Source organism: Podarcis bocagei (assembly GCF_964188305.1).
Source record: "Podarcis bocagei genome assembly, chromosome: 7".
NCBI lineage: Eukaryota > Metazoa > Chordata > Lepidosauria > Squamata > Lacertidae > Podarcis > Podarcis bocagei.
In genome coordinates, this window is record NC_138132.1 from 33,742,007 (window position 1) to 33,814,095 (window position 72,089).

General features: G+C 44.3%; 2 long non-coding RNA genes across 2 annotated transcripts; both read left to right on the top strand.

Annotated features, from left to right (window-relative positions):
* Positions 1-14,429: 14,429 nt before the first annotated feature.
* On the top strand, positions 14,430-58,576 carry LOC308590251. Its single transcript, XR_014009730.1, has 4 exons — positions 14,430-14,792; positions 16,110-16,181; positions 26,592-26,667; positions 58,472-58,576. It is a non-coding gene; the product is annotated as an uncharacterized lncRNA (long non-coding RNA).
* LOC308590256 lies at positions 33,821-36,211 on the top strand. The gene is made up of 3 exons (XR_014009735.1): positions 33,821-33,869; positions 35,002-35,077; positions 36,171-36,211. It is a non-coding gene; the product is annotated as an uncharacterized lncRNA (long non-coding RNA).
* Positions 58,577-72,089: the final 13,513 nt, after the last annotated feature.

Sequence of the window (72,089 nt, forward strand, 5' to 3'; positions counted from 1 at the left end):
AGGAGGGAAATGAAGGGTTGCCCCCCTTCTCCAGTAGTTTCAAGAGAAGAGGGAGACAGGACTGAATTGCAGCAGAACCCGGAAGGATCCAAAACCTGAGGGACCAGAGATTCACAGAAGATTGGAAGAAACATACGAACTATTTGAAGAGCAACTGTAATTACGCTAGCAGAACTACAAGAAGTTTTGTAAGAAGAAACATATGGAACATTGCAAAGTAGAGAAAGAATAGAGATATTAGATATGAGACTTAAATGTAATAGTGAAAGTAAATGTATATTAAGTGAATAGATTGGGAAATTTTCAGATGTGATTGATGGAAGTCAAAAAATGGTATACATAAAAGTATGTTTAATTACTGTTGGAAAATGTTAAAAAAACTTACAAAAAAATTATTTTAAAAATATATGAATTGCAGCAGAACCCAGAGCTTCCAAGTTATGTTGGAATCTGGATTCTGGACAGGATGGAGAAGCTTGAGGGTTTCCCACCGGCATCTGGTTGGCCACCATGAGAAGAGGATGCTGGACAAGACAGCAGGTTCTTCTTGTGTCCTTGTGTCCATTGCCATAAGATGACTGGTGGTGAGAGTGGAAAAGGCTCACAGCAAACCTCTCCCATTCAACTCCCTTATTAACGCATAATGCACAGACAAAACACTTGGCTTAGTCAACCAGTCAGACTATTCAACCATCTACTAATATTGCTTTCAACCTAGATGTGGACTGACTCATGGGGAAGCGACAGGGAAACTTGTTATGGCATCTTAAAAGCTAACAGATTTATTGAGAAAGGGGATTGCATGGATGGACTAGAGCCCACTTTCTCAGATGCATGAAGTGTTGGCCTGAGTTGGCAGAGAGAGAAGGCGAGAGGGAGACATGAATGTAGAAAGGAGAGGGAGTAGATGGGGGGAAAGGCATCAGAAGACTCCTGATTTTTTGCTGCAACAGCCAACGTGGCAACCACATCTAGAAGGTGGTAGCTCCCTTTGTTCCCTCTGTTCCTGTTGTCACCACAGGGGACTTATCCACTCTTATATTTTGCCCTGTTCTTTCCAGGCCAGGTCTCTGCTTAAAAGCTTCATGTCCAGGCATTGGTTTTTGTTATGTTTTCTTTTTGCCTCAGATATTTCCTCACGAAAACACACTCTTCAATGCTCAGTTGGAGCAAACGTCAATTCAGGTTTTCCATGGACTGCCAGAGCAAAGAAAGGGCACTCGGACACGGAATATTAAATCACAGACCGTGCCTGGAAAGAGCAGAGGAAAGGTAAGTGCAGATAAGCCCTTATTTATTTATCTGCTAGACATATGGGCTGTCATTTAGGACCATTGCCTCACAAAGTGGCATACACAACAGGGATGACACATAGACAAAGTAGGCACATCAACAATGTTTCCCCAACAGTGACCAGACTGATGCCACTCAGAAGCTCAAAGGCATCAGAGTGAGGGTGGTGTGTTTATGCCCAAATCATTGGCTAATTGGAAGTGCATGAATGTTCCGTCCTTAATCATGATGGCCAATTGCCCCTGAACAGAACTATCCTCCATGAATTGATCTAGTCATTTTTCAAAGTCATCTGTGTTTTTGGTTATATTTGTATACATGCTTGGAGGGAAAGGGTGCCAGGGGGAGCTTTTCTTTGTGGATTTGGGGACAATAAGCATGCTGAAGGGTGAAGACTGTGGGTTGTATAGGTTGCACAGCAAGTATTAGACATAAACATGCACAATAAACCTATACAAAGCCCAATTAGATTAAGCAAGCCAGGCTACTGAGCACTTACAATTATTAGAAACTGACTGCTTCATCTGCTGTTGAGGGATTCCTTACAAACAACAGCAGATGAACATCTGCTAAACATTAGGAAGAACTTCCTGACAGTAAGAGCTGTTCGACAGTGGAATTTGCTGCCAAGGAATGTGGTGGAGTCTCCTTCTTTGGAGGTCTTTAAGCAGAGGCTTGACAACCATATGTCAGGAGTGCTCTGATGGTGTTTCCTGCTTGGCAGGGGGTTGGACTCGATGGCCCTTGTGGTCTCTTCCAACTCTATGATTCTATGATTCTATGATTCTATGATCTTCATAGCTCAAGCTGACTGGCTGACACATGACACTGTCCTGGGATCTCCTGATCTATGCTGGGTCCAACAGGGCTTCCAACTTTTGTGTGTGTGTGTGTGTGTGTGCACGTGCGCGCACTGCATCACGCTGCACAAGCTAACTGGTGCATTACTCATGCCCACATGAGACACATGTCAGGAGTCTTAAGATGCTCTTATCATAAGGAATACTCATTGATAAGAAGAAGGTTCATTCCTAATCTCCTCAAGAGACAAAGTTCTTCCAGATATATTCCAATACAAGAGGCAACCTGTGGCTGAAACATTGTGTTTTGAGATTTCATGGCTGGCACCAAAAGCTGCAGCTCCCCAACCTCCCATCATTCTCTAATAAACTAAAAAAAAGTTTGAATAACTTCATTATAAATTCATGTTTTCAACCTACTCCTCAGCTTTATTATTTGATAAGCAATTTTCTTCTCTCAATATTTTATCAATAAATCATGCATTCTTCATTATTACCAGGTTCCTTCTGCATCTCCTCCCATCCCACTAGAGGGCTAATTGCTATTTTGGGGTGGGATTCAATCACATGCCAGCAAATTCTGGTTGCACAATTAAAATGCATTAGTACTCATGTGCAACAACCTCACTCTCTACCCTCCCAAAAAGAAGTGGTCTTTTTCCAACAAGGAAATATGCCATAGAGATATGCACTGGAAGGTATAGGATAACAACTGCTTGATGGAATGTTGTCTAACCTCTCCACAAACAAATCAGAATCAATGCACAACAAACAGCCAACATTCATATTATTTCATTCTCTTCTCTTACTGGTTCCTTCTTGCTTCAGAAGGCATGGCATCATCACACTTTTAAAAAAAACAAAAAAGCACCTTTCTCTGAACCTCCCACACTTTTGCTTCAACTATTGTACTATTTCTCTTCTTTCATTCATTCTGAAAGTGCCCTGAAAGTCTAGACCCTTCCCAGTGCTGCCACTCATTTCCCATCTAATTCCCTTATTAGCAATTTCTAAACCTGTTTTTCTACCTCTACGTCATGGTACTGAGCCTGCTCTGTGCAAAACCTCCAATGAACTTCTGTGTCAAGGGTGGGGAAAGTTTTTCAGCCCAAGGGCTGCATTCCCTAATGAGCAACCTTTGGGACAGGGGGTACATGCCCGTGATGGGTAGGGCCAGAGCCAAAAGTGGGAGGAGCAATCAATGTGACTTTTACAGTAGACTACATCCCAACCACACAGAAGTCATAAAATCACAGAATTGTAGACTTGGAAGGGACCATGCGAGTCATCTAGCCCAATCTTTTCCCCAAAGAGGGGCTCAAACTCATGTCCCTGGGATTAAGAGACTTACAATTTACTGACTGAGCTAGGGGTTTGTACACAGATGCACACACACACCTCCAGCCAGACAAGCAAGCATCATCATCACAGTTCAAGGGTGCATTCCATCCAGAGTTCTGGATGGCTGTATTTGGCCCCAGGACTGATGTTCCCCATCCCCATCCTTTATGCTGAGAGGAGCTCATTTGTTCATTGCCTCACTTATCTTCATTCAGCTTCTGATATGGTTGGTCTCATTCTTGTGTTCGTTTCCTTCCCAGGGTTTGGCATTGTCTTCTTTTTGTTTCACTCCTAGCATCCTTCCAAAGGTAGGTGTCCTCAGTTTCCTTCTCTCATTTCCTTCATTCTGTGTACTCTTCCTCTTGCCCATCTGATTTTGGCTTTTCGTCTGTAATATCACTGTTGGACTGATGAAATCCAGTTCTTTCTTTCCTGTTCTCCCTTTCTCTCCCCTGCTTACTAATATTTCCAATTGTCTTGCAGCTAGTTCTGCTTGGATGTCAAGATTGTTATCTCAAACTCAATATGTAGAAGACAGGATTGATTATATATTCCCTCCCCCTCCCCCCCCAAAAAAATCCCCTCTTTCACCTTCTCTTTGACTCTCAAATAGCAGCATAACTCTTCAGTCTTCTCAGCAAGTTAAGGGCTTGGGTGTTATCTTTGATCTTTCTCAGTTCCCATTACTGATGTAGCTTAGGTCTGCCTGTTTGTAGTATTTCTAAAATTCATGCTCTCTTATCTTCTGATTCTACCAAAGCCTTTATTCAGAACCACATTCTATCTTCTGTTGATTATTCTAATGTTTTGCTTAACAGTCTTCCTGTCTCTTAACTCAGACCTATTATATCTATTCTTAACTCTTCTGCTCACTTAGTTTTAAGTGATAGTAAACTGTGTAAAAAAAACACCGTGTTGTATTGTAATATACTGAATGCTCCTCCCTCCAAAATAAAAATTCCCCATACAAAGCAAATTAGCATGTGCGGGAAAAGTGTTCTAGCATCTCTCAAAAAAATTAGGATGAAAAAAAAGAGGGGGTAGCTCCCTTACCCATCCAGGTCATTGGATTATGAACTCCTTTGCAATTGTGCAAAGCCAGCAAATCCTGCCCTAAAGACTACACAGACACATACACCTTCCTGAAGTTTCATTTCTCAAATGGGAGATGCTGGAACAACCAGAAGATTTCAGCCCTCCATGCACCATAACCCAGAAAATGGCCAAGATGGGAATTGCCACTTCACACACCTTATACATTTAAAGCACATCCCGTTCCCACCTCAGAATCCTGGGAACTGTAGTTTGCTAACGGTGGTGGGCAGTATAGTTCTGTGGTGGGGAACTACAGTTCCCAGGTTTCCAGGGTGGGTGGACGACGTGCTTTAAATGTATAGTATTTTCAACTTAATTCCATGCTGTCTAGACACAGGTGCAGGTGGTTTTCACCTTGTTCCACTCCTTTCCCAAAGAAAATCCACTGTTTATGGATAAATCAGAATAAATGGCAATCTGGGTGAGTTCTAAAGGCAGGGGGGAGCAGTGGGACAAGAGAAAGTGTGGATAATCCCTAAATCTCCTAAAATGACCAGGTTAGAGAGTCAGAGGATACTCCTTGAACCTAAGAAAACTTTCAGGTTTCCTCTTTGCTTTGAACTCACAACTTATAGACAGCTTTCCCCTTAGTCCTGCTCTCAGCCCACCAGACATTGAAGATGGATGGAGTTGGAGAAACACAGTCCCTACATGGAAAGCATATTATTATTCCTGTTTCATGAATGTAGGGAAGGAAGTTAGCAGACAGGCAGCTTGCTCATAAGGCACCTGGCCAGTAATAATAACTATTGTTGCTGTTGTTATTGTTGTTTATTAAATTTGTATACCACTTTTCGTCTGTAGAAGTTCACACCATAATCAGCCACATTCCTTTTATGCAGCCTGGTATGACTTTATTTCTTGTTTAAACCAGAAAGACAATGGACTAATGATACCACCACAGTACAGTTTTATTTGGAACATGTAAGACCCACATAATCTGCATAATAGCAGCAGGGCAACTGGGATCAAGTGGTCAAGATGGTCGGCATTTTTCCATAGCTAGTCTTGAAACTCACATCTGTTTTTCCCCCATCAGCTCGACAATCAGGTTGTGTACTTGGCCAAGAGTGAGGAAATCTACCTTCCAGAGAAAGTATGAAAGAGGACACTTATTTGCATTTAAAAAATGCATATGTGCTAATTTATAGATATAGGTGCAAACCATAATTTCAAGAGAAACTCAATAATCTTGCCATAATGGGGAAGGCTGTGACCAGCTGGACCTGTGTGCCTGCTCAGTCTATGGTCCCAGTGGTCCTAAGAGAACTCAACCTGCCCCTCCACAATGTTTCCTTGGGATTCATGACATCCTTCTCTAGTCTGATGTTAAAACAGGGAAGGGAGTTCTGCAGCCTATGCTCCAGCCTGGAGCAGATGCCCTAAGCTCAAGGAGGTCTGGGGCTGTGTTTTAAAGCTGTATATTGTCTTAAAATCTTCCTATCCTTTTGTTTTTAAGAAGTTGTCTGCTACTTGGTTCTGGGCGTTGTAACTGAAAGCTGTTGGCCTTCTTTCAGAAGTTCTCAAAGATCTATTCCCAGACTGAGAACCTGTTAAGGAACTCTGCGTTCATTCACAGTACAAAATGTACAAGTATAGTTAGAAACAACAGTTAAGGAAAGCAGCAACAGTGACTGAAATCAAGCACCAAAAGTTTTCCATTAGAGAGGGATATTTGCTTCAACTAAAATGACAGCACCTCTCTCTTGTGTCTTGCGTTCTCTGTGCTAGAACTGGGTGCAAACAAGATTTGGGTCGTTTCATTTAGTGCACAGCCTGCCCCCAGCAGTAGCTCCTGGGGAGGTTAAAGGAAGAGAATATACACAATCACAAGGTTTGCCATGGATTAACACTAGTCACTCTCTAGTGCCAATCACTGTGGAAGCAAGACAGAGATACTTTCAAATTAAACAAAGGTTTTCACAGCCCCAGGAACCAAAGCAGGCAGTGTGATATGGGCAGTGTGACATGGGTTTCAGCAAAGCAGTAGCAAGGATTGACTCCACCAGTGCAGCCCTGAGCTCACCAGTGTTCTGGCTCACATCAGCACCATCTAGGTATGCTACAGTGGCACTGGTATCAAGAGGATATTGACGTTCCACCATCCCCCTAAGCTATATAGGGCTCTGGCACTACCCACAGAATCCCCTGTAACATCTTATCGCTCTGTGAAAGATGTACAGACCTGAGCTGGGTATTTCTGAATTCCCTATCATACAAATACTTTTTCCATCTCAAATGCCAATTACCACCCACTCTCAAACTCCAAATACTATCCACTCCCAAACTCTCTAAACTGTCTCCCATCAGCATCCAAACTGGCCCTGTCTGCAGTCTGCAGTGGCAAACTGGTCAAGCAATGGTACCATCTGACTTTACCGTTTTTTGTACACCAGGCCCATCAAATGTACTGGAAGAGCCTTGTTTTGTTTTGTTGTATTTTAAAGCTCAGAAATACACTTCTATATCATCACAAGTATAACAACATTATCTCATCATTGTGTTATGAGAGTGCCTTGCTAATCAAAAAGTCAAAAATAAATGGAGAGAAAGAAAGATATTGCTAAATTTAAAAAGTCGTATAAATTGATATCATTAATCCATCTGTTAGAATATTATGAACCTGTTAATAATGGAGAAAAGAAAAATACAGTGGTACCTCGGGTTAAGAACTTAATTCATTCCAGAGGTCCGTTCTTAACCTGAAACGGTTCTTAACCTGAGGTGTGCTTTCGCTAATGGGGCCTCCTGTTGCCGCTGCACCACTGGTATGCGATTTCCATTCTTATCCTGGGGCAAAGTTCTTAACCTGGAGCAACCACTTCCTGGTTAGTGCAGTTTGTAACCCGAAGCATCTGTAACCTGAAGTGTCTGTAATCCGAGGTATCACTGTATATAAAAATAAGAAAGGAAGGAACGAAGGAAGAAGTGGAGGGGCACACCTTTAAATAAATTGTTTTTTTATATATTTTTATTTTTAAATCTGCAGAAACTCAAAAAAGAAAACAATAATAATACATATTAATTTGAAAGATGCATGAAAAGATCAATCAAAGAAGAGCCCTGTTTTAAAGCAGGCTGAGGAGTGTTGTCTGTCTTCACCGTGAATAAACTATTTCCCTATTATCAGTACAGTATAGGGCAGCCTTCACCAACCGGGTGCCCTCAAGATGTTGTGCTACAACTCCCCCACAGCATTGTGCTGGCTGGGGCTGATGGGAGTGGCCATCCAACAACGTCTGGAGGGCCCCAGGTTAGCAGAGGCCAGTGCTCCAAAGCCAAGGAAAAGCATGGTTGTCTTTCTGCTGCCCCACCAAGGTGCCATGGAGGATGCCATGCATGCCGCATGCCAATGAACCCCCAAAGTCCTCCAAGTCTGAATGTTTGCCTATGAAACCGTGCCAGCTCCATTGTGCTATCGCTATGAATATCTAATGAATCCCTAATGACAAGGTCGTTAAATCAAAGTGTTAGCTCATCTTTCTCCCTTTTTTTCAGAGTTTTATTAGGTTGTTTACGTTACTAAACGAGATTAATTCTTGATTCCAAGGCTCTGGAGGGTGGGAAGTTCCATCAGTCACTGATGGAGAGGTAGGGCAAGGGATGAATTAATCTCAAGGAATTTCTTTGCTCTAAGTTGAAAGGGGGTCAGGGAAGAGGATCCCCCCAGGAGCCTCAAGATTCCCTAAATATCCCCTCTTATAAAAATTTGGGCACCGAAGGGGGGCTCATGGCAATAAATCTACACACACCAGAACCCTAACCTACTACACTGACTGTTTGTCATTAAGACTAATGCATAGGAGCATAAAATTAAATGTACAGCAACGTCGGCCAAAAGCTAAAGGCATCCATCAATTTTGGAAGGGTCCGCATAGGACTAGCTCTGGGAGCTTGTTTGGGAGCCCAGAGCAAGGAAACTGCAGGTCCCCAACTCTTGTTTTCCACTGCAGATCAGGGCTCCTGTGCCAAAAGGGTCTTATTAAATCAAAAAACCCTGCCCTGAAGGGTTCCCATAGCCTCCTCTATTACTTCTACCTGGTGAATTGTTAAAACTCTGCCAGCCCGGAGGGTTGGGCAAAAAGGGACAGCCACCTTCTTGAATTATTGAGAGTAAAAAATAGTCAACATTCTTGGGCTATTGAAATATCTGATATTCCAAATAGCCACATTCCTTATCGTGTGTAACTATATTCCATATTCTTGGGCTATTGAAATAAACTTTAAAGCAGACCCTGCAATATATTGCAATATATTGGGGTGATATATTTTATCACTTGCCTTATACCAAGTCAGATCATTTGTCCATGTAGCCCAGTATTGTCTGCACTGACTGGCAGCAGCTTTCCAGGGATCTCTCCTAGTATTTCCCAGAGATGCTGCCAGAGATTAAACCAATGAACTTCCAGATGCCGTATGTGGGCGCTGCTACTGGGCTCCCACACACCCTTATTTCCGAGCAGTGAGACCTTGTGTTTGGTTTCCTTTGAATTAAGGTCACCAGAGATAGTGGTGCTGATAAATGGCTTTATTTACACATATGCAGGCTGAGCATAAGACAGAAGGGCAAAAGGTTCTCTTATGGATCAGGAATTGGTGAAGTAGCAGGAAGCAGAGAGTAGGATGAAATCAGAACTTTCCCAACTTTTCATGTTGGTGACATACCTTTTAGACATGCATCGTTTCACGGCACAGCCATTCAGTTTTAATGGCAAACTGGAGATTAAACTAACCCCTTTCCAAGCCCCGGAGGAGCGCGGGGAGCATTTGCGTGACACACCTGCACACTGCTGCCGACACACTAACGTGTCACGACACACAGTTTGGAAAGCTCTGAGCTAAATGGTCACTTCTCCCAATGGAGAGGTGCAGAAAGTGGGTCATAGCGGATAGCTCAGTGAAGATGTGTGCAGTAGGGATGAAAAAGGCAAAATCCATGCTAGGGATCATTACAAAGGAATTTAAAATAAAATTGTCAATATCGCAATGCAGTTATGGTGTGGCTGCATTTGGAATACTGTGTATAGTTCTGGTCGCCTCCCCTCAGAAAGCAGCATTCAGAAAGGGTGAGCAAAATTATCAAGGGGCTGGATCGACTCTTCTGTGGAGAAAGGTTCCAGTGCTTGGGATTTTTAGAGAAAAGATGAGTAAGAGACGACATGATAGTTTGTAAATTTATGCATGCTATTGAGAAAGTGGACAGAGAAACAATTTTCTTTCTCCCTCTTAACGCTAGAACTTGTGGCCATCCAATGAAGCTGAATTTTGGAAGATAAAAGAAAGGATTTCTTCATAAAGCACTTAGCTGAACTCTGGCACTTGCTCCCACAGGAGGCAGTGAGGGCCACCAACTTGGATAGGGAAGAACAGCAAGGAAGGCCTTTGCCCTCCTGTCCTCTTGTGGGCTTCCCACATGGATACGGTCAGCCACTGTGGGAAATGAAATGCTGGACTAATCACTTCGTGGTTTGCTGTTGCTCTCCAAACTAATGTCAACTCAAAAACAAACCAGCCAGACATTTTCCTTCCGAGAAGCACATCTGTTTTCTCCCAACCCAGGCTTTGCAGCTGGTTTCTTAACTACCTGTTGGCTGCCTGTTAGCTCAGGATCTGAAAGCAATAGGCCTTCCTTATTTATTATTATTATTATTATTATTATTATTATTATTAATAATAATAATAACAACTTTTATTTACTGTATTTTTCACTCCATAAGACGCACTTTTTTCCTCTTAAAATCTAAGGGGAAATGTCTGTGTGTCTTATGGAGCGAATGTGTGGTCCCTGGGGCTTGGGGGGGGGACCCGGGCTTCTGCCGCCAGCCCCACAAGCTCAGGCAGCAGCTCTGGGGTAGCCTGCAAAGCCTCTGCAGGGCAGCAGGGAGCCTTCATCCTGCTGCCCTGGGGAGGCTTCGCACGGCTATCCCTGGCTTTTGCGGGAGGTGGGGGAAGGGACAGAGTGAGGCTCTCTCACTTCCCCCACCTCCCACAAAAGCCCCCAAGAACCGCATATTTTTTTCTAGATTTCCCCTCCCAAAAAGTAGGTGTGCCTAATGGTCAGGTGCACCTTATGGAGCAAAAAATACGGTATATCCCGCCCTCCCCAGCCAAAGCAGGGCTCAGAGCAGCTAACAACACACTGTTCTCCCCCAGCAACTGGCATTCAGAGACATGCAGCCCCAATCCTTGAGAAAGCAATAGCCATCATAACTATGACTAGTAGTCAGTGATAGTCTTCTCCACTGTGATGGTGTCTAATTACCTTTTAAAGCTGTCTATAGTTGGTAGTTATCACCACCTCTTGTGCTGGGAGTGAATTCCACAGTTAAACAGTGTGCTGTGCTGTGTGAATAATTGCTTCCTTTCTGCATGTCCTGAATCTCTCATTGTTCAGGTACACTGGACATGAGTGGGCTGGAATTTCCTTGAGGACATGGGCATCTTTTGGGTGGTCTGATATGGGGTGGCAAATCTGCTGCCTTGTAGCAGTGCCTGTTCTCTTTCTGCTCTGCATATATGTTTAAATGGAGTTGCTGATTGGCCTCCAGTGCTCTTTTTCAAAAGAAACTAAACCTGTGGATCTTAGCAAAGGAAGTAGACAACACACAATAAGCCACTACACATCACTCAGGCTTTACCTGAGGGCTGATCCAGCTACGTGGATGTATTCATCTGATCTCTACTGATTTGTGATGTCTTCAGGGAGCCAGTGTGGTGTAGTGGTTAAGAGCGGTAGACTCGACTCATAATCTGGTGAACCGGGTTCGTGTCCCAGCTCCTCCACATGCAGCTGCTGGGTGACCTTGGGCTAGTCATACTTCTCTCTGAAGTCTCTCAGCCTCACTCACCTCAAAAAGTGTTTGTTGTGGGGGAGGAAAGGAAAGGAGATTGTTAGCCGCTTTGAGACTCCTTCGGGTAGTGATAAAGCAGGATATCAAATCCAAATTCCTCTTCTTCTTCTGTTTTTGTTTTATGGGTGCAATTTTATTGTTGATTTTATAATGTTAATGCCATGATTTTTTTTTCTGTACAGTGGTACCTCGGGTTACATACGCTTCAGGTTACAGACTCTGCTAACCCAGCAATAGTACCTCGGGTTAAGAACTTTGCTTCAGGATGAGAACAGAAATCGTGCTCCGGTGGCGCGGCAGCAGCAGGAGGCCCCATTAGCTAAAGTGGTGCTTCAGGTTAAGAATAGTTTCAGGTTAAGAACGGACCTCCGGAACGAATTAAGTACTTATCCCAAGGTACCACTATATAAAGATCTTTGAAAATAAAAATATATAAAATAAAAATACAGCTTGAGGCCAACTTAGTATTAGTATTAGTATTAGTATTAGTATTAGTATTATTTAGGTGACAGTTGGGATCACAGGAGCAGTGAAGGGGAGGAGTGCTTCACCATTTCCATGCCTGGCATTTCTCCATTCCTAACAGCCCCCTCCCCAAAGTCTTTTCCTTTTCTGGAGGGGGAGACACACTGGCAACCCTACATGAAGGAGAGACAGAAAAGCTGCTTGGGAAATGATTGGATAAATAGGTGTCAAAAGGGTTGAGTTTCCCCCATCTTTTGCCACGTCCATGATCCCAAACTCCCCTTCCCGGTGACGTTTTTCCTACTTAAATATTGGAAAAGGGGACTTTTCAGTTGCCGTCATGCACATTAGCATGTGATGTGCAGTCTGGCCCTCAAAGGCACAGGGATGTTTGTCAACCAGCAGCCTTGACAGCATCTGCGCCGTTAGCGGAATTGTGTGCAAAGATGTGAGCCCCCACTGTGCAGAACATATGCACTTGGCTTCATTGTGTGACAGCTTGCACGATTGAGCCACTGTTTCCCCACCACCACACACACACACACACACACACACACACAAATACATACATGCAGCTCTGGCTAAAACAGGCACAAAACTTAATTTTAGGACACAAGCTTACAGAAGCAAATAGGTGGGTTTCACTTTAGGAGGTGATAATCTGCAGATATTCATCATGCCCCCCTCATTTCCAGTCCCTCCTGGCATCATCATTTCAAACCCCTTTGAAATCCACCCAGCCCTCCCTAGCCCTGTGACTGCTGTGCTGACTGGATGGAGACCTGCAGGTCTGGATCAGAGGAAAGGCCTGGCTGGGGCAAGGCACAGCCAAAGCACCTGGCTGAGCTTTAGCCTCGCCTCTTCCCCTTTCCCGGCACTCCGCTTCTAATGGGTTTCTAAAAGCTCTGGCGGAGCATCCCTTTGGTGCCTTCTTAACCCCTTGCTAATTTTCGTTTGTGGCGCTTCCCATAACGAACGGCTCGCAATCATATGGTCTAATGTTGTTCTGGAAGAAGGACCTAATTAAAAAGGGAAATGAGGATGACATTGTAAAATGTTCAATTAAGTTTATCTCATTACGGTGAATATTAGAGAGGAGCCGGGCCTTTTCATATTTTATACCAATTTTTCCTCTCTCTGAGCTTGCATTTAAAGAGCAAGGGTTTAATTGCAACCTGTTCCTTAGAATGAGGAGGGGGGAAAGGGGGAGAAGGAGGGGGAGAGATATTTTGTTAAACATGCACCTTATTAATGTTCACGGCTGCTAGTTTGACTAATGGGAAATTCCAGTCCTGTTAGCACAGCGTGGTTCCCTTCTGAAAGCTTTAATGATGCAAGCAGAACAATAGCATTTGATGCCTTCCTCTGTTTCATCTGCCTTGCCTTTCCGCGTCACCCACAGCTGACCTCTGTGGGTGCTTAAGCTGAGGTTTGGAGCAAGACCAGAAACTTTTAACCCCTTCTTGCTTTGCTACCCATGACCTTTGGCCATAAATTGGTGGGTTGAGACCCCCTGGCGGGCTGTAGTTAAGAATGGGCTAATCTGTCCATTTCATTTTCTCTCGGCTTCTCATTTTTCCAACTTAAATTCAGTTCGGCACATTTCTGGATCGGGATGAGTTTCTTGTGCCCACCTGGACCATGCTCTCAAATGCTCATAACTGGCTTCCATGATTCGATTCCCAGTGGTCTATTTTCACCAGACGTCTTTGGGGCTGGGTGATCAGCACTCATTTCAAACTGTTTCTCCTTCACAGATGTGGCAATAGTGGACCAGGACAGTCACAGGCAGCCAAGCAGCAGGAAACTTGGCAATAGCAATAATCGCCCAAAGGTGCTTCTGCCAGCAGGGCCGTCTTTAGCAGATGTGGTGCCGGGGTGCAAATATCCTCCCAGTGCCCCAAAATTACCATGGATAGTGGGGGGGAGCTGCGGACTGCCAGCCATTGGGGGGCGCATCTCTCCCCCATGCTGCTGTGGGAGAGCAATCCCCGCAGAGGCTTGGGAGGGAAGCTGTGCCCTGCCAAACATTTGGCTGGCAGGTACACAGCTTTCCTCCCAAGCCTCCGCTGGAGGAGAGCGATCCCCGCACAGGCTTGGGAGGAAAGCTGCGCACCTGCCAGCCATATGGTTGGCAGGGTGCAGCTTCCATCCTAAGCCTCTGCAGGGATCACTCTCCTCCCGCGGAGGCTTGGGAGGCAAGCTGCACGCCCGCCAGTCATATGGTTGGCGGGGCACAGCTGGCAGGCGTGCAGGGAGAGGGGAGGCCACCAGCAAAGCCACACAGCTCCCCCACTCGCTGGGGTGCCCCTGAGAGGCTGGCGCCCTGGCACGACGCACCACTAAGCCCTATGGGAAAGACAGCTCTGTCTGCCAGTAATGTAGACCACCAAAGAAAATACCCTGTGTTGCAAAACAGAACACTCTGAACAACAACAAGCAACATGGCGGCTAATAATATACTGACAATATTTTTATAACACTATACTGTTTCAAAATTCATAAACAGAAGACATATAATATGTGCATGGAGTCACAAATTAGTAAGAATCAAATAAATATTCCATGAATCGGAATGGTAGGAGTGGTAAGTCACTGTCAAAGATCCCTGAAATGGGGGCAAAATGTCTTTCCAACGTAGTCCAGGCAGTCAAAGAGCATCAATGGAACCTTCACAATGAGTTGGGATGGCTTGGAATCTCATCTTCATAGCAACCATGTAAGCACACATGGCCCTGTAATCAAGAGCAACAGCTTCTGCCACATTTTCAATCAATATACCTAAGAGAGCATTCAAGGCCCAGTGGTGGAAGAGTTGCCTGCTGTTTTACTGGTTCTGCTCCTGTACCTTTCCTAACAGCCTGAGGATGAAACAGCAAAGAGTTTCCCACTTTAAATTTCTGATAACTATCTGCATGCCAAGCTGTTTTAAAGGCACATGAACCAGGCAAGGCAGGGGGTGGAAAGTTGGCAACCGTACATAGTGCCACCTTTTTTATCCAAATTGCCAGAGGGTAACGGAGTGGGATCTAAAATATTGGCGCACTCAGAAATTGGATAAAGAAATAAAGGGTTGCTCACAGAGACATCAAAGTACATGCCAGAACATTTGGATAAACAGAGTTGTTGTGTATGAGAGAGAGAGAGAGAGAGAGAGAGAGAGAGAGAGAGAGAGAGAGAGGTGTTCTTCTACTTAGCAGTGTTTACCAAGCAAAATGCATCCCACCAGCCATTACTGGTGCTTCTAAAAATATTATGTTAGCGCTTGAAATTTACTAAGTGCTGTTCACAGATTAAAAACAAGAAAATTTCTGCCTGCAAACCTACAATCTGAAAAGCGTTACATAAAAAGAAAAGAAAACATATTGAAGAGGGAAGCAGAAAAACGCATGAGCCAGTCTTACAAACACAGAGTACCTAGCAGCCTGCTTTCCTCTCCAATGATTTTGCATCAGCAACAGGAGGAGGAGGTTTGTGAAACTCTTGATAAGGATGACGTGTTTGTTTGATTGATGGGTTGCTGTCAGCCCAGCAGGTCACAGCCCAGGCAGGGCCTTCTTCCTAAAGACAGAGGCACTGGGGCTCAGGCTGGCCTGCAAGTTGCAACCTCAAACCGAGAAACCCTTCCCTTCTAATCCCAGATGCCTGGAACTTGACGCTGAGTGCAGGGTTCTGCAGCAAAGGCATTCTGTACATGAACAGAAGGATCCTCTTCATATTCTCATTTCACACTATGACATGTATGACTTCACGGCCAAGGAGAGTGGCCACTCACACACTGCCAAAAACAAGGACAAAAGGAAACATGAATTTTCATTAAAAAAAATGTGTGTGTGCCTGCGTATATGTTTAGAAACAAATTTAGAAATAATTGCCATAATGTAAACAGCAGTGAAGAATGTAACCAGGTGCCCTCTGTGCCCAGCCAAATCAATCTGCTGCCCACGGGCTTAGGAACTGCAAGAAGGATATCTTGATGACTGGGCAAATGATATGAAATGTGCCCCTAAGCCATGTTAAAAATCAACAATTGTAGTAAAATAATAGACATTGGCAAATTCATTTTGTTTTATTATAAGGGCTTTAGCACCTTTGTGCACAGCAGACATGTTTGCCCCATTGCTGTATCCTTGGCCTCAGGCATTTTTAATATTTGTTCTGTCTTGTTTTAATTTGTTCATGATTTCGTCCGCTAAAGTGCTTCTTGTTTTCTGTTTTGTTTCAATGAACTCTACAAAACTTTCCTCACTCAAAATGTTTCCAGTATCAGAATGGACCTGTCTGATAATCTGGCACATTTGCCTACAGTGAGAAACATGTGGAGTACAATCAAATGGTAAGGAATAATACTTTGCCTTTTTTATCCTAGAAATTACCTCAAAACGAATGTTTTCCTCCAATAATTCAAGGAATTCCTTATATATGTTATGTGATCAATAGTTTACAGTCCTCTTTTTATGACTTCACTAATGGCTGTTGACTTCATTATCATAATGGCTAATCAATTCAATGAGATTTAGAAAAATTCCTGTGCTAGGACTTCTAGCAGTTGCTGTAGAGAATTGAAGAACAAAATTAATTTTTTGCACAAAGCAGGTTAATATCCAACATAACCTTCAAAACATGTTGCCATTTCTCTTTGTGTCTGAATTGCTTTTTGTAGAGAATCATCCCTAAGTCCACCATTTTTAAGCTATTCCATTTTAATTATGCATCTCAGTCCAATGTGTTTCTATGACCAACAATTATAAATAATGTTATTCAAATGCTCCCAATCACTGAAACGCTTCCATTTACTGCAAATATTTGAATAGGTTTCAGGTGTGTTTGCCACAAACAAAAAGACAAGGAATGCAAAATCATATCTTAGACCTTTTTCAGATATACCAGCTTCTTACAATCAACTGCTTTGCTGTTAGAATTTTTTGGGGGGGAAATACTAGAAACACTGTGTTTGAAAGACTTTAAAAGAGGATGAGACAAATTCATGGGCAATAAATGGTTACTAACCATGAAGGCTATCTTCTCCCTCCACTGTCGGAGGCAGTGTGCTTCCGAATATTTGCTGGAAATCCCAAATGGGGACAGTATTGTTGCCCTCAAGTCCTACTTGTGGGCTTTCCATTAGGATTTGGTTGGTCACCACCAGATGGACTAGATGAGCCTTTGACCTAATCCAGCGACAGCTTGCTTCTCGTATTCCACTGCAACTTTCTTGATAAGTAGAGTTCAGCTAGTTAATTCTGTGTTTTTTATTTTCCTTTTAGAAAACAATTCCCCAAATGTCTCTGGACCCCTAAAGACTGGTGGTGTTTTTGTGGGTTTATTTTGCTGGTTTGAGGGGGGTACATTCACAACCTGTTTGCAAGCATGTCAGAGGCATCTGGCTGGCTACACTTCTGGACTAGAGGGATCATTGGAGTCTTTGGTTTTTGAGTAGAGATTTGGATTCAAGGCCAGGGCTGGCCCAATTCAGGTTGGGATTTCCCTGAAAGTCATCCATGTGGCTATCTTCCCCACCCAGTATTCAGTAAAAATGATGAATGCACAGGGTGAGGTTTTAATTCATTTTAAAAGGAAAACAAAAATTGCATGGTGAGAAAGCACTGGCTGCAACAGTTGGCTGAACAAATGACACAAAATCCTTTGTGTAAACACTTTTCTTCCCCCATTTTTCCTCCTCTTTCCTGGTTACTACTGTAAATTAGAGCCTGTGTGAAGAAAACAACATCTGTTTGGTCTCCTCAGATATGCCGCTTGTAGGAATGGAAAGGGGGAAACACCAAACAGCCATGTTGCTCCTATTTCTCCTAAGGACTTTTTTCATTGCTCAAGTTCTTGGATGCCCTGTGCCCTATTACTTCATCCTCCACTCCATCTTTGACAGCCATGAAAGTTCTCCTTCACCTCACAGTTGTTTGAGGCCTAGTTAGGGGAGTGGGCTGAGGAGAAGAAGAGGGAGTTTCTATTTCTGGCAGTTCTCCCAGTCTCCCCTCATTATCTGTGGTGCTTAAAGAGCCCCCAAAGCCATTGCACTTTTTATTACTTGTAAAATGTGGGATATAAAATCTAAATACCATTTAAAACAGGAGACTTTACTGACAGGATAAAAATTTATGAGGAGTCACACACATAAAATGTGACGCTAGCTGTAGTGGTGGCACACACACATTCAGGGTTCTTGACCTCCCTCAGATATTAATTATCTTCTTCTATCTCCACCCCTTAAACTTGTCATTTTAGCCAAACTAATTGCTGGAGAAGGTTGTCGGTCATATGGAGAAGGTCAGATTTGACCCAAAAACATGAATGTGTGATTTGTAGTGCCTATGATGTCAATGGTCAATGAATCTGAGCTCAGAAATTTCTCCTCAGTGACTGTTGCTATGAAATATTCACTAGATATTCAAATATTTGTCAAAATACGAACCAAATATGAAATTTTGGTGTGGCATTTGATATTCAGTTCTGGTATTTGATAGTACACTATTTGAAAAAAAATTAATTAATAGTGGTAGTCTTTATATAACTAGTAATATTACAGAGCAACATAAGGTAGGTTCTTCTCCAAGAAGTTCCCAAGCTAAGTTTTGAAAGTGGAGGTGAAGAAGGGAAGAGGCACATGGCAGAACATGTGCAGATACCGTTACAATCCAGCCTTTGCCAACTTTGGCATACAGCTTTGGGCTGGCCAGGGCTGATGGGAGTTATACTCCAAAACATCTGGAGGGCACCAGGTTAGCAAAGGCTGAATTTCACAAATTCAGGCTTTAAACACGCTCAGGTTAGTTTTCCATAAAGGTTGAGAATGAGCTGCATTTGTTTATTTCACTTATACTATAAATCTTACGACGCTTCTAAACAGCTTTTGTTATAAAGCAACACTCAAAATAATAAATGGACTTTTCCAGACTGATAAAAAAGACTGATATAACAGCAGTAAAAAAGGCGTAAACAACATTAAAGGCAGGAATTAAAATAAAAGCACATGGAAATAAATCGTTTGTTTATGCAGTCTCTTAAATAGGCTTTTTTATTTCAAAATGTGCCTCAGCTTCCTTAGGCAAAACTTGATAGCGACTCTGGGTTGTTGCAGGTGGCTGTTGCCCTCTTGTTTTGCTTGGGGAATTACCAGTCATCTGACTGGTCACCTTGGAAACATAATGCTGGGCTGGGCCTGATCCAGCTCCAAGGCTTTTATTTCAAATCCCACTATGAACAGCCCTGGTCTTCTCTACTCTTGGCGCTTCCCTTGAAATCCCTTGGACATTCTCACCAAATTTCGTTTCATGTTTTTGCTCTAGGCAAAATTCAGTGTCATGCTCCAGCACAATCAAACAAATAGGCTAAGGGCCGCCAACTGCCTTTTGAATAATATTAGCTTAAAAGAACTGCATTTTAGGAGGTGGTAAAGTGCAGCTCAAATTCCCCACTGGGTAAAAATGTGAACATCTCATCTTCAGAATTGAAAAACAGAATGATAATTGCCTAAATGCTGCCAATCTTGGGGGTCTGCTAGCTGAACTTTCGCATTTCAGTGAGTGCTTGTATTATGAATGTTACTTGGATGACTGAAATGTTAATGCGCTAAAATGGTTTATCGGAGAGAGTTAGTATTAAAGAGCAAACTTAATTTCAGTATGATCAGAGGCTCCAGAGTGGTGTCCCTAAACTCTTTAAAGGCTTTCATTTAAAAAGTGATTTATGATATAAAACTTAGTTTTATGGGTTATTTTTAATCTGGCCTTCTTAAGATGCTTGAAAGTCAACTGTTGCCTTCCAAAAGCATTGACGTTTACATTTGCACTGTCAATAATCGAAATTAAAAACAGTAGGAGGAGATGCAAAACAGAAAAAATAATGAGAATAGTAATAATCATAATATAATAGTAATAAAGTACATAGGACAATATTTCATTTTGTGTGCGCACCTTTTATATTTGCTTATATTAACAGAATATTCCAACAGTATAAGAGAAATCAGTTTAGGATCACATCTAATAAAATGTGTGATTCTTTTCTCCATTTACTTTCAACTTCTCCCCTCCCCCCAAAGTGCTGGTGCAACACTAGGATATCTGAACCATATTAAGATATGATAGTGTTTATCTGAGCATTTTTAAAAAAGAAAGAAAATAAATGAAAAGCAGTAAGAGGTGCACATATGAAGAAAAACCATAGTTCCAACAACATAAAAGTGCTAGTATGAAGCTACTCTTAGAAATAGTAACAGGGATCTGGAGTGTGAATGCTGCTTGAAACACAAAGATGCACATGTCTTCAAAACTATCTCTGGATTGTTTTCACTGCCCATATTCCTGTTACAATGAGACCCCTTTCACCTTGAGGATCGTCTGCCTTGAAGCAGCATCACCTCCGACTGCACTTGAGAGTCCAGCCTGAGGCTTCAAGCTGTCACAATGAGGCAGGGTTAAGGCGGCAATGTTCTAGAGAAGTCAGTCCACTGACAGGCAGTTGTGGCCTTGCAGACGCATCATATCAGTACTGGAGCTGCTTGACAGATGAGTCCTGTGGTGGTGGCGGCTGACTGTTGGCAAATGGGTGACAGATGGACTTGTCAGTGTCAAGGTGTCACCTGCTTCTTGTGAGGGATGTATGTGGCTGCCAGGCTAGGAAAACAAGCAGGTATCCCCACATCCTACAGACAACAACACACAGAGGCATCTATCCCTGACAAATCAAGAGGAGGAGGTGGAGGAGGAGGATCATTTTATACAGAGGAAATCATTTTCCATTGTGCTAGCAGCTAGTTTATAATCCAGTAGAAAGATAGATTATGAATCCAGCAGAGGCCAGCTATCAGCTCTGTTCTAGCACCGGACATCATCAGACTGGACATCATCATTTGGGAAGAGTAATAGAGGAAGATTACACTATGGTCAGTCACCACAGAGGGAGAAATATCTCTCTCAGTACAGGAACTCAAGCTCACCCAATGAAACTGACCAGCAGTGGGCTAATTCTGGACCAAGGAAGTACATCACACAATGCGTAATTGGTTTATGGGGTTCACTGACACATGATGTTGTGCTGGTGGTAGCAATTAGTTCTGGTGACTTTAAAAAGGACTAGAGAAATTCATGGAGCAGAATAGGTCTGTCAGCATCCCCAACAGACCCTCTGTTTGTGACCCCTTTCTCTTCAGCACCCACATTTACACGGCAAGGAGACCATGGAAGACTCAACGGGAAGCAGATAGGCTTTGGTTTAGGCCTCCACTGGACCTAAGAGGACAGTGTCCTGGGCTGCTAAAAACCACGAGCAATATACCACACAATGAGATTGTCTACACTGACTGAAAGTGGCTCTCTGGGATTTCAGGCAAAAGGCTCTCCCAGGCTTACCTGGCAATGCTGGGGATTGAACCTGGGACCACCTGCAAGCAAGGCAGATGTTCCACTGCTGAGCTATGTCCCTTCTCCTGTGTCTTCTTGGCTGTGTTTTCTGAGCTCAATTCCAAAAATTGGGCCCTGAAACATCCCCCCTACATCAGTGGACACAAAATGGGGTTTGATGGCTGCCGACTGCACTGACCAGCCCCAGCCCCAGTCCTTCTCTTCACACTTTCCTGACAGTTGCAATGGGGAAATCTCATGGAAGGTCAATCTGAGAGGCCTACAACAACAACAACAGGGTCACAGATGATAATAGTGGGGATTCATGAAGGGGGCTGGAGCAGCAACAGTGATCTCACAGTGGTGGCAGCATTGTATTCACAGGGATGGGGCACAGTGAGGTGCAGCACTGAGAAGTTGTGGCAATGTTGGAGATGTTGAGACCACCGATCCAGAGATCCCCTGACCTTCCCAGAGAATGCAGGACCACAGCTGATGGATAACAGTGACCTGCTGGAAAATGTAGTTTTCTAGGGCAACTGAATCCTTACCAGCACCACCACCCCCAGAGTCTTGTCCCTGATATACTGCTGAACCCAGGATAGGGATAGGAAACTTCAGGAATGTGTAATTTTTAGGATGCTTGAACTAAATCCCCCGAGTGTGGAGGGTGCTGTCACTGCAAGACTCAAGGCACTAAGGAGGAGAGGGACAGCTCAATTTAAATTCTGAGCCAAGAACTCTGGGAGTTACATGCCACTCAATCAGAAATGCGGTCAAGCACTGTGAGCCTGAAAAGAACATATTCTGAGTTGGCCAAGTTCAAATCTGAGGTGGTGATTGTGAATTTCAGCAACATCAGTACAGGTAAATGCCCCCAGAAGAAAATATTTTTACCTATTGAAAACTAGGTGAGGCCGCGGACCCTGCCTGCACAACGTTTAGTATTTATGTGGACAGAATATTTCTTTCTGGAGGAGCATTCAGCCTTGTGAGCAAAGTCGTGCAGTTCAAACACAGGGTGGCCATCTCAGTGAAAGCTTGGGCTACATCCCCCCACCCACATGGTTTCTGGCAGCCTTGAGTACTGTGCCTGTGCCATTAAGGCAGGGGTGGAGAACCTCAAACCCAGGGGCTGTATATAGTGCCGCTCCAAGACTCTCTACTTTGACCTTGGAAACCTTTCTCAGGATACACTGTTTCCCCTCAAGTTCCACACCTGCTTTTGCACAGCTGGATTATTTCTTACAAACCGTGGTGCTGTTTGGGTCACATCCATCTTGGATGGATGGATTTCTTACACCTTTCTTACGTGTCATTCCCATGCCTGCCTGCTTTAAAGCCTAATTGAAACTCCCCATAGGATTCTTCCGCATCCCTGCTGCCATGCATTGGAAATGGGTGGGAAAATGGAAGCGAGGGCAGGGCAGCAATGGGGAGGACACTCAAGAATCGCAACAGGTGGAGCCTATTACGAGCTGAGCCCAAACATCAGGGGAGTTGGTAATGGGCTTGTGGTGAAGAGGAGCTGAACCAGGGAAGTTAAGTTTCTGCCACACTTCAACCGTGTCATGACAACTCTCATCATCAGGCAAACAGAATTGGCAGGTTTTTTATTGTCATTTTTTTTACAACTGTTGACTGGAAGCAAAAATGGGATGCGCTGTGATCCTTCTTTCAAATTCCCTTCAACTCTGTTTGAGGAAAAAAGCCTATCTCCATTCTGGAAAAATAAAGCACAGCTAGAAAAGGAGGCATTCAGCAATCTTGGACCTCATCAAGGTACGGAAGTCATTGTGCAAAGTGTTTTGATCCCTAGAAGTACAGAGATCCATATAACTATGGAGCCATCCATGTTGGGTCACGTTCATGTCATGGCTACCCTTTTTTGTGCATCTTTAAAGAACCTGGAGAATGTCAACAAACAGTACCATGTCCCTAGCTGTCATCTCCTTCTCAAGATCAAATTCCAAAACACGTTGTTCTCTGATGGCAGGGAACATGAATGAGTTTTCTCGCCAAAAGAAGTTAATTAAGGTGTTGCTGTTTGTACTCTACACGATAGAGTGCCTGAGAAGCAGTAATTATATAAAGTGGCTTTGCAGCCCATTTGGAAACATGTAAATAATGCAGGAGGTCTTTCAAAATACCGTCACCCATAACAATAATAATACTAATGGTATGTAAAGAAACAAACAGGCAATTTGAAACGGAAATGTTGAAGGAAACTCTGTGTCCACGAACTTCCTACAATCAGACATAATAAATTTTTGGCCTTGCCATGGCATTTTTGAAATGCAAGAACAATCTCTCCCAAGACATATAGTACTAGAATAAACATGATATTTTTGCAGGCCACCCCAATCTCTGAGAGGTCTGAGATTCCAGGGGTTCCAGGCACTCACCCAGGGAAGCCCATGGTGAGATACAAAGTGTGTCTCTGCACAGAAGTGCAATAAGCGAACTCTAAATGCAAATACACAAATACACACACATTGATATCATTGTTGGCATCCATCTGTCTTGAGACAATGGAGTGCACCTCTGGGGGTGAAGTCAAACCACTGGAGAATGGCAGCAACTGCTGTGACTGCAGAGACTGATAACTCATAACTACTTCCTCCGGCATTGTTTTTGCTGCGTTAGCAGCACCAAAGAGACCTCTCTGGGGCGCAAGCCTGGGCAATGTGTATGGAGGTCCTGGGCTGCCCAGACGACAGGACCTCCCTCTCGGCATCACTGATGTGGTCCAAAGAAAAGCAGACCAAAGCATTTGGCACCAGCTTGGCCGCAGGAGATGCCAGAAGGAGGCATACAAGACGCCATGCAACTATCTTAAGGACGCCACTCCAGATTTGTATAGTGTTTATTCCCTAGACTTTTCTTCTCCTGAAGATGTCCCACAAGGCAGTGGGTATGGATTTTTCCTTGGGATTTACTCCCAAAGCCTTTACCATGAATGAATATAGCCACAGCAGAGGTTTAGGTTCAGAGTTTTCCTTCTCCTAGGTGGGCTACCTTCCCAGGTTGATGAGCCCCATCTGCCCCTCACTTCCCTCTACAGCTATGCCAGAAGGAACATGGCATGTCCCCCACCAGAGGTACTACCCCTCCATTAACACTCCATCAATCCCATGCACATCATACTGTGAGCATTTTTACTGTGTATTTTAATGTTGAGGGGGAAATTGATCAGCAACACAGCTGGCAAAGTTACAGGTATTTTGCTCCTCATGATTACATTCAGTTCTAATGGCAGGACTTAATGTGTGCATCAAAACATGAAGTTTTAATTAAAATAGAGTGCCTCTGAGCATTTGCAGAGAACCATTTCATGGAGAACCTCAGGGAAACCAAGTTTGTTGTTTTTTACCAGCTTCCTACCTTTGTACTTTCAGATGTTTTCCTCTTCAAATAAAACAGCATATTTAAAAGGTAGTAATTACTTTGCAGTTACTCAGAACGAGTCTTTGTAATTTCCTTACTGTTGTCTTCTAGGCATTTGGAGGTACCTCAGTTTCTCCTATAAAATGAAAGCATCTGTTTATCAGAATGTATTTTTAAAAGAATAGGGAAGTGTAGAACATTCAAATCTGGAGGTCAAATTAACTCGGAATTTTACAAGAAAGGAAAATGGCTCCCTATGCCATGGGCAGACTAGATTCATACTTGGGTTAATTACAAGGTTCTAAATGTAAATGTCCATTTTATAACCATAACTTAGGCCATAGAGGTACGCAGCCAACCTACTTTGCTCTCAGGAAAATGCTGACAGATAATAAAAAAAGAAGAAACAAAAAATGTACCCTGTAATAGCAGAATCTCTTGAGTGCAGTCCCACTCTTAGGGGGGTATTTTGGCGAGGGAATTGAGCCACAAAGACAGCAAGGGACAGGTTTTAAAAAGCCAGTCAGAGAAGATATGGTTTTTCTAAGATTAACTTTTTCTGTCCTACATGATAACAAATGCTGATTTTATTCACTCTAAATACTGAGGCGTTGGTTAACGAAGAAAGTCAGGATTTTTAATGTCACCCTGAGACTGGTCTGGCCAAAAAATAACTCCGTCGCTAGATACATTCCAGCCTGCCAAAGTGACCCAGTCAGGTGAGAAACAAGAGCTAGTAGCCACTAGCCATCAATGCTCATGTAAGCATCAGTAATCTCTTTAACTGAAGAAAAGCCTAGGGGATATGCCTACCCCTTGCTTGACAGCTATAAAAAATACTATCCCTCTGTGTTTTGTTTGTTGGGATCTCTTAAGTGCTGAACCAAAAAGCCTTTGGCGGGGGGGGGGGAGCATTGAGGCCAGGAAACTGGAACAGAACATCCTGATGCTGCTTCAGATGGAGCTGTGTATGCAGAGCAAACAGCCTGGAGCAGGAGGCTGGGCAGAGCAACTACTGTACGACAAGCACCCGTGAAATCCACTCTGGGGATTTCCAAGTTCCATCACCAGCTCCGCATGTTCCAAGCCGACATGGAGATCAGGGTTTTCAATGAATGTTTGATGTGTTGTGTGTGAAATAAATACCTTTGATCCACAAGAAGCTACAAAAGCAAATTACACACCAAAAATCGCATTAACAAAGAGAGCAACATAATCTGGCCTTGCCCTCTCACAGGTGGGTGCTGAGCCATCCCATTTGTCAGCATCTGTAAACTGTCCCCATCAGCTCGGGTCCCCCCCTCACCACTTCTGCCCCCATGCAATATGAAGTGTAGGTGGGTTTCCACAAGGCAAGGCACGGTGATAACAGCAATAACCTTTATTGCACTAACAGAACTGGACAGCAGGGGCAAAGCAACTGCTTATATACAGTGCTGAAGGCCTGGGCCACTCCCACTCCCAACGTGATTGGCTGCCTAAACTTCCAAGCTGCGAATCGTAAGGGCCAATGGCAGAGGCCCAAATCCTGAAATGGTCTGTGATTTGGATATCATGTATCAAATCAGAACACTGGGGCTCAGAATCCTTAGTCCAGACTCAAGCTCAGGCAAACACAGACCACTGAATACATAACACAATACACTCCCACCTACCACCATTCCACCGGTGGCCCTGATGCCCAGCCCAACACACATTCAACTAGCCAGTGGGGTGCCTGCAGGCACACAAGTGCCCACAGAGGCCTTCTCCGGCACCTGCAGCAGCACTTTGTCCCACAATCCTCTCTACCTGCTATGTAGGCTGAGATATGTGCTTGGTTTCAGTGTGTGTGTGTGTGTGTGTGTGTGTGTGTGTGTGTGTGTTGTGTCCACAACAGCCTCTCCGGTTTGCAAATGGGCCCCAAACAATTGATGACCACTGGAAAATTGGACCATTGTGAAAATTGGACATGTAAGAATTTGGGGAGGCAATGGCCGGAGACAGTGCCATTTTTTTTCTAGGGAAAAAGGTGCTAGAACTCACCACCTCAGTCGCCAACCCAGACGACGGGACCACCCTCTTGAAACCAAAATCACAGTAAGCTCGCTGCTCACCACTTGCCCCCCCCCCACCCACTTAGGCCACTTCAGCCACCGTCCTGTGCACCTCACCAGTGAGGGACTACCTTTGCTTGCTGAGAAACTTCATGGACAAAGCAGTGCAAAAAAAGGTGCTGGAACTGTGCTCTGGGATGTTCTGGCAGAAAAAGGCCCTATCCTCAGATACCAGGGTTCAAATCCCCACTCAGGCATGAAGCTCACTGGGCTACCTTGGGCCACTTACTCTCTTTCAGCCTAATCTACTTGCAGGGTCATTATGTGGGTAAAATGAGGATGTTGATAACACCTTAAGCTCCTTGGAGAAGAGGTAGGACACCATGAAATAGTCACTTTTTGTTAGTCCTGTGGAAGAAAAGGAATAACGTACAGATTAAGAGGTGCTTGCTCAAAGGCCTTTTGGAGACCCAGTTATCACGCTCTACCATCCCCAAATGAGACAGGTAGAATGTGTTCCACCAGGCCTCCCTATCTCATCAGCCTCCCACCAGCTCCATTTAATCCTTTTCTTTCATGTGAGAAAAAGACCTTTTGTTTATGGGTATCTTTTATTGTTTCTCCCAATGATCTTGATTTCTCACATCCAGTATTCATAGGCATTTGGGAAAGAGAAGGCAGATTAGTCCCTGTTAAATTGAAACCAGTTATGATGGCATAAAGTTGCAAACACCCATGTAGAGTCATCTGTTGCTTTTAATTGGATCCCTGCACTGTTATATTCCCTTAGTTAACATCTCTGGTGGTTCTGGCTCTGCTCTGAGAGAGTCAGAAACAGCCATTTCTCTTTAAGCCAAGCATAGTTTTATTTGGGAACTGACAGCTCCATTCTGAAAATCTGTGGTCTTAATTTGGGGCTTTAATTAAAATGTAATTGGACTTTCCTGCCACCACTGTAGGGGGAACCCTCATGCTCACTTTACTGTCCCCAAGGCAAGGCACAAGAGGCAGAGGTAGCAGCAGACTGGGGAACTGTAGAAATGGGGAAAAACTCAGGTGGGAAAAACATTAGTTCTGAAGAGGAATGTCAGGCAATGATGATGAGAACACAAAAGGAAGTGGAAATTGTTGTAGTCCTCATGTTCGTCTACAGTTAGAATTGGAAATCAGTCAAGAGAATACTCCTGTCATTCACTCACATTTTTAAATCTGCAAACAACATGTTGTTGTTACTATTATTATTATTATTGGTTCCTTTATATTGAAATGAACATAAGTTACATAAATAGATATATGACATGTTAATTTGCAACCAGCAATATGAATAATATAGTGCTTGGAAGAAACCAAACTGCAGCAGAATGGAAACAGCACTTATTGTGATGAATACAGGTCAAGATGGAAATCACTCCCTTCTTCCATTCCTAGTTCTGAGGTAGCAAAGCTGGTTCAGTGGACAAACCAACTCCTCACATATCCCTCAGCTCTCAGGAGAAGACCTGCTTTTCTCCTCTCAGAACTCACCTAAATATTTGTGGAGAAAGAAGTGCTTGGGCACTCTGAAAGATTAAGAAACTTCAGAATAATTGCCCCTGAATAAAGTCCATCCATTCCAGCTCACCTCCATCTGTATTCCTGAATCTAAAAGGTCCCCTGGGGGACTCTAAGCAAGAGCCTTCAGTTACATGTTGACACCTGGGCAGAATATCCCAAGGAGCTCACCAAGAATGGGGCCTGCACACCTGGAATGGAGTTTCCATAGGCTAATGAATAGCTAAGGCATGATATTTCCCTTCAAGCTCTCTTACCCACAAGATCCAGCCCATCCCCCAGGCGCCAGAGATGTGACTCGTTGATAGTTCCTTCCAGCATCATCAGCTGCCACCAGTAACAGGCTACAAGGTTCAATGGCTTCAGGGAAATGCCTCAGTTCAGTAGTAGAGCATCTGCTTTGCATGCAGAAGGTCCCAGGCATTTTCAAATGGGACTGAGAAAGACCCCTGGAGGAGTATTGCTGCCAGTCAGTGTGGAAAATGCTGAGGTGGGTGGACCAATTGTCTGACTTAATGTAAGGCAGCTCCCTGCATTTCCTGGGGGGAAACGGCATCCCCCTTTGTACGCCAAACACAACAATGAAAATAGATAGCAATGAAAGGCCCAAGAAACTGAAAATGGTGCTGGATACATTTAAGTTAAGATATATTGTGCCATTCATTTTAAATCAGCACCTCAGCGGTGGTTTATTGGGGTCAGAAGGGCAGACATTAAGTAATTCTATCACGCTTTTCAGTGCACAAATGGCTTACGGTTATGTCACACATCTTCAAAACAGGCCTGTGAGGTAGTCATTGAAAGTGACGGCGTTCACATCACCCATTCAGTTCACATTCCTGAAAGCTGAGATGCTCGGATGAGCTGCCTGCAGCCACAGCAGGGGCTGAAGCCTGCACCAAGAGGGGACGGGAGGCATGCAAGCCTGCTGAGCCAGCTCCCCCCTCTCAATCCTCACCGCAGCCATCAAGTGAGCATCCTTATTCCCTGGCTGTCTCCACTCCCAGCAGACCTTTAATCTTGGCTGGACCAACCACTTCTCTGTACTGGATAGTGGGGGAATGCAATTAGGTGTAGGGTGAACAATAAGGCTTTAGGAAGAGTCAAAACAAAACAAAATTCGGTTCTACTAAACGTTGCATAAGAAGAGCCTTGCTGCTGGATGAGACTTATCTAGTCAAGCATCCTTTTGTCACAGTGGCCAACCAGATGCACCTCTGAGAAGCCCACAAGTGGGACAAAAGTACCATAGCTCTCTCCCCACTTGTCGTTCTCAGCAACTGGGATTCAGAGGCATATTGCCTCTGATAGTGGTGGGGAAACATAGCCATCCTGGAGAGTAGCCAGGGGTGGTCTGCAGCCTCTATGCATTTGTCTAATCTCCCTGTCCAAGTTGGTGGCCATGATTGCAACCCATTGTAGTTAATTCCACATTTCAACTACAAGTGCCTCACTTTGCCCGGAATCTTCCAATATTCAGCTTCGTGGAATGGCCCCAAGTTCTGGCATTAAGAGACAAAGAAGACAGCTTCTCTCTATCTGCCTTTTCCATAATAATGGAAAAGCCATGCCATAATAAGGTTTGTATATAACAGCCATCTGAAGAGTTATTGTGATTATATTGTAGGCACAAGTGCAAACTAAAGTAACTTTAGAAAAGGCATCATTCAGAACCTAGTCTGGACCATTTCCCTACCCAAGTCATTACTTAGCAGTAAAGCGGTTCCCACTGTCTCAATGTCCAGTTCCTGGAATCTAGATCCACTACAGCCTCCTCCTCTTCCTACCTCTCATTCATAACTTCTCACACCCTCCAGTCACCCGGATTGGTACATTTCTTAGGGTTGGCACAAAGATAACCCTTCCAAAACAGTCCATGGTCATCACTGAGGAGAGCCACCACCCAGATAATTTCCATAAAAGTAGGAAATCTGCCTGGTTAAACTTCTCCAGTTGATTTGACCTCTTTTTACAAGCAGAGTCATGGGGGGGGGGTCCTTGAGGGATTGACCAACTTTTCATACCAAGTGAGCCACAAGAGTCCTACAACATGGAACCATCAGGCCACACACTGCCTTGTTGCGGAGGAGCAAGGAGTGGTCGTTACCCCCCCCAGCCCTCATGCTGCCTTTCCCAAGCCAGATAAGTGAGGTGCCAGGTTTTAGGAAAGAGACACAAGGCTCTGACAAGGTCCTAGAGCCCTCCCAACTTCTTCCCAAAGCTGGAAAAGTGCTAACTAGGCTTTGAGGAAGACAATGGAGGTCTCTGGGACCATATCAGAGCCCTCATGCCTCCTTCCCAAAGCCAAGCGCTTAGTTTACCTGGCTTTGAAAAGGCAGTGTGAGGGCTGCCAAAAAGTTATTGAGGGCTGCATGTGGCCCTTGGCTAGTGTGTTGGACAGCCCTGATCACATACCCCCCAACATTTTTCCAATGAAAATAGGAACATTCTTTTCTATATCAGGAAGCTTCTCCCGCATTTGATCTCCCAAACACATAAGACATCATATACTCATCTACATCGGTCACCTTGAGCCAATGACAACCTCTCTACCTCGCCTACCTGACAGGGTTGTTGTAAAGAAAAAATGTGCAAGGGAAAGGATAGTGTGCAACACCTTCTACAGATAAAGGAACCAACATTCCCCTTGTTCCCCCAAAAACGGCTGGCTGCAGAAGCCTTGCAACTGAAGAATTTAAAGTGGATTGGTTACCTTTTCCTTCGAAATTATAGGAAGGGCTTTGTATGCCAGCTTCAACATTCCCTCCATTTGGTGTGGGTATCTTATTTTCTGGATAAACGGGACTCTGTTTTTACACCCAAACACCGCTTCTAATTGTTCTACAAGATGTGGAGTGTAGAAAAAAGAAAAAGCGAGACATTCTGGGATCAGAAACCAGAACGGCTTATGTAATTTCGTGACCATCCCTGGAACTTGGAGGGTATGTGATCCAGAAGAACCAACCTCCATCTCTCTACAATATATAAATTGAGGTGGGGGCACTGTTTTCTCCCCCAAAAGTGCATCGGTGAACATTTTGTGAAGTTCTGATTAGGAATAAGCAGACAAAACAACAACAACACAGTCTCTCTCTCAGATTTTCAGATGTAGGCTGAATTGAAAAAGAGTGAATGCAATTGTAACCTCAAATCATTTCTATATGGATTTTCCTTTCCTCATCTTCCTGGAATAAAACATGCCCTCCCCTGTGCTCTAAGCTGCATTGCTAAGCTACAAGAAGCTTAATATGAAAGAGGATGAAGGCAGCGGAGAGAAAGAGAGGTCCAGACGATGGAACACCAAGCTACGCTACATTGCCAGTCCCAACCTGCTCTGGATGTGTTTACTTTCTCAAAGTCCATCCATAATTCAACGGCTTCATTAATTCTCTCGCCAAGACGCAGCGCTTCTGACTTTCAAAAAGAAGCTCTCATCCCACTAATCGCCTCCTATCCCCGCTCCCTTTGTGAAGAGTGAGAGATTAAACGCAGCCTCTGTCACAACTCTGGGCTGCACGCGTGTGATTCACAAAGCACAAATCAAAGCGGCACACACATCCACACGCACGCAACCTTGAAACGCCGAGCAGTTGGCCAGGACAGAATAGAGGGGAACGGGTGCCAAAGGGCCTGGCGCAAAGCAGGCACATTCGGGAGCAGGAAGGAAGGAGAAAACAACAGTTGACTCCACAGTGCTCGGTGGCAAATCCACTTGCCATCGCAGCCCCTTTTAACTCTGAGATCACCGGTTGTGACCTACAGAAGCCAACTGGGAGAGTGCTGTGTTGGCATAACACGGAGGGAGAGCATGGCTCAGTTGCAGAGCTCATGCACTTAGGTTCAGTCTCTGGCACCTCTGGTTAAAAAGAGTTTACATAGTAGCCAAGTGTCGGGAAAGACCTGTCTCACCCTGAGACCCTGGAGAACCACAGACAGCCGGAGAAAGCAATTCCAGGCTAAGTAGAAAATTACCCAAACTGGTAAAAGGCAGCTTCCTCTTTGTAGGTCCTCTGCAGGAAGTTTAAAAGATAACCTTCATGGAATTTGGCAGGAGATCTTCACACAGCTCTGCTTGCCTGAATGTGAAATTCAAGGTGAATTTAGAAGGCCCTTTGTGGGCGAAACATCTGTAGGTGTTTTGAGGGGAATTAAAAGAACGTTGATAAGAGCAGCAGACTGTTTCAGCAGGGGAGGAGCAAGAGAAGAAAACCAGAGGTTAAGAGGGCATTCTTAGCACAACAGGTGGAGTGGGGAAGGGCTGTAGCTCAGTGGTGGAGCATCTGTTTTGCATACAAGACGTCCAAGGTTCAATCCCCATCATCTCCAGGAAGGACTGGGAACACACACACCCCGGCTGAAATACTGGAGAGCTGCTGCCAATCAGTGTAGACAATACTGAGCAATTGCATTGTTACAAAGGTTGGGCATCACCCTCACTCTGTGCAAAGCACTAGCAAGATTCCAGAGGTTCTTGCTGGTATTTAGCATCTGGTATGTTGAAAACCATAAAATCACTGAAAGAGTGCTGACTGATTAAAGAAAAGACTCCATTTGTTTCAAAACTCTAAAGTCAGGATGGTAGCTCAGTAGCAGAACATATGCACTGCATGCAGAAGGTCCCTAGGTTCAATCTTTGGCAATGGCAGATAGGGCTGGGAAAGACCCTCTCTTTAAAACTCATGTAGATCATGGGTGTGGGGGATAGGGGCAATCCAAGGTGTTTTGGGACCTGAGCTGAAATGTCCTGCTGTCACCTCAGCAATGGGCTTTGGGGGGGGGGGACTCAAGGAGAAGCCCTTGTGGAATCTCTGCCCCAACCCCGGGCAGAGGAGAGGGGTCTCCTGTCAGGCAGTGGGGCTTTGCTATTTCCTGGGCAGCCATTCCACCCGCCTCTTGAGCAGGCCAGCTCTTGGTGGGGGACTTTTTCCACCTGGGGACCAAACTCCCTTCTGGGCAACTCTCCACAAGTCAAATGCAAGTGGTAGGCGGGGCCAGAAACAAAAAGTGGGTGGAGCAACAAGTGTAAGTTTCACATTTGAAAAGTCAGCTAGTTTCTACTCTGTCCTCTATTCGGACAAGGAAGAGTTCAAGGACATACTCCCACTAGGCAAAAACACTTGTAATGCAAAGCAGGGCCTGTGAGGGGTGTGGCCTGTGGAGGGTAGGTGTGGCCTGGAGAGAGCTCACAGGGCCAGATAGAGACGTCTTGACAGAACTAGATGGAGCAATGGTCTGACTCAGGCTGTACACATGTTACCACCTACTCCAGCTCCAGCATACTCCCACTGCTGGTATTTGAAGCCAAGTACACATGATGTTACCCACAACCCAAAGGTATCCTGGAGCTTCTTGGAAAATACCACATTCTGGTTCCTAACCTGAAGCCATGGGAGGTCAGCACCAGCTTGCTGAAGCTCCTGGGAACCACACAAATACCTCCTTGTGCTCCATATTGGAAGAAAGGTGGGATAAAAATGTAATAGCAATGCTGATAAATAACTCATAAACTGGGGGTTTCCGGCTTCATGCAGTAGCTTTAAGGGACGACACTTCTCAATTATTGTGATTCTTTTTAATAAGGGGCCAAAACAATGACTTCCTGCTTCCCAAACATGATGCAAACATAATTCTTTTTTCACAGCTCCTGTTCATTTCACTGAGACTAGAACAGAAGTTCCCACTGGTTTATGCTCAGTGAATCTACATCTCTGTTCCCTATCCTTAAACTCTCTCCAGAAAGGGCTGCTTGTTCTCCTTTTTCATAGACCACGGTATTTTGTAGTCAGTATGTGTGAGCATGTCGCACCAGGTTTTCTTAATAACGCAAATTCCTCTTAAATTCTAAGGGGGAGAGTGCAAAGATAGCCTCATGAAGATGTGTGCTAATCAGTGATGTCTCCACCAAATTTGAGGAGCTTGTTTTATTTATACATTATATTTAAATCCCCCTTCACACACACCTGTCCTCTAAAGAGTACCAGGTAGCATACCTGGTTTTCCACTCCCTGTTCTATTTTCACAACAATCCTATGAGGTAGGTTAGGCAGAGGGTGGGGGAGTCCAAGGCCATCCAGAGGTATTCTTGCCTTACTCTAGATGTGAATGGGATCACCACAGTTCTGTGTACACATTAAACCTTTAAAGCACATTCAAAGCACATTCTTTCCCTCAAAGAATTCTGGGCACTGTACTTTACCCCTCACAGAGTTACAACCCTTAACAAACTACAAGGTCCAGGATGCTCTGAGAGAAAGAATGTGCTTCGAATGTGCTTTAAAGACATATTACTGTGTTTATTGTTTAACCTGACAAAGCAGAGTAAATGGGAGTGCTCTAGTTGTAGCTAGGAAGATGTGCAGAAATGTTAGGCTGCCCCCCACCACCACCACAGAAGCCCTAATCAAACCCAATAAAACCCACAATCAAATCAGGCAGCCGACCAGCGGACGGATGGTGTCTATTTAAATTTTTCATTAAAATTGTTTTCTAGCTCCGTTGAGCTTGAACAAAAGGAGTCAGTTCCTCCCCTTCACCACCCCTCCCTCCAACCTGGTCCCTCTCCTTTTCTCCTGCCTTTAATCGCAGCCCTGTTCATCGGGGATTAATGATTCTTCTTATCGGACTCCAGGAGAGATTTGTTTAAAATATCACCTTGCGAGACACCTCCAGAGCGAGGCATGAGCTGCCTATTATGGCTCCAGTCTCAGGAAAACGAGACAGCGAGGGGAGGAACCTGCCATGCTCCGACGGCGACAAAACCCTAATTTCCCATAAATTACTTTGGGCTCCTTTGAATTGCTTTTAAACAGCCATTTCTTTCTCCCAGGGGCTCCTATTGATGGGGGCAGATAATCTCGATTGAGGAGGAGACATGTGGAAATTAGTGCCTCCGTCTCTGTCAGGTGGGGAGGGTTCTTTTTTGTTGTTGTTGAAAGCACCAACTGTTCTCATACAAACTGAGGGGCAGATACAAGAAGTTAATAATGCTTGGAAACTGCAACATGCACACACAGGAAATTTCGCTACTTATCAAAATGTACCTCTGAAGTGGGGGGGGGGGTCCTCAAACCAAGCTGCAGGGCAACAGCAATCAGACTCTTCCCCCATCCCTTAATCCTTCCATCATATCCCCACTGCAGCTTGCACACAGGAGAAACTGCAAGCCTGATTTCTGCTGTGCTATAACGCCATCACTGCACATGGCCAAAGTGCAGAACTGCAGCTATCAGCCCAGCAGGTGTCACAAAGAGCCCATCAAGACGCATCTGCCCTATAAAGCTGCCCTCCAGGTATATTGGACTCCAACTGCCCAGCTTCTGTAGCCGGGGGTTCAGGATAAATCAGAGCTGTAGTCCAACATCATCTGGTGGCCACAATTCACACACCATACCTTTAAAGCACATTCAAAGCACTTTGTTTCCCTCAAAGAATTGTGGGTACTGTAGTTTACTCCTCACAGTTACCATTCCCAGCAACCCTTAACTAACTACAGTGCCCATAATTCTTTGAGGGGCAAATGTTCTTTGAATATGCTCTAAAGGGACAGTGTGTACACAGCCACCGTTTCCCCACTTCTATTGTCCTGTCTGGTGAAAAGGTTCCACCACTTGTGGTTTCCATTTTTGCTTTAGGCAAAATGCAGTGACACTCCCCCAAAAACAAAAGGGATGTCTGGGACCACATCAGAGAAACTGCCAAAATTATTTAAGTTTCCTTTGAAATTCCTCTGAGGAGAAGCTCTCAGTTAAATCCGCCAAATGAGAAACCTTCTATCTCTTGGCACAGCATGACAGCCCTGCAGGGTGGACACAGTTCAGTTTCTCTGCAAGTTGTAGTAGTGGAGGGAACGGTATTCTATTGTTAATTTCCTTGGTTTGATGCCGCTGAGTGTGTATACGAGCTTCCATGTCAGGAGGAACTCTACTTGCCAGCCATCCTCTTGGCACCTTATAAAAAGGAATCACAATAATTGAAAAATGTGGTCCTTCCTGCCAGTTCCGTTGTAGCTGCTGCATGAAAAGAGGGGGGAAATGAAGAGGAGACAAAGGCTTTGCTTGCAAGCATGACAACAGCGACATCCACATTACTTCACACACTTTCCCACTGCCAATCTTGGTCCTGACCTCCAGTGACCATCTCCAGATGTGTTCTTGAAGCATGAATGAGCTGATTCCTCCTAAGGCTCTTTCCATCTTAAGGTACATCCTTGGGGCTGTTTCACACATGACAAAGTGCAAACCCATATTTTTCACGAAGCATACTCTCAAAAGCAGGCATAGGCAAACTCAGCCCTCCAGATGTTTTGGGACTACAATTCCCATCATCCCTGACCACTGGTCCTGTTAGCTAGGGATGATGGGAGCTGTAGTCTCAAAACATCTGGAGGGCTGATGTTTTCTTCGGTGTTTGACTGAAAAAGTAGCACGCAGAGAAGGTTGACCAATTTGCGGGGCTAGTCAGTCACAGTGTCGGAATCCTTGGGCAACTGCTAGGGGCCCTGTCCAGCAATGTCCAATAAATTATGGGGGAAACAAAATGGTAGCCAGCAGGTGTCTGCCTCTCATTAGCTCTGCAGCTCCATGCAGTTGAAGAGAAAAACAGCTACTCTACAATGCTAGAAGTTAGCCTCCACACAAACAATCATAAAGAGGACCACCACATAGGAAGGGGCCCACCAAAGGAGCTTTGCCCCTTAAGGCTTTGAACTGTCCATATTATGGCTAGATGAGTCTATTTTCTTTGTCTATTGCTATATCATGGTTGATGTCCACAGCCATTTACAGCAGGGGTGATTTTCTGGAGCTGATGGGACTCCAGCTCCCACCACCTCCAGTCAGCAAGGGCAATGTTCAGGGATGATGACATCTGAAGGGCCACAGGTTTCATGATACTGGTTTACAGCAGAACAAAACCAAGCCAGCATGGCCCAGCAGGCGTGCAGTCTAAAGGCATAGCCTGTTTGTGCTTTCCCTCCGTTGTGTTTTTGTGACTAGGCTTGGAAGTCTTCTCCAGCTGTATGGCTCTTTACTAGCATACCTGCTGCAGAATGCTTCTCTCCTTTAGATCAAATGTTGGCAGGGCAAAAGGTGGGGGAGCCTAAGCTGTGAAAATGAGGCAGGTGCCCCCATTCTAAGTCCCACATCCTGTTTCCTCAAGTTCTCACTAACAAGAAAGGCACAAATACTGGGAATAAAGTCCACCCACTGATCTTTGTTTCTAATATCCAACACTCAATAACAGATATACTGCCTCTGAACTTGGAGGTTCCATTTGACCTCTCATGGGTTAACATCTCCATGGATGTGTCTTTTTTTAGGCCATCTAAGATCATATCTTACTTGGTGGGGAATTTCATAAGGAATTACACAATGTCTGAAGGAGTGTTTCCTACTGTCCTGTCATGACTCTGCCATCAATCAACTGCTCCAGGTGATCCTAGCACATCTGGAAACTGGTCCAATGAAATCAACTTCAAGGGCTGGCCCCTGATGAAGAGAAATCCTGTCACCCCTCCATAACCATTGTGGTTGCTTTCACAAATAGTGCTAATAATGTATTTTCATCTGGAAGTCATTACTTCCGAGCACTGTTGTTGGAGGAGAAAAAGTGTGGTGTTAACAGAACTGTTTTGAAATCAAACGTACATTTTAATCAGTCTAACTTCTTCTAGAACCAGCCTGAGGGGAAATCGAAAAGGTGACACCATGGAAATAAAAATAATCCAATAACTGGCAATTTGCTGCCCTTGAATGGCACGTAATATCTACCACCGGAGGCAGCTGTCTCCTATCTTATGGTAGGGCCGGCCCTAAATTTCTCGTTCAATTTACACACATATGAAATGTAAAACCTGACTAAAGTGTCCCTAGCAAACAGCCTGTGTCATGCAGCCTGGTCCTGTTGGCATGGAAACTATGCTTGCCTCTGTAACTCCTTCCATTTTCAGGATCATTGGAGCGAAGGATTCAGGATACACATGGCTCAGTGGAGAAATGCAGAAAAGCCAGCAAAGTTCCCTTCCCTTGAGACCAAGCTGCGAATTGATCCCTGTGCCTTTGGGGAACTGGGAATGTGTTCTGAAGGCAGGCAGATTAATATGGTGTGGAACTTAAATCTAGAATCCCTCAATGGCCATCAGGTCCCCATGTTCTGTGGATAACATCAGTGCATTCTGCAACCAATAATTCTGCTGCAGCACAGAAAACCTGCAGAAAATTGTACAGTGGTACAGAACTCAGCTTCCTGAGTACAGTAGTTCAGCTTGCATGTGAAAAACAAAAGGAAGTGCACAGGCAGATTTCCAGTGGCTGGGGGAAAGGCAGTTCCATGTCTTGCCTATTCCCATGCAAAGCAAAATGTAGGGTACGTTATGCAAAATAAGGGAATTTATGCAAATTTTTCTCTTGCAATATTGACAGTGATACATTGAGGTCTTCTGCGATCAGGGGGAATGTGTGAGAGGAGGCAGGCAAATTATTTACAAGAAATCAAGAGAAGGCAGTCTAGACATCCCTAATCTAAGGTTATACTGGGAAGCTGGTCAACTTCACCAGTTGCAGCCTGTAAGCAAAAACTGTTCTTATGTGCTTTGGATTGCAATGAAATACTCTCCTAAATCTCCCAGATTGCAAGCTTTTCGCTTTGGCCTTCTTTCCCCACAGATGTTCCATGACCTGGGAAATACTTTCCTCACCACCACATTACAGACATGGGGGAGATGGCAGAGGGCTCTGGCTCCTTCACCCTCCCCTCTACACCCCTATTTAAATCACCCAGGGTTCTCTAAACCAGAGCACTATAATCAATTTCTGCGAATGGGAGGAGGTGGGAACGACTCAACCTGGTGATTTGCTTGAACACAACAAGCCTCAATCCCCAGAGCAACTCTCTCTCCCAGAACTGGAGAGATGCTGGCTTCTGATGTTCCAGCTCCACAGTTTTGCCCACCAAATCAGCTGAACAGAGAACTTTCATAAGCCTCAGTGTGCATTTGAAACCGGATGTAGGAAAGGGCTAGTTTCAGAATTACACCACACACTGTTGGACAATAAATTTGGCAATTTCCAAGTTTATGGACTGTTTCAGAAACTGAGTTGGAAGACTCCTCGGATTCCACTTGGCTCTCCTTATGGACGACTGCACTCTTTAAATCCATTTCAGTCACAGATCATGAGGCATCCTTAAAAATATAGGGAGGTGATATAGCTTTTAGAAAGCATATGGCTCCCTTGTTACAACAGCTCTATCAGCTACCAGTCTATTTCAGGGCAAAGTTCAAAGTGGTGGTTATGACCTATAAATTCCCAATTCAGCTTAAGCCCAGGCTATCTGAAAGGCCATTTTCCCTAAAGTGAACTAACCCGGGCTCTGAGATCTTCTGGTGTGGCCCTTTTCTTAGTCTCTTCCTTCTTTGGCGATCACTCGTAGCCGAGTAAGATTGTCTTCCATGAACACGGTTTTAACAGTGAGTCCATAAGTGACTGTGAAGGCCAATTCTGGATCCACACATCTTTCTACAGTGGGGACATAGGTTTATGGGTGGAAGTTGATCATGGTGAGGGTTTGCCAAACGTGCCTTCCTCTTAGCACATTTCTCCCTTTCATCCTGAGTTTGAGTGTCTTCAAAGCCCATGACACCTTTCGTAAAAGCTGTTCTCCAATTGGAGCACTCTCAGGCCAGTGTTTCCCAGTTGTCAGTATTTATACTACATTTTTTTAAGATTTGCCTTGAGAGAGTCTTTAAGCCTCTTTTGTTGACCACCAGCATTACGCTTTCCATTTTTAAGTTCAGAATAGAGTAGTTGCTCTGGAAGACAATAATCAGGCATCTGCACAACATGACCAGTCCAGTGAAGTTGATGTTGAAGATCATTGCTTCGACACTGGTGATCTTTTCTTCTTCCAGTACACTGGCATTAGTTCACCTGTCTTCCCAAGTGATGCATAAAATTTTTCGGAGACACCATTGATGGAATCTTTCGAGGAGTACCATCACACTCACAGGCACACTTGGTGGGGATGTGGGAATAGGACTTCTTGCTCCCAAGCTTTGGAACTCCCTATTACTACTATTATTTTTACTGCATGGTTATTATGATATTTATTTATATCCCGCCTTTTCCATAACAAGGGACTAAAGGTGGCTTACAGCTAAAACAGAAATAGCTAAAAACACTGGGGGTGGGCAGGAGGAAGCAATCGTTTAAATAATAAACATTAATAGACTTAGTGTGTGTGTGTTTGTGTGTGATCTATTAAAACTTATCAATCATTACAATAAAAAGCATCACAGCACCGACCAGAGCCCGGGAAGGTTTTTATGGGGGAATGGGGACTATCAGATAGCCTAAGCCATATAGGGCTTTATATGTCATAACCAGCACTTTGAATTGAGCCCAGAAACAGATCATAGCTGGTAGAGCTGCTGTAACAAGGGGGTTGTGTGCTTCCTATAAGCAGCCCCATCCAAAAATACTACTGCAGCTCTTTGATCCAGTTGAAATTTCTGAGCACTTTTCAAAGGCAATCCCACACAGTGTACGTTACAGTAATCCAAACTTCCTAGAGAAGTTAGAATGGCTCCCTCCTCGTTGTCCTTGTGCCAGCAGGTAGTCTTATTACCGCTTTTAAGGAAAGGGTTTTTGATAGTGCTGTATATTTACTCTTTGCATTTTAATAGATTTGTGTGTGTTTTTTAATATTATTTTAGTTCTATTACAGTTTACTTACTATTATATATATTTTAGCTAGCTGTATTTTATCCATGTCTTTTTAAATTTTTGTGAGCTGCCTTCAGTCGTGGTTCTTCAGTCGTGGGGTATAAATGAACAAAATAAAATAATAATGAGGATGAGGATGAGGATGCTTCACTGATGGTCCTTAACCCTAGTAAGACAGAGCTTTATGAACTTACCATTCTCATCCAGCTGCTGGAGAGGCTGCAACCATTGGGGCTCCTGTCTCCACATGTGGTGATATTGCTCATATCAAGCTCCATTTTCATTCATATTTCCCGAATTACGAGCCAAACAGTTTCAAAACCTACCTCCTTTGCTCCCCATCCCCCCTCTATTTTTCACTGGCCCAAAATTGCTGCACAAAAATCTTTCTATATTTCTCCTCGTAGCAACCAGAATGACAGTGGCAGGAGGCTGGTAAATGCCTTCTGACTTCTCTGTTAACAACTGGTATACGTGCATTTGGCACCTGGCTTTAATAGAAGGTTTACACACCATAGGTGCTTTCCTTAAGGTCATGCCAAACCTAATGTGTTTGACAGTCTGGTTCCCCTGTTTGACTTTTATTAATGTGACAATCAAAGGTTCTGACCAGTGGTGGACCTTGGGGACTCAAATTTCAGCAGTGCCCTGCGCAATGCCAAAATTCAGTGCCCCCTTGCTTCTCACACTCTATTCTAAATAATAGTTGTGGCATTCCCTGCGGCACCCCCCAAGGCGCCATGTCCAGTGTACCTGAACCAGTTGCACTACTCTAAATCCATCTCTGGTCCAACCTCCTGATGCTCATACAGATTTCTAGACAGTCTGTAATGCCATCTTCTACTTACCTTTGACCCTCCCCCCTTTGTATGCCATATTTGCTATAACAAAGAATTTGTTCATTTGTTTTTAGGTTTACAGTTTGAGTCAATAAAAAATAATAAAACTTTGGGGGGGAATAAATATTTGCAATTATTTCTAAATTAGCATACATGTGAATTAGCATATGCTAATTTTATGCAAAACTGTGATTTTGTGTTCCAAAAGTGAATACCTTCACTCACCTCCTCAGCATTGGATCGAGCCCCTTCCCTCTAATGGGACATTTCTGAGCTGACTTAACTAATATCTGGCTCTTAAGTCTCTTGTCAGGGAAATTCATTGAGGAAACGGTGGAGATTTTCAGGCCCCATTAACTTCATATTTATGGCCTTTTCTCTCTTCGGCAATTCGGGTCAGACTCAGCCTCCTGTCAGTCTGTCATATTACCCGCTGATGAAGGGTTTCTCTCCCCTCCAATGCTGCCCGGCAACTCTCCAAAGGCCTTGGAGCCAAGCTGGCATTTCTTCACAGACCTGCGTGAAAAACCATCTGTCTGGCATGTTCAGCAGGCCATGCCCGGGAGTGCTAGAGCCACTGTAAATGGGATGGAAATTATCTCCTCTCACTGGTCATTAATAAATATGACCCTCTCTTGGTCTAGCTGTGAAACAGGAGAGTAAGCATCTTACCACAGAGTGGCTCTCTATGCATTATCTTTTTCTTTTTCTAAAATAGTTAGCCATCTTCATGTTTTCCAACTCTTCTCTAAAACAGTCTTCCTCAAGCTTTGTACCTTCCCGTGGTCATGGGCAACAACCCTCACCAGACTGAGTTTCAGTAGTCTAAAACATCTGGAGTACACCAGGTTGTAGAAGCCTGCTCTGAAAACACAAGACAACTTACTTTTTCCCAAAACAGTCTTGTATTTTCAGGTCTTTACCAAAGCTAATATTTCCAGGAGTGGTTTCCTTCATGAAAGAGGAGGCAGATACTAGCAAATTTGGATATTATTTTTATAGACCAGGAAATATACGCAAGTCCCTCTTCATGGAAGGATTATGTGCACATTCTCCATGAAGCTTGGTGAATGTGCACAATGGTCGGTTGTTATTATGCACATTCATATTTTGCTCGAGTAAAGGGGTTCCCAAACTGTGGTCCACAGACCACAGAAGCTTCATTCAGGCATATCTGTGCAGAATATGTATAATCTGAAATCTATAGAATTCTATGGAATTCAACTTAGAATACCATGTAAGAAATTAAAAAAGAAAGAGAGGTTGGATGACCATCGGACAGGGATTCTTTACCTATGATTCCTGCTTTCCCTGGAGTCCATGAACCACCATTTGGGAACCACTGGTCTATGTTCATTGGATACCATTTTCAATCAAGATGGTGGACCACACCATTACCCAATCTGACATGACAGTGCATGAGATGGAGTAACAGGTTTTGGTCTACATATGGGTACTGTTGGACACCATACAAAGGGACTGGATTGGCAAGCTTGCTCTCATATATCCTACTCCCCCCCACACAGATACAGAAACACCCAAAAATGGAAGGGACTAAGAGCATCATGCAGATTGACCCCCCCCCCAAGCTACAACAATATCCTCTCTTTAATTCAAAGAAAGGCTCCCAGCTTCCTTTCATCTTAACCAAGGCCCTCCTCAAGTCAAACTTAGCATTGCAGCAATCCATAGCTTGGTTTGCTTTCTTCTTTTTCAAAACCCTGACTAACATTGATCCTAGTAATTCATTCATTTGTTTCAAAGTATGAAACATTTTTTCCAGATTCAAAGATGACAAAAAAGCATGTTTATAGTTCATCAGCTGCCATGTAATCCATTACACTTGCTCCTTTGTAACAAATATGAATTCCCCTCTTCTCCTCTCCCCTTGCACAGCCATTCAGTATTCAAAGGCAAGCTGTACAAAATTGAACTATCAGAGCCTCTCCAGGTTTGTTGATTTTGGAATCCCTTGAATTCCTGAGCATCCCAATGTTCTCTATATCTGATTATCATTATGGCTATGGAGCCTACATTTTCAGAGGCAGAAAATGGAGTTGGAGAACAACTGTAGCAACTGTGGCTGATTTGTGGAACATGTGAATGGCTTAGGCTATTGACATGACTCTACCTGAGTGTCATCTCTCACTTCATAAAGCCCACTTGGTTGCTTAGTATATAGCAAAGCTGGGAGACAGCTTGAACCCCTTTGGGAAGCCTTGTTTCTCTCAGGAGCCAAACTTCCAGTTTCATCCCTCTCTGACTAGTACAACTTTGGTGCTCCTGAGCTGTCGGGCTGGCTTGAATTACGCTTGCTGCTGTGTAACTGGAAATTAATGGCAAAGCATTTTACACAGCCCTCCACAGATTTTTATTTTTTTTTCTACCTGTAAACTCTGGAACTGTTTTATTGTGCATTGTTAGGAAGTGAAAAATGACATTCTGGCAAAGGGCAGCCTTGAAGCACCTCCAAGGACTATCATAGCTCTCAGCGTATGCCGGGAAAGGCCTTTCAGATCTCGCAAATAGGTCTCAACTGTCATTGCAGCTCCAAATTTGGTTTCAGGTCTGAATGCCTGAAAGTGTTTTCTGTATTGTCAGTGGTGGCACTAGGAAAAATATTGGTTTTGGAGGAGAGGGGAAGAAGTATGTTCTGGCTGGCTGTGTCACTCCTGCATAAAAATCTGTAAAAAGCTCATTGGCCCATTGAGCTGCAGCAGTTCTACCAGTGATATAGTGGTAAATTTTGAAGTAGAGAAGCTCATAACGACAGCCCTCCCCCCCCCCCGAGTCATGAGTCCAAAAATGCAGCCAGCCCAGCCGTGTGGCTCCATTATGAAGGGGGGCTCAATACACTGCATAATACCTAATTTACAAGGATTACCATAATTGCAATACTATGTATACCTTCTTGGGAGTAAGCTCCTATTTCTGACTGCATACGCTCAACTTGTAAAAAGCTCCTGTTTATACGATAAGCCCCTCTTTACCCTAGAAAGAAATAGTGCAGAATATGTTGATCAAAGCTAGACTAGCAATTACATTGCCATGCAGGAGCTGTCCATGGTGCTGGCTCCTCAGTTCCAATCTCTAAATATGCACCCTTTGGAACTGCTGGTTCAACATGGCTCCATTCAGAATCTCAGGGGAACAGTGGTAAATCCTGAAGTGCTGGAACTCATCATGACAAGTCCCATATTTCTGCCCACAAGGACAGTCTAGAAAAGCAGCTTTGTTGGTACCCATACCAAACAGCAGCAGTACAGGGCACAACACCCAGTTTACTAGAATCAAAATGGCTGCAATGTTATGCATTGTTTCCTGGGAATAAGTGGTCCTTCCTTCTGGGTGCAAAAGTTCAACTGGTAAGACACACTGAGCTTTAACAAAACAAAACAAAATGTCTGCCAGCTGAACTGCAGCCTTTAGCTTTTCATCAGGAATGCAAAAGATCTTGCAAAATAGTATTCCCATTTAAATTGCTAGCATGCCTCTGTTTGATTGCTTTCCTCATTTTCTGACTTGCTCTATGTGCATCTGCCTCAAAAAGGGATGGGCAAATATGTCAATTTTAGTCTCTCATTTTTCCAAGTTTAAATTCAGTTTGTCACATTTCCATAACAGTTTACAATATATATATTTTTCAAAGGCAGTGCACATTTCCCCTATTGCACATACATGTTTTTTATGCAAGTTTGCTCCTCACACAACACTTCTTGCAAGAAATTTTCTGGCATATAATGCATTTTTGTATGCACTTTCTCCTATTATATATGCATTTCTCTATTTCTTGTTCAGGAGTGCACACTTGTCCAATTTCAAAGCCTGGGAGGAGGCAGTCACGTGTGTCACCCTTAGGCCTTGGGGGGGTTCCCCTTGCTGCCCAGCAAGCCTTCCTACCTCCCAGGTCCAGCAACTTGTCCTTCCATCAATGGAGCCATCAACTCCTTAGTAATCTCCAGCTCTATGGACTCAACCTACTCCCTGAACTGACTGGACCAGGATAGATAGAAAAAGTGAAAAGAGATTGCTGCTCGGATGGGAATGTGTTCCCAACCCATTTCAGATGGATGCCATCCATTTGTTTCTGAAAGTTGCAGTCTGCACACTGGATAGTGGGGTCGGTGCGGCACCCACCTACCCCTGCACTGCTATTGCCGCTGCCCATTTTTTTGCTGTCACAAATGCTAGATCCCCAAAGAATACAGGCAAGGCAGCTGGAGGAGCTGCTGTTTCATGCTCCAGCTCCTTCCACCTCAGGCCATCCATGCTTCGGAATTCTATCAGCTCTGTAATGACTCTATTACAATGCTGAGCCATGTGCTCACAGCAGCTCCCACAGGTTGGAACACAGAAAGCCAGAAAGGAGTTTTGCAGGAGAGGGGGGAGATTGCTTGCATCTGGGGCCTTATCTGTCGGCATCTGAACTCCATTGCCTCTCTTCATGCTCTGCAGAAGGGCCATCAAAGAATACAGGGTTCAGTGCCAACAGGCCCTTAGCACTATTCTGGAATACTTAGGGCGGGAGATTAGAACTGCCTTTAAAATTTAGCTTCCTCACCAGTGTGAAACACCCCTGCTTTGGAAGTAACCAGTCACTTCCCTTTTTAACACACACACACACACACACACACACACACACACAATTAGAAGGCAAGTACTTCCAGGTCAAAGGGCCAGGATTCCAAGAATTTTTGTTACAGATTAGGGAGTGGAAATCTGTTTCATTTATAATATATAACAATGTACTTTCCATGCCACACACAGAAACCCAATCATTTCCACCTCTGAAGAATTTTAGTTCCTGGTAGAGGGTTAGCAGACTGTGGCGGCTGCAGTGGGAGGGGGGAGAGCTATGGAATGGAGTAGACTGTCTGGCATAGAACTAATAGTTATTATCTACATTAAACACCACGGCTGACAGGTCGGAATTAATTTCTGTGCGGCAAGAGATGAAAGTCCCCCATTTTTCAAGGACATCTACACCATGCAAGCTGGCTAAAGAAAAATAACTTAAACGTGATTAAAAATGATCTCCATTTTATTAAAAATAATTCTAATTTATCTCTTCCACTGGTCCCCTGTTTCCTGGGAATAAATTCTGGGAACTGGAGGGAAAGGAAACCAGAGGGAATCTGAGTGCATTCGCCATCTCACAATACAGTCCATCATGTTTCATAGCCAGATTACACCAGTTTGTAATGATGAAGACAGAGTCAGAGAATGCCAGCTTTCCAAAACCTGGTGCCCCTCCTGTGTGCATAGTGAGTATAACTCAATAAGGTCTAGTTGTACTGAAACCCTACAGGCTAAATTATCTTCTTTTTAATTTCCTTTTTCTCCAGCTATGTTCACACAGACACTCAGCAACCCAAATACAGTCCATCAGATCTGTGTTCTGTCTATTTACACACCACACACAGGTTGTTGACCTTTCCCTGACCATTTGTCTATGGAAAAATGATGCAGCATTAGTATCCCAATCCACTAACAGGGGCTGGGGTAATAAACACCCCATTGGCAAAATCCAATGCAATTCTGGGGTATTTTATGTCACATGTGGTTTTTCATTTCCAGAATGACAACATTAAGGCTGAAATTTGGGGGTCGTCGTACAGGTGGCAATTTGGGACTGCCTTGTAGGTCTACTTGTGTGTAAACTTCACAATGGAGGACTACTCTGTAGGTCTACTTGTGTGTAACCTGCATAATGAAAGGTGTGCCTGGGGTAAGTTTTTCACTCCAGAAAACTGGTTGGAGGTTAAAGGTTGAATCATCAGCTCTCTTTTTTGCTGAGTTAATGCAGAAAGACAAAAATGTATTTATCTCACTCTCCCTTCAATGCAAGAGCATAACCCATGGGCAGGGGGAATGAAGCTTCTAACAAACTGCTACTGGCAACCCAATTGAAGCACCCATCACAGGCTTGGGAATGGCACAAATGGAAAGATAAGCAACAGCATAGAGAGGCCAGCTGAATGCAGTAGCAAGTGGCTGCTTCTAGCCAGACATACACACCTCCTCCATTCTCTCTCTCTCTCTCTCTCTCTCTCTGTGTGTGTGTGTGTGTGTGTGCGTGCGTGTGTGTGTGATTGTAGCTCTGGGCCATTTGCAAAACAGAACACTCCATCACAAACAACAAAGTAATGAGATGGGGCAGGGAGTTGCATTTTGTGGTGCATCAGTATCTGGTGTTTTTGTTTCCTGCTTTAACTGATTGATTTAGTAGATTCCTAGAGCTGTTTGCCTGGCATCAGAGCAAAAATGAGTGTTCTTTGTTTCTCTGCAATCTCAGAGTGTGTGTCTGCCACTTTATACATGGGTGCCAACTCCCTGGGGCCCTGGATGCCCGAGTATTCACAAAATTCCCCATGCAGGGGCTGGGCACCCACAGATTTCAGTGCCAGGGACATGCACACTGCATGGCACCCATGCCCCCAAGCACCCACAGTTGCAGGGCCAAGTTGGCACTCCTGCCACCCACCCACAAGTGAACATTACAGCCACCAAGTCCTAGCATTCAAAACAGTGCTTTGTCGGGTCTTGTTTGCCTGAGACCTTGCTTGGTGGGTTTATTTGGGTGTGTTAGAAAGGGAGAAACAATGTTGATATTTTGCAGAGAATAATAATAATAATAATAATAATAATAATAATAATAATAATAATTTATTTATACCCTGCCCATCTGGCTGGGTTTCCCCAGCCACTCTGGGCGGCTTCCAACAAAACACTAAAATACAATAACCTATTAAACATTAAAAGCTTCCCTAAACAGGGCTGCCTTCAGATGTCTTCCAAAGGTTTGGTAGTTATTTTTCTCTTTGACATCTTGCGGGAGGGCGTTCCACAGGGTGGGTGCAACTACCGAGAAGGCCCTCTGCCTGGTTCCCTGTAACTTGGCTTCTCGCAGTGAGGGAACTGCCAGAAGGCCCTTGGCGCTAGACCTCAGTGTCCGGGCAGAACGATGGAGGTGGAGACGCTCCTTCAGGTATACAGGACTGAGGCCGTTTAGGCTTTAAGGTCAGCACCAACATTTTGAATTGTGCTCGGAAACGTACTGGGAGCCAGTGTAGGTCTTTCAAGAGTGGTGTTATATGGTCTCGGCGACTGCTCCCAGTCACCAGTCTAGCTGCCGCGTTCTGGATTAGTTGTAGTTTCTGGGTCACCTTCAAAGGTAGCCCCACGTAGAGCGCATTGCAGTAGTCCAAGCGAGAGATAACTAGAGCATGCACCACTCTGGCAAGACAGTCTGCGGGCAGGTAGGGTCTCAGCTTGCGTACCAGATGGAGCTGATAAACAGCTGCCCTGGACACAGAATTGACCTGCACCTCCATGGACAGCTGTGAGTCCAGAATGTCTGCCGCTTTATACATAGCACCCACCATGGGTGCCAACTCCCTGGGGCCCTAGGTGCCCAAGCACTCACAAAATTGCATTTGGAAAGAAATGCATTTGGAGAGAAAAAAGGGGGTTTCCTCAGGAGTGCCCAATTGATGTCCAGAGCTCTGATGGGACTGTTAGCCAGTGGGGGCAACTGAGGCAATTCTCTATGCCAAACCTGCACCCAAAAGTGAGGGCAGGAGCACCCCTGCCTTCATGGCATGGGAGTGAGGAATTGAGGGCGCTTCAGTGCTGTGCAAATAGATGCTTGCTGAAAGTATTGCTCTGCTATGGGTGCAGCTGCTGACATTAGCACCCATTCATCCATCCATCAATTCAAGCAGCTGTGAACTTGCACAAGGCGACCCCACCTCCACTGCCCCCTTCTCAGTGCCAAAAGGCAGGGATTTTGCCCTTTCCTAGGAACATAAGAAGAGACTGACTCCTGCATCAGGTCCAGCATCCTGTTCTCATAATGGACAGCCAGATGTGCCGCTGGGAAACCTGAAAGCAGGACATGATCAAAACAGCCCTCTCCTCACTTGTGTTCCCCAGCAACAGGGTGTACAGAGACATACTGCCTCGGATACTGAAGGTAGAACACAGGCACAATGGCAAGCTGCCATTGATAGTCTTATCCTGCCAATCTCTCCTTCCTCTGTTACCATGGTGCATCCACCAGTAACTTCACCTTCAAGACTGGTGCAAGACAATTTGCTGCCAGAGACGAAGGCAAAATGGCAGTCCCTCCCCGTTGCACATACGGAAGCCAACTAAACTTGAAGTTGGATTCAGGGCAGCATCCTCTGCCACACGTGAGGCCGTGGGACAGATAAGAGGGACCAGGAGAGGCAATGGCTGGGGGTTTCGGGAGGAATAATCCCCTGAGGTGGTTTCCTCCCTCAGCCTAATGGTAGGGCCGTCCTTACTGTTCCCTTTGTGAACTGCCCAAGTGACCTCTCTCCTCTTAACAAAGTCATTCACATTTGGTAAAAACCACAATCAACAGACCGTCCTCTCAGCCAAAGGTGGCTCAGAGTCTCTTGGGGCCACTGCTTTGGTTGCTTTCTAGCATCCCATTGGCAGGGCTGGGATGCAAATTGACTGCACTGACGGGACCCATGCAGAGCCCTCTTCTCCTGCCGTTCCCCATCTGCGGCCTTCCACAATTGATGGCGCCAATAAACTGAACTGGCAATGAAAAAACAGGCCTGTCTCCCCCAATTAGTGGTGTGGGACTGAGATTCCACTGGAGCAAACTGTCGGGGACAGGGCGATCGATAGTGACATGCAGGAGCATCTGGGCATCTTCAGGAGTCTGACAGTGACTTCAGCATGAGCTCTGTCCCTCCCTTCCCCCCCCCCTTCTCCTTTCTCAGTCCTTGGTGACCCAAAAGCAAAAAGCAGAAGCTGTTTGCAAAACAGGAGGACTGTGAAACTGGACTTCAGCTTTCGTCAAAAACTGACAAAGTGGATCAATTCTTTGTTTTTCTCCTTTCTCTTATTTCTTTGCAATCCTATGTCTGGGCCTTTATTATGGTCCAGAGATTGTAAACTCATAGGGGAGATAGAGGGTTGATTGAGGACCCTGGGTGAGAGAAAGGGAAAATTTGGTATCCCAGGATAAGAGGCTGGGAGGAGAAAGGAAAGATCCCAGGTGAGAGCTGGGAGGAGCTATTGTGCTCTGTGGATGCTAAGGGCCAAGAATTACTTTTACGAGAGGACTTCATATTTTACTTATTTGATTTGTATCTTCTGTAGTTGCAATTTTACTGTATTATGGGAAAATTAATAATAATAATAATAATAACAACAACAACAACAACAACAACAACAACATCTTGCAAATTATTCCCTTGTCAAATATTCACCACATAGCCTTTGAATGTTCATATTTTTGCTGAATATCATTTCAAGATCATCTGATGTGCAGATCTATTGGGAAACTATTAGACATGGACAGATTTTTCTCTTTTATTAAGTCTGGAAATTCATGTAGCTTTCCCTAACACAATGCAGTTTTGTACATCATTTTCACTAACATATGCATTCGCTATTCAGAGAAATTTGCATTTCAAAAGGCAGTTGTGTTTCAGTTCCCTTATCTATTTGGAAAGTGTGAATTAGGTAGTTTTGCATTAAAATTTGAACAAAATTAATTGCTTCATCATCCCCACATGGCTGTTTGATTCCTGTAAAGGGGCTATGGGTACCAGCACAAAATGGCTGCCATAGGAAGCAGAAATAGAGAGGTGAAAATATTCCATACCAGTGAGTAATGTCGCAGAAAAATGACTGTCTCCTCACTATTATCTTTTAGGAGAAATTTAATATTATTCCCAATTACCCAGGCATTTGATGGTTGAAAGTTCTGTCCCTAGCATTCCTGAAATTATTAGTTTGAGAGTAGGTGGTTGCTTTTAGGAGTTTTTAAATGTTTTTAGAAGATTGTTACTAGCTGCTTTCTAGCCATTTTAATTGTATTGTTCTAGTATTCACATGTTTTCCATCTTATGTAATTTCCATTAATGTAATTAATAGATAATAATATCATGCTTCCTATAATACCATTAGAACAGTGTGGCCCACTCTTTCTCTGATTGAAAAATAGGGTGTCACACCCACTGTCCCCCTCAGCTATGTGGTTCTCTGGCCCCACCCTCAGATCCACCTCAGCTTCTGTGTAACAACTTATCTCTTTCTCTAAGGCAGTGGTTCTCAACATGTGGGTCCCCAGATGTTGTTAGACTACAACTCCCATCATCCCTGAGCTCTGGACTTGCTAGCTAGGGGTGATGGGAGTTGTAGTTCAACAACATTTGGGGACCCACAGCTTGAGAAAGGCTTCTCTAAGGTGTGCAGCCCTCATCTCAGTTGCCGCTTGGTCTTTTAAGCTGTCTCTGTCTGCTGCCACTGCAGATACCAAGTAGCTGAATGATTCTCACCTCTAGCATAGCTAGTCTGGTGGCACATGTGTACAAGGCAACATTTTTCAAATTTTACTCTTAAAAAACTATTGATTTTCAAGTATAACAAAATTAAGAAAACAACAATAACAGTTATTTCCAACCCAGCCCCTCTCCAAAGTACAGAGATAGCATAAAAGAATAATTTGATTCATTTGAATCAAGGTTTAAAGTAATGCCATACAACAAGACTAGATCAAACAAAAGTGTCGTTCCACAGTGTCCCATGAGGAGCTGGGGATTTCATTGGTAACAAAAGGAATGAAAGGTTTTATGATAATTCAGTGCAGAGAAGCATGTATTTTCAGTTATGTACAGGCAGCTTCTCACCCTTTTTTGAACACCTTTCTGGAGGGTTTCCTCAGCCTCCTCTCCTATCCCCCCTCCTTGGGAGTCCTCTGGGCAGCCACTGCTGCTGCTCCTGATCTGAGCTGCACACACCCCCCCCCAAGGAGAGGTGCCCCACAAGGGCCTGGGAAGAGGATACCCCCAGCCTTAGTGGCCCAATGGAGACTGGCCAAAGGTGAACGTTAGGCCAGCACCTTACCTTGGGAGGCAGCAGTGGCGGCAGCAGGCGCCACTGGGCCTGCATGGTGGAAATGCTCCCCTTCAGCACTGGGCACCCAGCTCCCAGGCAGGCCTTGCACACAGCAAGCAAAATAAATGCCAGCGCAGCACCTGCCTGCCTGCCTGCCCAGGCTCCCACTAGTCTGTCCATTCCCAACAGCAAGGGCTGGTGAACTGGCTGGCTGGGCTCCTTCACCCTCTTGCTTGCTTACACCAAGGGCACCTCAGCTCCTGGCAACCAGCACCCCCTGACCAGCCCCAGAGGCACCATTCACCTGAAGAGCTTGTAGCCAGGGCCGCTGCAAAAAAAGAAGCTGCACAAGCCTTTGGGAGGCAGAGACATGAGAGGGCATAAGGGGAAGGAGGGAAGGAAAGAGGGACAGAGTCCAGTGTTGCCCACAGCACCCCTGACCATAATTCAAGGTACCCCAGGGTGCCACAGCACACTGGTTGAAAACCACTGACCTAAGCTAATTCCTCCCTCACCATTTATCCCTAAACCATAACCAAGAACAACACTGACCCTATTCTGTCTCACTAACCCTGCCACAACCCTCCAAACACCCTCTCACACATCCAACTTCCACCCCCATCAGTGTTCAAACCCCCTTCCAAAACTCTCATCCAATCACCATTCACTTCCAAGCACACTCTCTCCTGCGCCCATCCAATTACCCCAATTCACATAACGGAATTACCTACACACCTAACACAATACATACTGTCTCACACTAGTTTGTCGTAATACAGTGGTGCCTCGCAAGACAAAATTAATTCGTTCCGCGAGTTTTGTCGTCTTGCCATTTTTTTCGTCTTGCGAAGCACGGTGTCGGGAAAGTTTTGGAAAAGCTTCAAAAATCACCAAAGTCTTTAAAAACCTCAAAAAAGGCTACCACACCACGTTCTATGAGTTGCTCCTCGAAGTCAAGTCGCAACTGTATTAACGGTGTTAAGAAAAAGGAAACAAACTTTCAAGATGTTTCCGTCTTGCGAAGCAAGCCCATAGGGAAAATCGTCTTGCGAAGCAGCTCAAAAAACAAAAAACCCTTTCGTCTAGCGAGTTTTTTGTCTTGCGAGGCATTCGTCTTGCGAGGTACCACTGCAACCCTAATATTTGCAAAATACTGTTTGCATATTGTGTACATCAGAACATCACATAGGGATGGAAGGATCGGTCCATTTCACTTCTCTCTGTTTTCTCATTTTTCCAAACTTAAATTCAGTTCTGCATATTTCTGCCCCTGTTTGTGATAGTCAATTTTTAAATGTGCCTGGTGTGTATTAACTTTTAGGCACACTTTTCTGTAATATATGCACTTTTGGAAACATTGGTTGGTTGGAGAAGTGCACCACAAAATTTGGGCATGTGTGAATTTTGAAGAATGTCTGGATTTCAGTTTGCATATTTCGGAAAATGCAAATTTGATAGATTTACCTTGAAATGTGGTGACATCATCCCAGGTAATATCAGGGTGGGTCAGGGAAGGCTGCAGAACCATCATATCCCCAAACTCCTCCTTCTCTGGGCACGCACTTGGAATGGGGCAGTGGAGTATACCAGCCCAGAAACTGATATATTCACCTATCCATGCCCCCCACTCCACCCCACAGTTAAACAAGTGCCTGCATAATCTTGGCAAGACTTTGGATGTGGTGGAAGAATCACTAGGGAGTCACATTTCAGTCACACAAAAGTCAGTTTTCCACACATATTCAGACCTCCATCCATCCCAGCAACAAAAGGCCTCATCACAGACAGGTCAATGGCTCATCTCAGCCAAACAAAAGTGCTTGAGGAGTTGTGCAAGAAAGAAGGAGCCAGTGAGAGGTGTGGCCCAAGGAAGGGTGTGGCCTAGTGAGAGCCCCCACAAAGCTGATTAGAGGCGTATTTGGCCCCCATGACTTCTTGTTCCCCATCCTGTCTTACAACACCCCAATAAGGTAGACTGATATTGTTCTCCCATTCTCACAGAGCCAAGAGACTGTCTGGCCTCAAGAAGAGGTGCTCTGTTGGATTAAATGGTGGCAATTTTATTTCTGTGGCTCAAGTGGGGAGGAAAGGGCTGGTGGGTAGCAGCCCTTTGCTTCCCTCCCCCTCTAGGGCAAATATTTCACAAGCCAGGGAGACAGGTCGCAGAATGATATTTGAAGGCTGCACACTGGTCAATAGAAATGCAGTTTTCTTCCACTGAAGGCAAAGGCCCCTGGAAAAGGTCATCCCGCTGGATAGCTTTAGAGTTTATTGACTTGGGCTTCAAACAGCAAAATAATTGAAAGGCTTAATACATCAAATCAATACAAGGTAAAGAAAAGAGGGGGCAGAATAGGGATGGAAGAGGGACAGGGAGACCGAGATGACAGCTGATGAGTTTAGTGGCTTCTTGCCCAAAGAAAGGGTGGAGAAAAAATCCTCGGAATACTTTCAGTTTCTTGGAGGCAGCAATTTTGGCATGTGGCAAATCCTAGAGGGCCTGTTGCAGCAAAACCCACAAAGGGTTTTATGGCTTACAGACTGGACACATTTGTGGGAAGGGCCATAGCTCAGTGGTAGAGCATTTGCTTTGCATGCAGAAGGTCCCGGGTTCAGTCCCTCCTGGGGCTGGGAGAGAACCCTGTCTGAAACCCTGGAGAGCCACTGCCAGTCAGAATGGACAATACTGAGCTTGATGGAGGATTGGTCTAACTCTGTATAAGGCAGCTTCCTTTGTTCCTATTGTGGCAGAAACATATGCACTAGAGGCAGCTTCTTCAGGCGCGTGAAACATTGGCCTTGATTTGCAGATATATATGTGCACACATGCCTGCACACCCACACGCAGGCAAAGAGAAACAATAGTGGGATCAGGAGCACAAAAGTGACAAAAGGAGCTGGAAAGAATGTCTGAGACATTTCTCTGCAAAACGTTTCCACCTTTTGAAATGGGGCGACTTGAATTTCCTTAACCTTTTGCCCTACATTCATTGGGTATATTTTTATATCCAAGAAGAACACTTCATGAATTTGACAATGTGAGCTATCAGCCATAAAAGCTAATGCGGCAATACATTTGTTAGGTCTACAAGGTGCCAAATAAATATTAGATGGATTGACATTAATCTGGAGGTGCCCCTGGGACCTGCCCTCTTTTCCTGAATGACAGGAGGTTTTGAGGCAGGATTGTGATGGTCTCATGGCCATCCAGATGTGGTTGAACTACAACTTACATCAACCTTCACCACTCTCCATGCTGACTGGACCACTCACTCCTGCTGTTGCCAACTGTGCTGGAGGGTGGGGTCCTCCCTTACCAGGCCCTTAGTTTCAAGTCCTCTGTTAGAAAGAAGGAAGAGGACCCTCTGCTCTGGAGATGATGGCATTCGCTGGTCCCCTGTGGACCTTAACTGTCACACTGGCCTGACACAAAGCCAGCAGGTGCCACCTGGGCCTCTAAAGGTCTTCCTCTGTGCCCCCATCCCATGCTTGGGCAACAACTACTAGCTACATCACAGGTTATCAGGTTATTTCTTGCAGGCCCACCAAAGCCTATTAAAAGAACTAGATAGCAATAGGGATGGATGTCTGAGTTTGCTTGCTCTCCTCTTCCCTCCCTGTCCCTTTTTCCCTTTGTGCCTTTTTCTTCTTCTTTTTTTAAGGCTGTAAGCCTGAGGGCAGAGGCTGTAAGCCTCCCTGGCTGAAAATAAATGAGTAAACTATGTTGTCTTGACTGCAACTCCATGCTCTGCTAACCAGACCTGATGCAAAACTCTGGTTGAGGGAAGAGGCAAAATAGACACCTGAGGGGTGGAGGCAATTGACAACTGCACCTCTGTGAGCCACACATTGCTGTGACTTGCATGCTGAAGTCGACCTCTAGTCAGGACTTCTTTTTTATTTGTTGTTGTTTTTTAAAAAAAAAAAAGATTAAGTGAAAAACAGGTACAAAAACATGAACAGCAGTTGACATACATCAAGTCGCTGAATGAGCCATTTGAAAAGGAAGATCAAAGAAAAGATCAAGGCTGTGAACAAAAGAAAAGCAGGTCAGAGGCAAGGGCAAGATGAGAAGGACAAAGGAAAATTATACAGAAAACAACAGGAGGATGAAAGTCTGTTCAGGCCAAGGAGAGAAGGCAAGTGGACAAGGACATCAAAAAGAAATTACATGCCTCTCCAATAAACTCACTTTTAGGCAAAATTAAAGGTCTGAGATGTTGTACAGGAAGGAACAAAAGAAGCTTCCTATAAGGAGTCAAAACCATCAGTCCTCCAACCTCAGTATTGTCTCCGCAGACTGCAGTGGCTCTCCAGGGTTTCAGGCAAGGTTCTCTCCTAGCCCTACCTAGAGATGCCATTGAGGACGGAACTTGGGGCCTTCTGCGCATATCTATATATCTATAGATAGATAGATAGATAGATAGATAGATAGATAGATAGATAGATAGATGATAGATAGATAGATAGATAGATAGATATATGGGACGCTGGTGGTGCTGTGGGTTAAACCACAGAGCCTAGGACTTGCCGATCAGAAGGTCGGCGGTTTGAATCCCCACGACGGGGTGAGCTCCCGTTGCTCGGTCCCTGCTCCTGCCAACCTAGCAGTTCGAAAGCACGTCAAAGTGCATGTAGATAAATAGGTACCACTCTGGCGGGAAGGTAAACGGCATTTCCATGCACTGCTCTAGTTCACCAGAAGCGGCTTAGTCATGCTGGCCACATGACCCGGAAGCTGTTCCCTCGGCCAATAAAGCGAGATGAGCGCCACAACCCCAGAGTCGGCCATGACTGGACCTAATGGTCAGGGGTCCCTTTACCTTTATATATATATATATTATTTATTAAGTTTCCATTTTATCACATTTAAACAAATCCTTATTATACTCATTACATATTTGCTCAATCGAGCTTCGACCTCCCTCCCTCTCGTCTCATGGTTTCCATAATTCATTACTACTTCATAGCATTTATACATAGCATTTACGTTTCACTCTTTCCGTTAATCACAAATTTTTAAATAAATATAAAAAGGTACAAATCCTTAACATTGCAAGTTTCCTTACAACAACCCTGCTAGTGTTGTTAATTGTTTACAATTGTCCTTCAGATATTGTACAAATTTACTCCAGTCTTTTTGGAAAGCTTGATCATGCTGGTTTTGGGTTTTCCCAGTCAGCCTTGCCAATTCTGCATAATCCATCATCTTGGTCTGCCACTCTTCTAGCGATGGAATTTCCCATTGCTTCCATTTTTGGACTAAAAGAGTTCTTGCTGCTGTTGTCGCATACGTAAACAGTTTTATATCTCTGTTTGGGATCTCATTCCCTGCTATACCTAACAGAAATGCCTCTGGTTTTTTCACAAATGTATTTTAAAACATTTTCTTTAACTCATTATATATCATTTCCCAGTAAGCTTTTACCTTACTACAGGTCCACCACATGTGTTAAAAAATTTTGTGACTTTCTGCATATAAGGCAGATGCTCTGCCACTGATCTACAGCCACTCCCTATATGCAGCAAAGTCTTCTGGCTTAGCAACATCCCTGAGGACTTTGAGGTGGTGCATAAGTTTTTCATCTTTCCCAAATGATAAATGAAGCATCTTTCCAACCAGAGATGATGATTAGCCTGGCATTGACTAGTAGGTAAATAATAAGGGGTTTCAAAGGGGAAACATCTGGAAGGCACCAGGTTGGGGCATCAGGTTGGGGATGTTGTCAGAATCCTAGTTGGTGGCCTCTTGAACCATCACCTCCACGAATACTCTGCTCTAAATGTGGTGCGCACCTTCCTAATCAGAGACACAATAGATCTAACATATGTCCCTGCCTTATTTGCTTCTCAGGGTATTCTGAAATCCATTTCCAGGAGAGAGCACAATATGAAGATGAGAAGAATTGTCCACCCCCTCAGTGCAGCTGAGATGTTATTAAACCCCACACAGCTGCTTCTTGGTCTGGTTTTTTTGAAGTTCCTGTGTACCTGCATGTTTGTATACACAGGCACACCAAAGAGCCGTTGCTCGGTCATTTTATGAGTGTTAATTACACGACTCTTCTATTTGCTGGATTACATTGCCGTTGCTCTTAATTCGTGCGGCTTGCCGCAGGTGCTGGATGGTATTATTAACTTTTTAATGTGGCACATTAACAGCTCTGCAAGTTTGTTTTCCTCACTGTTGATGGATATTTAATTGGTGAGCTGTTGCTAGAGTGGAAAGGAGGGGTATGGAGTAGGAATTCAGTGCATTGTTGAATATGTCTGCTGAAACTTGCCAAATATCTTAAATAAACATGAGAACATCAGTGCTTACCAAAGCTTTCTGTGATGGAGCAGTGGAACACCTACCTTTGGGCTGTTTGTGGAGGGAGGGACATGCTTCAGAAATTTGAGGCGGGAGGGTTATGCCTTGACCCATTGCCAGGAAATCTCAGCTTAAGCTCCTGGGTAGGCTACAAGGGTGGGCAATGAAAACATCACCACAGCAAAAGAACTAAAGAAATCTCTGCACTTTGATCTGTGCCTGCTCTCCCCCATTCAGGGCTGGCTCTACCATTAGACAGAGTGAGGAGGAGGCTTCAGGAGGGAGATGCTGGGAGGCAGGCAGGAGCAGTGGGGTGTTGGGAACAGGACTGTGTACACTTTATAGCCTGCCCTGCTGCCCAAAACTGGAATGGCGCCCTCAGGTGCAGTAGATGATGCTGTCTCCTTGCCAGCGTTGAATTATGAGTCAACAACTGCTCTGGTTGCATTCAGGTGAGGCCGCCATCTTGTCCTCAGTCTGAGGCAGCAAAGTGTGTCCTGCCCACATTCTGGGGATACTCATGGAGACAGTGACAGTGGAACAGACTCCCTTAGGAAGTTGTGGACTCTCCTTCCTTGGAGGTTTTTAAGCAGAGGTTGGATGGCCATCTGTCAGGGATGCTTTAGTCGAGATTCCTGCACTGCAGGGGGTTGGACTAGATGACTCACGGGGCATCTTCAAAATCTACGATTCTATGGTCTTATGATGGCTATGATTCTACAGCTACTAGCCATGATGGCTATGCCCTGCCTACATGGTCAGAGGCAATAATGCTTCTGTAAACCAGTTGCAGGAAACTGCAGGAGGGGAGAGTGTTCTGGGGCTCAGGGTCTACTTGTGTTTTCCCACAGGCATCTGGTTGGCCACTGTAAAGGCAGGATGCTGGTCTGATCCAGCAGGGCTCTTCTTATGTTCCTATGGCTGATGCATTCATATTCACACTCGCTTGAATACAATGTAGCACAGATAAACATCATTCTCACTCCCATGTGTGTTGAGGTTCACAACCATTGGTTCCTCTCTACAGCACATGGTTTGCATACAGATATCTTTCCTTGGACTTGAGCAAGATTATTTTGGGTTGGAAGAGCAATGGGCTGATGTATTCCATTTCTCTCCACCCAGTTCAAAAAGGGGCAATTTTACAAGGGTTCCATTAGCCCCCAGTGACATCAATACAGAGGCAGAATAGATTGGCAATGTGACAAAAAACATGCTGGTCATCCCTGATTGTATAGGATCTTGTTTAACACACACTCAAGGTAAACAACAACAACGTTTTTTGGGTTTTTTTACTTCCGGGTTAGCGCGATCGACTAATGGCGGATTCCCTCCGAGCTCCGGAGGGAATCGGCTCCGCAGGAGTTGGGTCTTGCCGCTGCGGCGACGCGGGGACTCTTAAAAATCACAGGCGGTGAAGCCTGTGAACCTGGTGACTCGGCGGGCACCATTTGCGCCCCCCGACCCACGAAGGAGCCTTTTTAAAGGCTTCGGAACGGGGGACGGGGTGAGTGGCGCGGTGCTGAGAGTCGACTGCTTCTCCTGCAGAGTGAAGCCGCATGCCATGGTCGGAGAGCGCTGACTTCTTCTTATGAACAATTGGACTCTAAAGCAGCAACCCGTGAGTAGTACGGAAATTGGACTTGGAAAGAAAAAAATTTTTTGAATTAGGCACGATCGGGGAAGGCGCAAATAGGAAGTCCGTCTCCCCGTCTTATACATAATCTAAAGCAAGGACCAGCTAACTAAGGTCGAGAGGATTTTATCTTTTTTATTGGGTAAAGACATTAATTTCACAATTTGGCAGTTTAAGTAATCTTACTGGAGGATAAGAGCAAATTTTGGGAGCTGAAGTGCCATCCCCCCGGACCCGGGAGTGATCCGCGAGAGAGCCTGCTGAAGAGATATTGAAGAGCTTGACAGCTGTCAAATTAGCTGTCAAGACGGGAAAAGAGAACTTTGTTTTATACTGTCTCTGCTGGTTATATTCGTTACAATTTGGTTATATTTTGTTGAAAATAAGGAAAAACTGATACAAACTAACTTGATTTTTGGATTTGAACTGGAAGGATACTAAGTAACCAAAATCCCTCTAGAGCGGGTTTTGGGACATTACAAGAATGGCTGAAGGAGGGAAAATTCAAGCTAAATTGGACAGAGTGTTCTTTCTCTTGGGAAAGTTACAAGGCCAAATTGATGTTTTGGCTACCAACGTTGCAACTCTGGACTTAACAGTAAATAAATTCACTGAATTTGATAAGGATTTGATCCGGGAAGTTTATGCAGCTGGACAAGAGGAGAAATTTGAGAATCTTGAGAGTGCGGAGAAAGAGACACATGTTGTTTCTGAGGAAAAGGAAGGAGGAGATGTAATGTTGCAGACGACAAAGGAGAGCCAGAGGCCTGACATGATGGTTATAAAGGAAAATAAGAACTTGATGATGAAAATCTGGTCTGAGCTCGAGATTGAAGAATGGAGAGATCTCCTTATGTAGAGATCTGAAGACCCAAGGATTACAAATTTGATTAAGGTGAAAGTTGGAGCTTTGGGGACATTTGGACTTGAAAGGAATAAGAAACAAGATTTGGGCTCCACTTTTAAGTATGGAGGTCTGGCTGGAAGAAACATTGTCCCTATCGGGCCAGAGCGTCTCCGAGATTTGGTGTTTAATACTAAGGACTATCAAAAAAACCGGCAGAGAGGAACTGAGAGAGAATTGAGAGCCTCGGACGTGAGATCTCCAGGATGATAGTAGATTAAGACTGATGGACATCTGTTGGGGATTGAAACCGGGAAAGGGGACGGGGTGGGGTTTGGGGATCCAAAGGGTGCATAATTATAATCCATCTTTTTTTCTTTTTATTCTGTTTTGTTACTAGTATGAAAAGTGGGGAATTCGTGGAAGGGAATTTGGGTCGACTTTAGAAAAAGGATTTAAGATTTAAGAATGAACATTGATGCATAAATTTTGATGTTGTAAAAATGGTCTTTTAAATTCAACTAAATATAAAAAGGTTAAAAATTGGGGATAAGAACTTGTTGAATTAATTGGAATATAAGAAGGGGGTGTGGGGAAGTCAGAGAAATATGTTATAGAAAAGAAGGGTTCTAAACTGTATATGTTTTCTTTTTTTGTTTTTTCTTTTTGGTTTTTTTTGAAATGGAAAATTCTTAATAAATATCTATTTAAAAAAAACAACAACGTTTTTGTTTTTGTTTTTTAAAATGATATTTATTGAAAAAAAATTTAGAATTACAAAAGAAAACAAGGTAGAAAAAGAGAAAGAAAAAAACCAAGAAAAAACAAACCACATCAAACAATACAGATTAATAAAAATCAAAATCAAAAAATAACACAACACAATCAAAAGACAAAAATATACTACAAACATTTAAAAACAAATCCAATATTCTCAAAACCTTAACTGTCATTACCTTCTTTCTTTGACCTCCTCCTCCTCCCTTTTTTTTGTATCCTAGTTGTTAATTGTCACAGCAAATCCTTTCCATATTTCATAATATTCTATCATTACATTACCTTAATCTATTTTAATCTTATCTTACTATAAAAAACCTTAAAGCTTAAAACTTAAGTCTTTTACCAATTTCTCATAACCATAATATTCTTACATAATTCTTTAAATATTTTTACTAAAGCCAAATAATTTCGTTCCAACATTTTTCTAACATTTATCAATTTTGTAAAACAATCCTAATAGAAAAAAATAAAAAGACAATCCAATCTTCATCCAGCGTCTCTTCCTCCTGGTACCGGGTTTTGTCAGTCCTTTCTATCCCATCAATCTAGCGCATTAACCTGGTAATCTTATATCCGAGGCCCTTAAGTCCCTTCCATGTCTCTTCCGCGGCTCTTCTTCATATTTATAGCTATATTTTCCTTTGTCTCCTGCTCCTTTCACTCGTGGGAACTCCAGCTTAACAATGTTTTTGACCCTTCTCGATGAATCAGCCCCTTTTCCATAGTCCACACTGAACTCCATGTGGTATTTAAGAACCTGTTTCAAAGTCCCTCCAAAATTTAGAGCCCCCACAACCCCAAACATCTCATGGCCCATTACCAGACTTGAAAAGTCCAAACATCCCTGCATTGGGGGGGTCTATCCAACCCCCCATTTCCAAGCCAAACCAAACTTTATCTTTCTAAATCTGGCTTTTTCCAAGCTCGTTTGTCAAATCCAAAAACTCATCTTCCTGCTGGGCTGCAGCTCCTTCCATCTCTGGCGCCCAAGATTCAGCAACATCCTCTTCCCTCATCTGTTCTGTCAGGGCACACTCCTGATTTGATTCCTGGATGGGCTCCATATAATTTCCCACTGCCTGTTCAAAATTTCTGATCGCATCAGTCATCAAGTCCATCTTCTCATGTAGCTGTTCCAATAGGGCACTTGTTTTACAGAGAGCACACAACAGAGCTTCTGAATACATTGTCCTGGAAGGTCAGAAGTCTATTCCCATGATCGTAATCTGTAGCAGCTGCAAGCTCCCCGATTCAGAATTGGTTACAGGCTCCCTCTAGGGGAAAAACTTCTATTTGTTCTTTTCTTTTAAAGGCAGATCTAACAACAAAGTTTCCTTTTTCAATTATTTTGTCAATATTTGTTCCTTTAAAATGCGAAAGGGAACAATGGAATCACTATGTTTCTCTTCTTTTAGCTATCTGTCAAAAACGTTTGTCTCTGGTCAATGAGCTTCAGCAAACGTCAGTCCTGACACCCCGCTCCAGGATCAAGACGGTGAAAAGTTACTTTGCTTTACACTCACTTCTGCAGGTTTAAACAGTCCAGAAAAAATCCCCCCACTTCTCCTGCTTCCGAAGGGGGTTCAACAATCTTAAATGGTGAAAGTTAATCCTTTACAAGCGATTTTCTGAACTCTAGTTTGCCATGTCTTTGCTTTAATCTATCTACAAAGAAACGGAAGGCTGACTTCCTGTTTAGACCTTCCCGTTTCAGTGCCAAATTGAAATAAACTTTTAAGTCCAATTTTCCTTTCTACTCGCAAGTCCTTATTGAGAGTCCAATTGTCCGAAATTTAAGTACTCATGGTGATTGTTTTAAAAGCCAAATTGTCCCAGGAAAAAGGCAGCGCTCTCCGGCAACGGCTGTGCGGCTTCGCTCCACGGAAGAAGCAGTTGACTCTCAGCACCGCGCCACTTCCCCCTCTTCACTCCGGAGCCCGTTAGTGGGTTCCTTTGCGGGTTGGGGGGGCGCTAAAGGTGCCCGCCGAGTCCCATGGTCACAGGCTTCATCCGCCTGTGATTTTTGAAAGGGTCCCCGCTTCGCCGTAGCGGAAAAGACCCGTTTCCCGTGGAGCTAGTCCCTCCAGATCAGAGGGAGTCCGCCATTACCGATGGTGCCACCCCGGAAGTCAACAACGTTTTTATTTTATTTTTTTAAATGATATTTATTGAAATTTTACAGACAGTAAAAAGTTACAGAATTAAATATAAAAAATAAAAAATAACAATAAGAAAAAGATACAAAGATACAAAGACAAAATACATGAAAAGTAAAAAACAATTAAAAACAAATTGATATTTTCATGTCTTATATTTCATTTACTTGTTTCCTGACCTCCTCACACCTCCCTTTTTTGTATTCCAGTTCACATGGTTAATTCAGCAAATCCCTTCCCTCTTTGTTTTTATCTTAATTCTATATCTTAACATATTATAGCTTCGTATTTTCATCTTGTTATCAATCCATTTTGACATATTCTTTTTAACCTTATTGCTAAAGCCGTTTCATTTCAATCCAACATCATTTTAACATTCATTAATTTTACAATATTTCTGCAAATAGTCTTTAAATTTCTTCCAATCTTCTTCCACCAACTCTTCTCCCTGGTCTCGGATTCTGCCAGACATTTCCGCCAGTTCCATGTAGTCTATCTCTTTCATCTGCCATTCTTCCAAGGTGGGTAGATCTTGTGTCTTCCAATACTTTGCGATGAGTATTCTTGCTGCTGTTGTAGTGTACATAAAGAAAGTTCTATCCTTCTTTAACACCAATTGGCGGGCCATGCCCAGGAGGAAGGCCTCTGGTTTCTTCAGGAAGGTATATTTAAATACCTTTTTCAATTCATTATAGATCATCTCCCAGAAGGCCTTAATCCTTGGGCACATCCACCAAAGGTGAAAGAATGTACCTTCATTTTCTTTACATTTCCAACACTTATTATCGGGCAAATGATATACTTTTGCAAGCTTGACTGGTGTCATGTACCACCTGTATATCATTTTCATAATATTCTCTCTTAAGGCATTACATGCCGTGAATTTCATACCTGTGGTCCACAACTGTTCCCAGTCAGCAAACATTATATTATGTCCAACATCTGGAGCCCATTTAATCATAGCAGATTTAACCGTTTCATCCTGAGTATTCCATTTCAACAGCAAGTTATACATTCTTGATAATATCTTGGTTTTGGGATCTAACAGTTCTGTTTCCAGTTTTGATTTTTCCACCTGGAAACCAATTTTTTTGTCCAAATTGTAAGCCTCCCTTATTTGATAATAATGAAGCCAATCTCGCACTCTGTCTTTTAATTTCTTGAAACTCTGCAATTTCAGTTTGTCACCCTCCTGTTCCAACAACAACAATGTTTTTTAAAATGACACTGGAGCTACTGACATGGGGGGGTCGGCAAAGAGAACTGAATGGGCACAAAAAATGTAAAGGGGGGATATTTGAGATCTTCCAGGGGTCCTTTTGTGCCGAAAGGGTTCTCACACACTCCAAATTATTCATCATGGAATTACTCACAGATCCCTCTCAGTCCAAGTTCTCAGGGGTCGCTGTAAGGTTGAAGCCAGCTTGGGTGGTTTCAGGTCTGAATTTTGGTGCAGTTTGTTGGGGCTGCTGGGATTTACAGTCCAAAATGTCTGGAGGACACCAGGTTATCAGAGGCAGCTTTTGAGAATCTTCACCCAGATTCACCCCCTAGACTCGAGATAAACAGACAGCTCAGCTCTTTTTCATGTGAACACACAGCCCTTCCAATTTGGCTCCTGCAAAGACAAATATCTGTGCTGCCTCCACTCCACCCCACCCTTCCAAATATCCCACAGTCATTTTCCAGATGTCATTGACCTTCTCAGGGGAGCTGTTCAGATTGAAACATACTAGGCCGTTTGTTTTAATTAGACGGACTTAATTGGCTGCATTCTAAGGGGGGGATTATTCTTGAGGATCAATGAACCTCTTGTTCCTCACAACAACATTGATCCAGCTCAGATAACTCACCCACAGTTGGGAGGGGCAGACAATCACAAGGAAGAGGTGCAACCTGGGCAGTGGGAATCCAGGATGTGCCTCAAGACAAGGTGCCTCTTGAGACCTTTCTTCTACACAATACAAGGGGAAGAGCCGCATAACAGAGCATGCTGCTAGACCTCGAGCTGGCCTAAGGAGTGGTTGAAAAGGTGATGCTCAGCTGCTCCTATCAGAGATGAAATTAAAATTTCAAAAACCTCTGAGACATAGGGAATTTCAAAATTTCAAAATTATAGACTAATGTTGGGATTTGCTATCATTTTTTTAATGTTTTGCTCGCCAAATATATGAGAATAATGCAAAGCATCTCAGCTTGCTGTCAGATACCATCAGATTTTCATTGCTTCATGTCAGATATAACTGTATGTCACTTGTCAAACAAAGCCAGATACCGTGCGCTGTGCAAAAAGTTGTTGGATGTCAAATGCCGGTTCTAAAGAGTTGATATTCACAGAAGAGCACACCCAGAAAACAGCTGTAGAATATCTACCATCAGAATTTGCAGATGTGAGAAGCCTGCAGCCTTCTAGATGTTGTTGGACTCCAACTCCCATCAGCCCCAGGCAGAATGGTCATTGGTCAGGAACAATGGGAAATGGAGGTCAATGGGAGGCTTCCCACCCATGATATAGAGCAGTGGTCCCCAACTGGTGGTCTGTGGACCCCAGGGGGTTCACGTAAACCATTGGTACCATTCACATAACAAAAACTACTATAGAGATATCAGCAATTTCAAAAGTAGGGGGTTCATGGCTTGGCCTTTGAAAAACTGGTGCCCGCAGTACTTAGCTAATTGGGAACCACTGATATAGAGCATTTCAAGTTTGCAAAGCCCAGTGCTCACAATTTCTCAGTTATTTTTAAAACACCCTCCAAAGCAGGATAGCATTATTATCGCCAGGGAGAAGAGTGCCCCTTATCACCTAGTGAGCCCATGGCTTAGGTGAGGTTCTGCCCCATGTTGCACCACCCACTGTGACTTCTAACTCCCTTCTACCTGGGCATCAGCCCCCTTCCCTATTACTCATCCTGCCTCCCTGTGGCCTTCTGGTTCTGAGTTACCACACTAGCAAGACATCCCAGAATCCTCCTGGTCCTAGGAATCAGCTGGTACAAGTGAACCAGTCTAGTGGCACTGTCTGCTATAAAGCCTCTAGATCTGCTGTCCTCCCCATCTGAAACAATCCATGGCTGAAGAAGGCTGCCCCAGCTTCTGTACCCAGGGACATGTGTCACCTCTTATACCTGAGTACCAGAAACTTCTCAGCTTCCTCCAACTTGGAGGTGCTGGGAGCAGAAACAGCCCCTCACACACCAGTAAGCAACCCACTATCCTGTGGCCTGAAGCATCAATGCCCATTAAAAATGAGAGCCAGGAAATCAATGGACAATAATTCCAGCTGCAAATGGGGAAAGGGGAGGGTGCAAGGTGTTGCGCACGTCCCATCAGGTCCACAAGGGCAGCAAGCAGCAGGCCCCCAGTGCAAAGCCAAGGAATCCATCAGCCGGCTTTGCTTTAATAAAGGAGCTGTCTGCTCCATCTCAGAAGCAGTCGATAGGCCTGTAATTTCCCATTTATTTCCTGGATGCCAGGCTTCAAATACTCTCCAGGACAGAAAGAACAGGAGCAGGAAAGCGTGGGAAGAGAGGGCCACCAGATCCACCCACAGAGGTCATGGGCCCCACCCATTTCCTCAGGGTCAGACCCTCCCTATAATTCTCTAACCAGGAGCCCTACAGCTGAAGGGTAGGTTCTGATTGGGAAATGGGCTTTTTCCTGCCTGTGTGAGATGCTAGAAACAGGGGGCTCCAAGGCCCAATTGGAGTCGGGGTGCACCTGAGCTTAGACCCCAAACATTTCCACTTGATGGTGAGCAACAAAGCACCCTGCATCTTCTCAGAGGCACCCTTTTATTCACATTACTACTCCACACTCAATGAGAGACTGACTAAATAGAACAGAGAGCTTTGCCATTCCCTTGGCAAGTGAACCAGCTGTCCCAACATCATTCCTACTTTGCGTGGGATGCTCAGAGGCATCAGAAAGAGCTTTTCCTTCCTTCCTTCCTTCCTTCCTTCCTTCCTTCCTTCCTTCCTTCCTTCCTTCCTTCCTTCCTATTACGTTTCTATCCTACCTTTCCTCCAAATTGCTCTTCACCATTTTTATGCATACAACAACCCTGTGGGGAAGGTTAGGATGAACTTTGGTGACTAGCTCAAGGCCACCCAGTCAGCGTCATGACCCAATGGGGATTTGAAGCTTAGTTTGCATGCCTCCGTCTGGACATCAGAAATTATCACCTATTTCTGATGTACAGAAGAATGGTCCAAGCCCAGCCCTGGTGAGGCACCATCCATCGGACACTCCACATCAACATTTGCACGTCAGGCTGAGGATTTTATGGATAGTGCTCTGGGTCAATCCAAACACACCTAAAATAACCCTGGGCAAAGTCACTTGTGCCAGCCTCCATGCCCCAGTGGAGAGAGACTGACACCTGTCAATCTCCTTCTCTGCTCAAGCACTCAGGTTCCCACAGCATGAATATTCATATGTTTGTGTCAGCATTGTGGAGGCTCTGAGGGGGTCTCTTGATGGGCACCCGGCCCATTAACTATTCATAGAATACACCAGGCTAACATGTAAATACTAATTACTTTGGCAGATTGCTGGCTTATTAAGTGGAGATTTCAAGCGTTTCTCAGACAATTATGCCCTGGCAGTGAACAGTCTGGTGGGCACATTCCACAGGCAACACAAAGCCAATTGCCACCTTCCTCCCTCCCTCTGGTCCCCTTCACTTCCTCCATCCCCACTGCAGCATTAAAGTCCCTGCATGAAAAAACAAGGGTGCCTCCTCCTAGCACTGTCTCTGGCACTGGGGTGGAGCAGAGCTTCATTGGGGTCAGCACCGCCAGGGCTTAGCCCCAGAACCTGATTTCAGTGCTAGGTCTCAGCTAGGAAGGCCTTCAGGAATTGTGAAGAAAAGGATAATTTTGAGCATATGCAAAATACCTTTCCCTCACCAAGGGGTAACCACACACACACACACACACACACACACACACACACACACACAGAGGAGCACAGGGGTCCTTTACCTTTACATTTTACCTTGATCACAAACATACATTTCACATAGATAGGATAGGAGGCAATGCCTGCAAGAATTGTTCTAATGGCCCACAAAGGTGTTCTTTTTCTTCATATACAGGAAAAGCACATTGGTTGTTTCTTCATTTGTACTCAGCAAAATCTGTCTGTATCAACACAAAAAGCCAAGGCCGGGGGCTTCCCCGAAAACCTGATAGAGGGGCAAGATCAGTTGAAACATTCATGCTTTGGACCCCTCCATCCTATGCTCAGGTTGTTTTTATGTGTAAATAAAACCATATATTCTAAGGACACCACAGTCTCCGTTGTCCTTCATTCCAAAAACCTGAACCCTGTGCAAAAACTCCTGGTCGTGGTCCCTTCCAACTTTTTGATTCTCTGGCTCTCTTGCCACTTAGAGAATGGAGTTGGTATAAGAATATATTATAAGGCTGCCTTGAAGTCTTAGACCACATGACCATTTCAAAAAGGGGAATCATGCAATACTAACAACAATGATAACGATAATGATGCTGTTCTCCTTGCTCCAAGTGAGGGTGGACTCTTGACATGGGCCAGAACCACTGAAGTTCAAGATGCCACAAGGCTCTCCTTCCAGACTTTGTCCCCAGCCCAGCCCTCCAAGTATCCTTGAGAATCCATGTCCCCTGTGGCAGTCAGCCTTACCTGGCCTCACAGAGTGGGGTGCCAAGAGGCTTAATTAACATCAGCAAAATGTTTGGAGAGCCTCGGTTGAGCAGTTCAGGAAAAAATGCAAACAAAGAATTACTGTTAAATCAGCAGAGAAGCCTCTTCAAAGGGAGGGGGAGTCCCCTGGGAGAGAAACCAGCTCACAAAGACAGTGGTTTTGACAGTGTTTCAGTTTGTGAAAGGAAACTTCAGAGGATAAGTGGCAAAAGGAAGTGGGGGGGGTAAGGAAAAGGCCAACTGTTGCATCCTAATATTCTGCAGTGTTCAAAACAGCATTATCAAACAGACCACTTCTGTGTTTGCATGGCAGTGTCCCCTAGTGGGAATCTGACACTCTTAGCAGGGGTAATTCCCATCATGGTGCCCCCTGGAGGGCAAGGCTAACATTTCTACCACTGCCTGCCTCTTGCTTGGAGCGCACCTTGTTCTTTCCGCCTACACCTGCTTTTTAAAATCTGGGGCACATTTTGAAAGGAGAGCAAAAATTCCATGGCTTCTGCCACATTCTGAAGGCCTCTCCACTGAGACAGACCTTACAGTTAGAGGCCTCTGGGTATCCCCACATACCAGCTAGTCAAGGCTTCCATGCATGCCATGACACAGCATGGATCAGGTCCTTCCTTTCTCTCCTGTTCCTTCCATGGCCAAATTTAGATGATTAGCTCACTGGCAGAGACCTGGGTGTTTTGGTCTGCTTAAGTAAAGAACAAAGGGAGCCAACTTATAGGTCCATCAAAGCCAAGCTTGTCTACTCTGACTGGAAGCTGACCTTTCCCATCATCATGTGCTCCCTTTTTCTTTCTTCATCATGCTTCGATGCTGGCCATACATGCATGTCTGAGCTCTGTAGCTCATACACCATTTTTGAACTTAGATTTTGTACTTTCGTGACTTAGATATTACCTATAAACCTGCCTTTATTTTGCTACTGTAATTGCTGCTTCAAGATCTAGATTATGTAATTAAATACTCCTTTCATTTCTTCCCAAAACAATGTGTGTGTGATTGCAATACCAGGAAAATTCAGTCTGCCTTAAAGCATCCTGGATTATTGTTTCTAGAAGGTTAAATCAACCTTGGCTTAGCTTCCAAGTTTAAGCTGCAAAGGATACTAACTCTGCTGATCTCACTAATGTGAGCAAGGATATATAATAACTAAACAATATATCCTCTCCTAGTGTCTAAATCCATTCCTACTTTAACTATGGAACTCACTCCCACAGGAGGCAATGATAGCCACCAGCTTGGATGACTTTAAAAGAGGATTGGACAAATTCATGAAGGATAAGGCTTCAGTTTCTGCTAGCCACAATGGCTATGTTCTGCTTCCATGATCAGAGGCAATCATGTTCCCAAGCACTGCTTGCTGGAAACCACAGGAGGGAAGAATGCTGATGTGCTCAGGTCTTCCTTACCAGTTTTCCACAGTCACCTGGTTGGCCACTGAGAACAGAGTGATGGACGAGATGGGCCATGGGCCTGATCCAGGAGGCTCTTCTTATGGTCTTACACCCCAAGGTGAGCAGTCAGTCACCCAATGATGGACAGAATTTCAACTGCCCATCTTCTCATCCCTATTGACCAAGGGAGTCACAATTCTCTGTCCCTGTCCCTATTTTGCCATTCAGGGGAACTTAATTCGTTCTGGAGGTCCGTTCTTAACCTGAAACTGTTCTTAACCTGAGGTACCACTTTAGCTAATGGGGCCTCCTGCTGCTGCTGTGCCGCCAGAGCACGATTTCTGTTCTCACCCTGAAGGAAAGTTCTTAACGTGAGGTACTATTTCTGGGTTAGCGGAGTCTGTAACCTGAAGCGTCTGTAACCTGAGGTACCACTGTATAAGGATGCTTCTCAAGTCTTTCCGTGTACTGACACCCCCAATTCAAAAGCACAACAGGCTCTTGCATAGGAAAGCAGGAATGCCTACAGCCAAGGTGGCCAACTTTTATCTTTGCCCTTGTAGCTGTGCCTCTAACAGAGACTTGATCTGCAGTATGGAGCCAGCAATGTGATATTTGCTGTTGCCATACCATGTGACCAAGACACAGCAGCAAG